This window comes from Leuresthes tenuis, unplaced genomic scaffold (assembly GCF_036924035.1).
Source record: "Leuresthes tenuis unplaced genomic scaffold, fLeuTen1.0.hap1 SCAF_2, whole genome shotgun sequence".
In the NCBI taxonomy this organism is placed as follows: Eukaryota; Metazoa; Chordata; class Actinopteri; order Atheriniformes; family Atherinopsidae; genus Leuresthes; species Leuresthes tenuis.
In genome coordinates this window covers 36,541,835-36,613,923 of record NW_027325356.1, presented here as the reverse complement: position 1 = coordinate 36,613,923, position 72,089 = coordinate 36,541,835, and the positions used below count along the sequence as shown (strand labels likewise).

At 42.1% G+C, this 72,089-nt stretch overlaps 1 protein-coding gene, 4 non-coding genes and 1 pseudogene across 5 annotated transcripts; 5 read left to right on the top strand and 1 right to left on the bottom strand.

Moving 5' to 3' along the window:
* Window positions 1–25,170: 25,170 nt before the first annotated feature.
* On the bottom strand, window positions 25,171–33,149 carry dhcr7 (7-dehydrocholesterol reductase). Its single transcript, XM_072380991.1, has 8 exons — window positions 33,054–33,149; window positions 31,957–32,061; window positions 29,907–30,129; window positions 29,741–29,831; window positions 29,373–29,586; window positions 29,045–29,249; window positions 26,923–27,054; window positions 25,171–26,557 (listed from the first exon to the last, which is right to left on the bottom strand). The coding sequence occupies exons 2-8, from the start codon at window positions 32,043–32,045 to the stop codon at window positions 26,093–26,095; spliced, it is 1,419 nt and encodes a 472-aa protein (XP_072237092.1). The 5' UTR covers window positions 32,046–32,061; window positions 33,054–33,149; the 3' UTR covers window positions 25,171–26,092.
* Window positions 33,150–35,446: 2,297 nt separating this feature from the next.
* Window positions 35,447–35,560, top strand: LOC140302563 (U5 spliceosomal RNA). Its single transcript, XR_011915022.1, has one exon. It is a non-coding gene; the product is annotated as a U5 spliceosomal RNA (small nuclear RNA).
* Window positions 35,561–35,860: 300 nt separating this feature from the next.
* LOC140302632 (U2 spliceosomal RNA) lies at window positions 35,861–36,051 on the top strand. The gene has a single exon (XR_011915084.1). It is a non-coding gene; the product is annotated as a U2 spliceosomal RNA (small nuclear RNA).
* A 411-nt stretch (window positions 36,052–36,462) lies between these two features.
* On the top strand, window positions 36,463–36,576 carry LOC140302567 (U5 spliceosomal RNA). The gene has a single exon (XR_011915025.1). It is a non-coding gene; the product is annotated as a U5 spliceosomal RNA (small nuclear RNA).
* Window positions 36,577–41,673: 5,097 nt separating this feature from the next.
* Window positions 41,674–41,882, top strand: LOC140302589 (U2 spliceosomal RNA; annotated as a pseudogene).
* A 411-nt stretch (window positions 41,883–42,293) lies between these two features.
* Window positions 42,294–42,407, top strand: LOC140302566 (U5 spliceosomal RNA). The gene has a single exon (XR_011915024.1). It is a non-coding gene; the product is annotated as a U5 spliceosomal RNA (small nuclear RNA).
* Window positions 42,408–72,089: the final 29,682 nt, after the last annotated feature.

Genomic DNA, 72,089 nt, shown 5'->3' with positions numbered 1-72,089 from the left:
GTTAAAAATGTAATATATAAAATAGTCTGTACAGTTTGTTTTGGGGGGGGGGGGGTTCCTGCAGCAGTCTCTTCACAGCCATGGGGAAGATGATGTGTCTAAGTCTGTTGGAGTGGGCTCGCATGACTCTGAATCTGCCGGAGGGAAGGCTGGTGAAAAGAAAGTGTCCTAGGGAAAAAAAAACAACTTTTTAGTGATGATACAGAGCTTGCATATTATATCAGTCCAAATTATGTGTATCTTTTGTCTGTACAAATCACATTTTGTTAATTCATTGCAACTAAATGGTCACAATCCCAAATCTCCTGTGAATTTATTACATACCCTGTTCCTCCAGTGACAAGTGACTTAATTCACTAACCAATTAATTAATCTAAAATTTTGAACAAATATTAAAATAAACAAACAAGCACATAGATGTTATAAGTAAATGTTATCCAGTGTTTCCCTTCTGTGCAACACAGCTCTGAATTGAAAGTCTAACATTTTGTTATTTACCTAACAGCTCATTCACGGTCATGTGAGTCCCTCCCCTTCTCCTCTTTCATACTGGATTTACTTGAGTTGACAATGACAACATTACTGTAAGTGCAATAAAAACACAAGGTGTTGGGATGAGCCCTGTGAAGCCAAAGTTTATTATAAGTATCAGTATGAATATTTAATTTTTGACGTCCTATTTGCCATTATTTTTCCTGAAAACAATTCTCAGTAACAGTTGGCAACCAAAGAACATTTAAGATATAATAACTGAGGAAAGAATGGCTGGAAAAACAGGCAAGAGAACAGTGAACAGAGAGAAGTTAATTATTGAGACGGGTTGCACAAAGTGACTTACAGTAACCATTAACCAATCACCTTTAACAAATGAGGTAAGCAGTGAGGTCACTACATGTGACCTTGGAATTTAATCTCTGTGGTGAAGTGATTTAGAAGTGAGAAGCTTTTCCCTGAAACTGTGCATGTGAGTATTTGCACAGGGGCACGTAACTGTTTGTACATGCACATGAGGTCACCTTTTAGGAGGCAATACTTTATGAAGAAATTGTTCTTGAAAAATATTTTTTCTTAACAAAGAAACAAAGTTTTTTGGTGAACTTGTGTCCGATGCTTTTTGATTTATGTGTGTAACCCTCACAGTACTCAGCAGAGGAGAGATTGCTGCCTATTGCTGCCAGAGGTGCATAAACAATGTCTGCACATAGAGACCAAGCGTCACCTTGGACAATTTGAGAGGTATGTTTCCTTACTCAGCCATTTGTGTGTGTGCTCACAAACACACATGCACATGTTCATAAACACAATTGGACACAGGAGACGCCAGCGGTGCATTAGTTTGTCTGTGACAAAGACAGTCATTATTAGAATAGTTGCTGTTAAAGCAGACCTTCATTTCAACTTGGCTAATGGCTCACTGTCACCCATACACACCCACATACACTCACATACAGATAATTATACATTCCAGGGACACATTGTCTCGGTTAACAGGTCTTCATGCCAGTCTGTCTCCACGTGTCCATCTCTCCTCGCCTGACTACAATTCTTGTTAAGTTCCCTCATGGTTGCTCCTTCTGACATCCCAGAATGGCTGGTGGTGATTACACTCACAGACATGGGGCAGAATCCTCTACTCTCAAATCACAGGCTACATCCATTAACTAAACCCAAATTGTGCCTTTGCTGTTGTCCACACACGCAGCACTGCGTGACCTCTACTATAATCTAAACTTTTGGGACATTTCAAATAGGCCGAGTGAAGTTGTACAGAGGACTAAGATAATCCAAGGCATCAATCCCTAACTGAGCATGGCCATCACAATGTTAAAACAAGAGGATAAAAGGAAAATTTAGATGGTTGCCAGATGAAAGGAACGACACTAAAGGAACTACCCGGTGCCTGACTCCCCTGGCCTGTTTGATGGCCACGTCTGGCCCATGTGTTTGAAACACAAGAACTAATCTTCTTAAAATAATAATCCAGTAAAGAACACACAGCAGCTTATGGAAGCACATGGAAAATGAAATAAATGTTTTAGAATTTGTTGTAATTATCAGTTATCCCCGTTAGTCAACAACAATAAACAAACATTTCAGGACAGCTCGGTATTTTGGTAAACATCCTGATCCAGATTACACTCGCACCACTCTTGAGTCTCAGTATAAACAGTTCTACAGTAGAGCTGACCAATTTACTTCCAAAAGTATATTCTGTAAAGTGAAATGAAGGAAATGAAGGAAAAGTCTTATTTAATGGGATACCGATTTTCTTTTTCATACAAGAGCTGGTTATTGTTGGATTTCATAAACAAACAAAAAAAACCTCCAAACCAATTCAAGACAACAGGAAGAAATACTGTCAGGAAAAATTATCAAAAGTAATAAGTATAATTATGACAATCTTTAAATCCTAATCAAATCATAGTATATAAAAAACAATGTCAGTTAGTGGTAGTTTAATTTAAGAACAAGTTATAGAATAAAATTACATTTAGAGGTGACGCTGTGGATTGCAAACAGGTGAAGGCTCCTCGTCTTCCTCTATCCCCTCAAACTATAAAACTGAGATGTTTGTTCATTCTAGGCTACAGTAGAAACATGGCAGTCTCTTGCATTAGGACCTGTTATATCAGCAGTAAAAGGCTTATTTCAAGATAACTAGGTCACATTGTTTTTTACATTCATGTGAAGCTCTACTCATCAAAACATAGTTATGAATATCATATTGCGTTTCTACCAATAAAGTAACATATTTTCTACACAATGGATCTTTTAGACAATTTTGCAATTAAAGTTTGTGATACAGTATATTTATATTAGGGAACTTGAGAGCGCACTCTGTAACCCTGAAATGTAGAGGAGAATAAAGTGGTAAAAAAATACTTCAGCAGCTCAAAATGTTTCCCCTTCTCTAATGAATATAAAACAATATTTAGGAGGCAGTTCACTTAATTTTCGACAAAAAACTGCAGCTCCCCCAAATCTCATCCAGACCTGACCACTTCAGACACTGTTTTTGTTGTTTGATTCTTTGATTATTTGGCTTTACTGCAAGTTGTGTCTCTCTGAAGAAAGTGAGAACAATGAACTTCCCTGATTCTTGCTGGCACCTTGAGGCCGCCAGGCCATCAACACAGAGGGGCTGTGCAAGCATATAGAGTGATATACACTGAATGAGGATATGTTCCAGCTGCTCACTCTAATATAGTAGGGTTGTTTTTACATGACTGTCTGAGTACTAGTTACCAGTAAATAAATTGGTTGTCATCTCTGATACCCCCTCCTACTTTCAGTCTTTTTGCTAAGATAGTCAAACCTGGTGTAAATCATTACAGGCAGACATGCGACAGTTTCAAATTACAAGCCTTGTTTCATTTTTAATTTTAATCTTGGTCTAAAACCGTCTCTTCCTATTTATATCTCATATATATATATAAGCTCAAATCCTAAAACAGCCCATTATTAAAGTAAGAACCAACCAGTTCTTCTCGCTGTGAATCTCACTGAAGTTTACTCTTCAGAACGACACACACACACACAGACACACACACGCGCGCACACACTCTAATTGTCTCAGCCCTAGTTTCGTCCATTAACTATCTGCCAGATCTATCAGAGAGTTCCTAATGGACCAATTCCTTTTCAAACATCCCTGACAATTGGAAAATTTAACTCATAATGCACGAGTCCTAATCTACCAACTATGTGTGTACACGCACGCTCAACTCATGCATGCTTACACACTTTAGATACACATCCATTGCCTGCCCTGCATCTCAGTTTAACAAGGGCTTGTCCTTCTTCATGTCCACTTTCAAATCATAACTCCACCCCTCGCTGTCCCTCCCTCCTCCCCGCCTGCACAGCCTCCACAGCCTCCACAGCCTCCACAAATGAGATAAGCACACTAATGTGATTGAGAGAGAGAGAAAGAAAGAGAGACAGAGATAGAGAGAGGGTGGCTTTCTAATTTAATAGAAACTCCATCAGGCTAATGGAACCATGGACTGACCACCCAGCCTCCTACTCACACACACACAGGCATACAGCCATTTGCTCTTCACTGCATAGTACCTTGTGAGCGTGGGAACTTATTAGCATTCCCCACAATACACAGAGTTAAATAAATACATAGAAAGGAGGTGGGGGATGCATGTGGAGTTGAAAGAGGAAAATAAACTATCAAATGCGATGGCTGGAGGGACAGGAAAGAAAAATGAAATAATACTTTTAGATGGACAATCAAAGAAAATAAATAGGTTGTGAAATTAGAATGATGAAAGCACAAAAAGTGATCACTGTTGTGATTGTCACCCAGCGAGGACAGTTCGCCCATTAAAGTCGCCATTTGGTGAGAATGGAACTACAGTTTGAGTGGAGACTGAGGGGGAGGAGTCAAGCAGGTGATGGGGGCCAAGATGACAAATGTTTTTTTACAGTCTGTCTGACCCAAAGGTAACAAATGAGCGTGTTCTTCTTTTCTGGCTATCTCACACACACACAAACACTGCTGATTCTCATTCACACAGGGGACTGCCGGCTGATTTATTTCCACTTACGCTCCGAAGTGCAGAAATTTGGACGAGTGACAAAAAGTACAAACAGGACGTGTCCTTGAGCAGCACAGTTCTTGTTCTCTTCTTCTTCTTCCTCTGCCTAATACTTTTGCTGCCAGCTTCCTTGTCACTTTTCAACTCAGGTTTGTGACCCAGATGAAACAAGCTGTCAAAGTTTGAGGAACCTTTTCCCAAATATTAAAAGAGGAAATCCTCTTGAGCACCAAACATTTCAGACAGAATGACAGTGTTTACTTTATTCTACAATTCTGATAATTTGATTAGACAATTGAAGCAACAAATCTAAGAATTTCCTTCCATGTTAAAGTGTGCAAAATACTTTGAACAAGCCAGCTTTTTTGTCATGAGTTGGAAAAGATAATTAAAACTACTAACTTATCTGCCTGCTAAAGTCAGTTTTAGATCTCAAAACTTTGTGCCTTACTCAACAGCTGTCAAATTGGCTCCTCTAAGGATTAGTCTTTCTACTTACATCCTGGCACAACTAATGATCAACAGAAACAGTGCAACTGAACAGAATCCATGGATGCAAGAATCCCAGAGGCTGCAATCTCCCTCCATCTGTCTTTTTTTTTTTTTGGAAACAGTAAATATTTTGTGTACTATATGTCTGCTGCTTATGCTACAAAAGCTCACTGAAACGACTGGGGTGTATCTGCTGGAAAACATGCCCTCTGTAATTTAGTTTTTGAGAAGCCTTGCCCACAGCAAGGAAACCAGACAAATCTAAGCGCTTGTGTTTCATTCGCTTTGGCAGAATGTATCTGGTCCCTGTCATATTCAAACAGATTTCCGACCGGCCTTGCCTGTGCCAGAGCTGTCACAGCAGTTGATGTAATATTGGGTGGATTCAGCGCCATCGAGGCACTTCTGTAAATAGTCCGCAGTTCCATAGCCCCTTTTAACATTATCTAGGTTCTACAAAGTGCTTTACAATGTATTTCTCATTCACACAGACACTCATACAATGATTCCTATTATTATTTGCATTCTTTATACGTGGTGCTTTTTCTCTAAAATCACACAATGGTGTGCATATCGGGACCATTTAAGGGTTCAGCCTCCGGCCCAAGAACATTTTTACCTGTGATCTGGGTTTCCAGACACACGAACATCGCTGCAAGAGAGATTTGGACCAATTTTTCAAGCGAGATCTCTAAATGCCAACTGGCTACTTACAAAAAGGACCCAACAATGTCTGTAAATGTATCAGCAAACATAGCTTATCAATTCGGCTGAAAATGGCAACCATGAATACATCTGTTGTGATATTAACACAATAAAAAGCAGGAAAATGAGATGGACACTTTTTTCCAGTGTTCATTCATTTGGGAAAAAAAATCTCTTCTTGGCTTAATTAGAATGAAAATGACTCACTATTATCCTGCTGACAAGACATCTTTTTAATGCTTTTCAAAATTTTCTTCACAGTGAGGCTTTCCGTACTGAAGTAAAAAAAAAATGTAAAAGCTGTTTTGTTTTTCGTTGTGATGAATCTCTCTTCAAGCAAAAATTACTTAAACATTGTTGCACATTTAAAGCTGCAGACTGTGCATGATAAATACTAGGATTAAACCAACTCTGAAAACATAAACAACTGCCTAAGTAGTTCTTAGGCAAATAAATGGAGAGAAATGGCATAAAGTGTAGAATTTCAAGTACAAGACTGAGTAGTGTGTCTGGGTAGATGACATGGACTCAGACATCTTCAGTCCCGGTAATGAAATTAAACCGACAGAAGCAAACAAAGAAGAAGAATTATTTCTGTCTACAGCTGCTGTACCGTATCTATATCATCCTATTTTTTCATCACTCACTGTTGTACCGAACCCCAGAGAGACAATGAGGAAGCTGTTGTGCTCATAGGAAGCCCAGAGCTTTGATTACCTGACTGATTGCTGTTAACATTGTTTGTAATGAGATGCTGCATACTGGATCATAACAAGCTCTGATTGATTTTTATACGTGAGTGGAGGATTTTTTTTTTTTTGGGCTCCCAGCTAGATCCATAACTGTCAAAATGCATTATACACCACATCCCCACTTAACAGCCAAGATTTATAAAAGGATTCTTCCACCCACATGCAAAATGATACCACCACACACATATTCACACACGCACACAAATACAGAAACTCCCTGAGCCAACTGCTTCTATGAATACTAGTATGACACTGCAACTTTCTATCAAATTGTATTGTACTTAATTTGAACAGTTACTTTTTCTCTCTTTTTCTTGACCACTGACAAGATTTTTTAAGCCTTGTTTCTTTATCTGATGTGAAAAAAACAGTCCAAAATTCAGCTACATCAACAAACCCACAAGGGTTCCAATGCTGAAGGGCAGAAGGTACATAATGAATACTGTCATTAAAGAAAGAAAAAACCTTTTCGTCCTATCTTAGAGATGCAAAGGAAGCTGTTTCTCACTTGTTTTTTGTACACTTGCTAATGTTTTGCTAATTTCCTGTAATTTGTTCACACAACTAAACCCAGTCTCTGTTGGTAGCTTAATTTGAACAATTTTCCAACAACATTCAATTCGAGCAACATGCAACCACCTCTTTAAAATGGCCGTATATATTGTCAGTGGACTCTATCTGACAAGGCACAGGTTCTCAGCCAAGAAGAAAAAAATCCATAAAAAGTCAGTTGCATGTCCACTCTTTTTTTAATTTCTTTTTCCAGACACTCACAGTGACACATACACACCTAAATAACCCTCCCATCGCTCACACACAAGCTCCGCCCACAGCTTCCTTCCAGTAACAGCAGGCTCAGCTAATAGGCTAACCTGTAAATGTGTGCGGCAGATATGACAGTGTGTGAATGGGGGTGAATGAGGAGGTGTGCGAATAGAGCAGGGTGTGGAAATGTGGCTATCTGCGTCAGGGGACTGGTCCTCTACAGGAAGACACACAGACACACACACGCACACGTACACACACACGCGCACACACGCACATACGCACACACACACACACAGATATGGATGAACTGGGATCATAAATGGCAGACAGGACTCAAAATGGACTCAGATGGGAACAATGCCAGCTGGCTGGCAAAATAAACTTGAGTATATGTGTGTGTGTCTGTGTGTGTGTTTTAAATGTGGATGTGTCAAAGTAGGAGATAAAGACTGAGCAAGAATTGTTTAAGAGTATTGAGACAATCATTGCACACCGCTGTCACCTTCTATTGTCTTAACCTTTACCTACAATATTTCCTGTGTGACACACACTGATCTGGAGGTGGATATTAACTATGAGGCCTCATTTAGCTATTCATGGCAGCAGCTGTTTTTGCATTGGCCACATAAATCCGGTAACACGCCCTCCATCTAAAAACAGCTCAGCCACAAAGCCTTGCCAATAGATCACTGAGGCAGCTGCTGAGGGGAAAGGCAGTTCGAATAGATGCGTATTCATGTTCAGAGCACTGAATCAAAATTGATTTAATGTTACTTTTTTATTGATTAGGAGGAATATCTTTTAATGTTAAATCAAAATACAGATATCTGCAAATGATTAAAGTAAATTAATTAAAAAGATATAGAAGTGACCAGCGACGCTCTGCAGGAAAGGACCAGTCGATCATTGTACAAACTACTAATTCCAGAAAAGTTAGGAAATTCTCTACAATGCAACAAAGAATTGCAGATGAAATTTGTCAATTTGTTTTGACATTTATTTAACTGGCTCACATAGAAAGGAAATGGATTTCAGTCTCTTCACAGACTAACTTCATTGTATTTAGAAAAAAAACATAGGAGATTTTAGAGTTGACACTGCAACACATTTTAAAGCAAAATAGATTATAGAATACTAAAAGAGGCCAGCCTCTTATTCTGGCTGGGGCAAGCAGGTCGGGCTAGAGGGGGAAAAAAATGTTTTTTAAGTTTGTTGTTCTATTGGACTGAGCAACTGTTAAAGTCCATGTTTGATTTCTTAATTTCAAACCATTCTGGATCAATCCATTAAGCCGTTGCATATGGTATGGATGCACATATTTTGCAGTAAAAGCCATCCCAAGACTGGGGGCTCAGTTCACAGTTGCTGGCTAATTATAAGCGTAATTGGTTGTGATTACATTCGGTTACGCCAATCGGAGGTCACTAAAATGAATGTTGCATCATTGTGTAATTTTGTGAAAACAATGTCGGACTCTGTAGTTTTTTCTGGACCCCTGCCAATTCTGACCAGTGACAACATGTTTAGCTGCATGTCCTCCTTCAACCGCTGGCTGTCTAGATGGTGTACAGCAAACAATGTGGGCTACATAGTTAATTTACAATCTTTCTGGGGAAAGTCTGGCCTGATTAGGAGAGATGGCATCGATCCCACTTTGGAAGGGGCAGCTCTCATTTCTAGAAATATGGTCAAATGTATCAGTCATCCAAAAACATGAATACCCAGGGTTGAGATGCAGAGTTGTAGTCTTACACACTTTTCTGCAGCTCCTCACCTGCTGCTATCCCCCCAAAACCCCCATAAGGACTGGTCTGCTCCCACACCACCCAAATTTTAAAAAATCAATAAACACAAGAGGAGCAAATCCAGAAAATCTCAAAAGAAACAAGATAAAAGATCATACTGAACAAAAACATGAAATTATATGTGGTTTGATTAGATCTCTCCTTTCCAAGTCCCAGTGAGTGAATGACTTGATTTGTGATAATCATATAATGTATATATATAATATATTTTGTCTTATAGACACCTGGCTGCAGCAGGAGGATCATGTTAGCATTAATGAATCAACTCCCTCTGACTATTTAAATGTTCACATTCCTCGAACCACAGGCAGAGGAGGAGGAGTGACAGTTATCTTCAGATCAGGGTTACTAATCAGTCCTAGATCCAAGTTTAGTTTGAGCTCTTTTGAATCTCTGCGTCTCAGTTTTTCCCACTCAAAATGGAAATCACAAAAACCTTGGACCCTTGGACAAAAACTGTTTGTCCACCTGGCCCTTATTCTGTGTTTCAATCTGAATATTCAGAGTTTTTATCCCAGTTAGTGCTGAGTACAGGTAAAGTCATTATAGTGGGTGACTTTAATATTCATGTAGATGTTGAGAATGACAACCTAAATATTAACTTTAATTCTATATAAGACTCTATTGGATTTTCTCAAAGTGTTCACAGACCTACTCACTGCCTTAATCATAACCTTGACCTTGTGCTGACTTATGGCATTGAGAGTGAACAGTTAGCAGTGTTCCCTTATAAACCTGTCTTGTCTGACCATTTTTTTATAAACCCTGAATTTACATTAGTTGACTATACGGCTTCTGAGAAGAGTTTTACATATAGAAGGTGTCTATCAGAGAATACTGTAACCAGATTTAAATAATTAATTCCATCATCAATTTCTTCACTGACTTGTGCAAATATTACCGAGAACAGCTACATAAACTTTACTCCACCAAAACTTGATTATCTTGTTGACAGCACTATAATTTCAATGTGTACAACACTGAACAATGTTGTCCCTCTGAAAAGGAAGGTAATCAGTCAGAAGAGGTTGGGTCCTTGGTGTAATTCACAGCTGTGTGCTTTAAAACAGACTGCAAGAAAGCTGGAGAGACAGTGGCGTTCCTCTAATTTAAAAGAGTCTCGATTAGTCTGGAAAGATGATAACATATAATAACATATAAGAAAGCCCTTCTTAAAGCTAGAACTGCTTATTATTCATCATTGATAGAGGATAATAAGAATAATCCCAGGTTTCTTTTCAGCACTGTAGCCAAACCAAGTGTCCAAAGTCTATTGAGCCAGATATTCCTTTAACTTTCAGCAGTGATGATTTCATGAGATTCTTTATCAGTAAAATTGTTTCTATTAGAGAGAAGATTAATGGAATCTCTTCCTACTATCATCACTGATGTATCATCAAGTACAGCAGCTTTAGAAGTGTCTTTAGAGCCTGATTTGTATTTAGACTGTGTCTTTCCAGTCAATCTCTCTGAGCTAACAACAAAAATAGTTCCTCCAAACCGTCAACTTTTATTTTAAACCCAATCCCAACGAGACTGTTCTAGGAGAGTTTCCCCTTAATTGACGCTTCCATATTGGATTTGATCAATCTGTCTTTGTTGAAAGGATATGTACCTCAGACTTTTAAGGTTGCTGTAATTAAACCTTTACTTAAATAAACCTACTCTTGATCCAGGAGTGTTGGCTAATTATTGATCTATATCCAATCTCCCTTTTTTTTTAATCTAAAGTTCTTAAAGAAATTTTTGCAGCTCAACTTTGTGATCATTTACACAGAAATAATCAGTTTGAAGAGTTTCAGTCGGGATTCAGAGTGCATCACAGCACAGAAACAACACTGGTGAAAGTTAGCCTTTGATAGCAGATTTGTGTCTCTGCTTGTCCTGTTGGATCTCAGTGCTGTTATTGGGATTAAAGGAAATGCATTAGGCTGGTTTAAGTCATATTTATCTGATAGATTCCAGTTTGTTCTTGTAAACGAAGAATCTTCCTCACACACCAGAGTAAGTCATGGAGTTCCTCAGGGTTCTGTCCTTGGACCGATTCTTTTTACTTTATACATGCTTCCATTAGGTAACATTAGACAGCATGGCAAAAATTTCCTTTGCTTTGCTAATGATAATCATTGTATTTATCTATGAAGTTGTTGCTTTTGGACCTGAGCGCTTCAGGGGAAAACCATCTGATTATTTAGTTACTCTAGATGGCATTTCTTTGGCTTCTAGTACTACAGTCAGGAACCTTGGAGTTATTTTTCACCAGAATTGATCATTTGACGCACATATAGGACTTTCTAGGACTGCCTTCTTTTGTAACCTTTGTAATATTGCCAAAATTAGGAACATCGTGTTTCAGAGTGATGCAGAAAAACTGCCCCATGCATTTGTTACTTCAAGATTAGACTACTGTAATACTTTATTATTGGGCTGTTCCACAAATTCTCTGAAAAGTCTTCAGCTGATCCAAAATGCTGCAGCCCTAGTTCTTATGAGAACTAACAGGAGAGAACAGTTTTAGCTTCACCCACCAATCGGAAGGTCGGTGGTTCGACTCTGGCTTCCCCAGAATACATGTCGAAGCCCACGTTGCCCCCCCAGTGTATCATTGGGGGTATGAATGTGTGTATGAATGATTAGAAAAAGCACGTAGTTATGAATCTTAAGACGTGCTGTATGATTGTGTATGAGTGGGGTGAATGCGGCATGTAGTGAAGCGCTTTGAGTGGTCAGCTAGACTAGAAAAGCGCTATACAAGTACAAGTCCATTTACCATTCTCCTCGCATATAACGACCGAGCTCCATCATATTTTAAAGATCTCATTGTTATATATTTTCCCAATAGAGCACTTCTCCCTTTCTAAAGTAAAATAGGAGGCAGAGCCTTCAGGTATCAGGCCCCTCTCTTGTGGAACCAGCTGCCAGTATATGTCCGGGAATTAGACACCCTCTCAACCTTTAAGATGAGGCTTAAAACTTTTCTTTTTGATAAAGCTTATAGTTAGGGATGAATGAGGTGATCCTGAAACATCCCATAGTTAAGCTGCTATAGGCCTAGACTGCTGAAGGGCCTCCTATGATATACCTTTCCTCACTTTGCTCTCTTTTGTTCCTCATATGACATTATGTACACATGGCATTGTGTTGTCATTATGTTTCTCCTGTCTCAGCAGGTATCCTTCGAATGGTGTTACAGTGTTTATTGTCCCCTCTTTTCTGTCCTCTCAAACCCCAGCTGGTCGTGGCAGATGGCCACCCTTCCTTAGTCTGGTTCTGCCGGAGGTTTCTTCCTTTTAATAGGGAGTTGTTTCTCTCCACAGTCACCTCATGCATGCTCAGGACAGAGGATTAGACCAAAGAGAAGTTTCAGTGCAATCTGTTGGTTTTCTCAGCCAGGAATTTGTTTTTGAATTCGCTCTGTATGAATGAAATTTACTAATTGGATTATGATCATAATTACAATGACTTGAACTCTGTTTGGTTTGAAGTGCCTCAAGATGACTTTTGGCACTTTATAAATAAACTAATTGGATTTAAAAAGATCTTCCTGGTTGTTATCAGTTAAAAGTGCAAAACTCAACATTTGTGATGATATGGGGGGCACCAGTGCCCACGTCATGGGTAATTTGTATCTTTGTCAAGGTACCATTGATGCACACATATATATTGGGATTTTGGAGAGACATATGCTATCATCAAGATGATGTATTTTCCCAGAAGTTATATCATCATTTGAGCAGGACAATTTCAGACCTCATCTGATGAGTTACCGCAGCATAGCTTCATAGACACAGAGAGAGTGTGTGTGTGTGCTTGACTGACATGCCTGCAGTCCTGACCTATCTCCGATTGAATAGGATATTTCTTGCATCATGATGGGAGAATCAGACAACGATGACTACAGACTGTTGCGAGGTTGCAATCTTGTGCAATAATGGACACAGATTCCTCTTGAAAAACTCCAATATTAAGTATCCTCAGTTCCCAAACAATTAAAATGCATTCTGAAAAGGAAAGGTGATGTAACACAATGGTAAACTTGCCTCACCCGGCTTTTTCGAGTGTGTTGCATCAATGGTTAAATTTGTTTAAATGTTGTTAATACAATGTTGGAGGCTGATTAGTAAAGATACAATTCTATTAAATACAAATGAAAACTATTAAAAAAAACTAGTGAGTTAAGATTTTAGTGAATTTTAGAAAACATTGTTTGTATTAATATACTTTTATCTGGAAGATTTATCTTTTGCTTATCACTGCGTTGGGGGAAAATCAACAACATAGCAAGGAGGACCTCGGCAAACAGAAATCCATGCATGCAGCTGTGCATTAACTGTCAGATAACACTGTGGTTCAACCACTACAGAAGTTAAGATGCAATGGAATCAGCGGGACCTTTCCTGGAGATATCAAAATAAACACACACAAACAGACACACGCTTAGATCAGAAATGGTCCCAATGTTGCATAAGAAATTAATACACACACACACACGCACACACACAACATTTGACAAAGGATTACTCTGCTTTTGCAGTACCCACTGGCCAAAGAGGAAATAGGAAGTAGAGAAAGGAAGCCCAGAGTGGTTGATAACAATAAATCCTACATCCTTCTGGTCTGCACAGCACAGCTCGGTCAGCCTTTGGTCGAAGTCCATTCAACCAAAGCCACTGTTGGTCTGAGAGATTTAGAGACTGATGTTATAATGTAAAACGCCCCCGTTAGCATATAAGGCAGATTTTAAATACAATCTAACAAGTAATAGATACATACAAACAGTAAAAAAGGTTAAAATATTGTAAATTCTCCTCTCTCTAACAATTAGCTGACATGGATAAGATAGCAATAAAGTATAGTAATTGTAAAAAAGGTTTAAATGAATGAAAACAAATAAAATGTGACACTGTGGCCGTTTCAATTGATAATGATTTTTAAACATCTGAAAAGATTTACCATGGTGGTGGCGTGGTGAACAAAATGGCACCCAGGTCAACCTTATAGTATAGATCAAAATTATAGGTGAAACTGCTGAAAGACTACCATGATAATATTTATCTTATCTATGTATCCCTGTGGTGAGAAGCCTTGAATGATACATCCTTACTTTCCTTGTGAGATTCCAAAACAATGTTACTTCATCTCCTCCATAACAAAGGATTTCTGAAAATCAGCACCACTGAATACTCCTTTTTGACTATCACAAATACCGACATGTTCCTCACAATACTGAGTAACCTACCTGGAGTGTGCTCTTTCACAAATTTAATTAGCCAACACAGATATCTCATGCGTTGTGGTAAAAATGTTGCAAGGTTTCCTTTACTTTTATCTGTTAAGTTCTCACAATGCTGGATCACTGCTTGTCATCAAGCCACCCTTGAGTGTTTTTGTAAAGAATTAAAAATGAAATTCCTTTTCTCTGCAAGTCTTCGTTCAGGTCTTAGCCTGTGGCCCTTTGTTGCATCTGATCTCAACTTCCTGTACAGCTATTATCAAATATAGCACCAGAAAAATGTTTTGTAAAATAAACAGATAAATAATCTATCTCTAACATATTTTTTCAGTCCCTGCAGAGTAAACACCTTTTTCTATGGGATGGGTGCAGGGACTGACTGTAGTAAGTCCAAGACCAAAATACAAACCTGGCTGACAGCTTACTTCACAGAAAAGTAACTTTCTATGCTTAAAGCACTAAGTGTAAAATAAAATCAATACTTGGGATCCCTGAAAGATTAATACTACAATTTCATATTAGTCCTGAGCACTATCGTAGTATAACTATATGGGCCAAAATTCCACTTTTGAAACATTTATCTCTAAGTGAATCTATGAAGTCAATTGCAATTGAATTCACTCAGCACATTCATGCTCCCAAGAGGTTAATCCATTTATGTGTTAATGACTTTGCTGTTTCCCTTTAAATGCTATCCTTAGGACAATGTGGATGAATCACATTTAATGATACATAATATAGAATGTAACATTTATAATATCACAACATCCAAATTTTCAGATAATTTTGATGGCTGTGTTATCTCCACCTGTCTCTACCTATAATTTTTGAAACCTCAGAATGAAAGACGTTCTTTACTAAAATGAAAAAGGCACCACATACATCTGATGAAATTCCAGAAACGTGCACTCTAAAGCATTCTGAGCATGGCTGGATTTTCTTTGTGCTGCCTATTTTGACAAAACCTAAATCTCCAGTCAGAGATAATTGTAATCACGATGGTGGTTATCAGCTTCCCTTCTTAGACAGGGCTTTCTTGATCTGTTGGGTTTGATACGTCACTTTTTCGCTTCTTCCACACAAAGTAAATTGATTGCCTGCCACTACCTTCAGCTGAGAACTACATGCAGCCCAAAGGAGAACTGTGAAGAATACTTAAAAAGTTGTTATGGCAAAAATCTAAACTGTTGCTGCAAGATAAGACTGGAAGCAGAAAATTGCAAATTTGATTTTCCTTTCATTGTGACACCTACATATTAGAGCTTAAACATGATGAACCTTCGGGTATGTTGATAGAATGCACTATGAGATGGGAAATAAGGCAAGCAGGCCCATTCCAGCTGTACCGTCCCTAAGAGCAGGCATTCTGAAATTAATCTTGCTGGGAGTCATTCGAAGAAAACGTTGTATGCCATGTCGAAATATCATAAGCAATTATATGAGAGTCAAGAACAAGTTTTAGGAATGAAACAACGACTGTGAGACCTCTCAAACTGACTAAACTGACCAATGAAGCAAATTAACAAATCGAACCAATAAAAAGGGAAGAAATGAAAGCGACTATCACTAAACTTGAAAATAATGAATCATAGGGAACAGATGGACTTACTGGAGAATAACAGAAAGTTGGTCTAGTTTGGCCTCAGAGTGCAGGTATAGAGGTTTCTGTAAAGGGACATTGTGATTGGGGGTTCCCAAGGTCTTCAACAGCTGGGAAAAACCTGAGGTTCTCTTTAATGAAGTAAAGCTACAGACTGTTAGCTATGAAGATGGCTACAGACTTGGTCATTTGGTTCCCTCTTTCAGAGTTGAACAGAAATGTTGATAGCACCTAATTAGTGTTCATCGAGGTTACAGAGGTTAGGTCAGGGAGACACGGCCAGTGACGTTCCCTTTTGATTAAACTGATCACCAAAGAAACATTGATTTTACAGACTGATTTTGCACATTGTCTACTTTCCACTTTCCACTAAATTAATGAAATCTGAAATGAGTCAAAATACTTTCAAAACTATTTTTTTCCATCACTTGTCCATCACTGATCTCTACCTTCCTATACCATGTCACCCAAAAGGTAATAATAATTCAAAAGGTCCCACTTACAATTCAATTCAAGAGAGCTTTTATTGTAACTTCTTTGTAGTTTTACAGAAGAATAATTTAACATTACAACTTTACTGTTCTGGTTGGGACAGAGATTACATTTCAGCAAGACCAGATCTTCAAGCAAAGGCAGGAGACATGAGAAAAATTCAAAAAGTTTATTCCTCAAGCAGAAGAACCTGAGACTACTATTTCTGATTTCTCAAAAGTCTTTTCCAGAAGTTAATGCAGACACGGACCGACGTGTGGAAAGGTTTTTAAGGTTTCGTAAGCATGGGGGCAGATCCGATTAGTGGAGTTCTATCTAATATCCTTCAAGGTGGCTCTTTACACTGGGGTGGAACAGACAGGTTAGTACTAAAGATTCCTGCACAAGCAGAAAGTTTGGTTGGTACAGAGCACCAGAAGTTTTACAAAGAGCTAGATTCATCTTTGGCCTTCTGACGTAAACTGACAAACTGGTGAAGAATGAAAAGCAGACTGGGATAGATATATTGCAGGGAGAATGATGAACCTTTTGTTTAGACAACAGGTGTGAAGAATCAGCAGTCACAGGAGACACCCCAGCCTGTCACGCCGAGACTAAAGCACAGACAGACAAGGGGAAAACAAACATGAAACAGCGGGGAAAAGGGAACAGAGACAAGAAGAATGAGGAGGCAGAGCCAGACCCTGACAAGAAAATTGACAATTAACAAGAAGACAATACTTTTCTTAAGCCTGAATACTCTAAATTATGTTCTGTCACTGCAATGATGCAGAATCCTCCATGTCTGCATCACTATGCATCTGACAGTCAAGGAACTTCTGCATCAGGTGTTATTGTTCCATCACTTGGGACAAACGCTGTAATTATTTTTCTGTGTAAAATGTAATCTTAATCTTAATTTGTATTATGGGCAATTTGTGGATATCTCTTTGAACTTTTTTTGACAGTTTTTTTTATCAATATAGGAAAATGCACCAAGTTAAGACAAATCTTCTCTACGTTTCACTGTGTTTGTTAAGTCAACTGACCGGTTTGAGCATGAAGACTGTTTCAGGATGTTCCTTTATCTGAAGAATGCTTTTTATCAAAACATCAGCATGCATCAGCAAAAACAGTGTTTTGAGTCATATATAAGCACTTATGGGTTTCAGAATCTCCAGAGAAGTATGTGTTTGTCTTGCAATAAAGCCAGTGACACTCTAAGGATACACATAACTGCTGGTGACCAATTACTCACAAGCTGCTGTCACAGCAGAAAAGACCTGAGGAGCTGAATAGGACATTGCTGCTTAGACCTCAAATTATCATTGAGGATCAAGGGGAGTTAAGGTGACTCAATCATTGAATGTGTATGAGATGACAATATCAGCTGTGTAACGTAATGTAATGTAAGAAATCATTGAGCATGAGCCCCTACAGTAGTCAGATGGCCTGGTATAAGCGATCACAGACTGGAGATGGTCAAACTTAGGGAGGGGATGAGCACATGTGTTTGGAATTTTACAACTGGAGGAACATTCGGAAGGGAATGGGAGTAGGTGAATTTTAAGGGGAAGGGATGACATACGGTATATGCAAACAGTGAGAGCCATGGGAGAGCTGTAGGGTGTGGATGGGAGGACTCTGTTGTGTGTGGAGAGCCTAGCATGGATTTACTTGATTTCATGACTGTGTTAGTACAATTCATGGCTGGACTGTTCATAAAATGCAACATGTGTTAGCCTTTTATTTCTGGCTCTGGTTCTAGCAGAGTTTCTCTGGCTTGGTATCAACACTGGAACTGACATGCAAAGGTCAAAGCTAATAATGTGGTGAGGAAGGGCTTGGCTCAGCATTAAGATCGCTGGTAGAATAGATTAAGTATGTGGAGCTATGTGGTTAACATGTGAAAATAAGCTAAAAAACGTGGCTTGACTGCCAACAAAAGGCAAGACTGAACAGTTTTACAGGGTGCGTGTGTGACTAAAATTGCTGACTTCACACCAGGCTCATCAACTTCTGTTTCTACTTCACACATCTGAAAAGATGCATTGAATTGCCGTCATCCTGCATAATCTATACGGTGTAACATTTTAATGGTGTTTGATTGTGGCAAGCATGATTGAAGGTAATGGAAGAGTGATTGCCTTTTTGATTTATTAAAGAGAAAGTTATTAGGGTCTGTAGTAGGTACTGCTGCAGTGTCGATTGTAATTAGATCCAGTTTAGACCAGTCAGCTAATTGGTGAGGGAAATGAACAAAGCTCATTCAGCATATTTTTGTGGGTTCACATACAGTATCTAAGGATTTGGTGCACAGTGCCAACAAAGTTTTCAGGCTCATCATGTTTTCCAAAAAAAATGGTTGTTTTTGTACATTCATGTAATGGATCAAATTGATTTTGTTTTCTCATTATACAGACCCTTTTGTTTTGTGTACCTACCTTTGGTAGCAATGGCAGCCACAAGAATGGTATTGGTGAGTTGATGCTCACAGACAGGTTCTGTGTGCATTTTCCATTGTGGCCGAAAAGTTTGAACAGGGCTGTCACTATTTCTAAGTTCAAACATCTTTGCAAATATGGGAAAACGTTGAGTCTGTAACCTATTTAAAAAACAACAACAACAAAAAAAAACAGTCAGCCAGTCTATTACAGCTTAGGTTGTATACACATATGCAACAGATGTTAAATGTAGTTTGTATTGTGTTCTATCTAAATCTTCTGCCCTTAATACCTCTCAGTAAAATAAGTTAATGTATATTAAGTTGCAACAGAAATGGAGGAAACTAGTGAGAAAATCCTTTCTAAAGAGACAATCATGACACCAAGTAATCTGAGAGGCATTGTTTGGACTAAATTGGCTTTTACACCATAAATGGTACAACAACAGACAAAGTTCCTCAGCTGTCTTACTCTCAAATTGCATCAAACCTGTGGATTCACCTGCTAACTTTCCACCCAAATGAGGCGGGAGAGGCACGACATACAAGTGAGTCAGCATCAGGTGTTCTGTGTCATCTGACTACCTACTTGCTATTCAGCACAGTCAGCTACAGCAGATACTTTAACAGAGGCATGTAAAAATGCACTAATCACTAATAAATCACTAATAAAATAAGCTGTGAGTTTACATATATGCTGCCCATCAGTATCGTTTTGCTTAAAGGGTTTCACAAACTTATGGTGGAATTGGAACCACAAAATACAAATAATTATATGTTCACTTCAAATTAGTTTGAACTCGACTTTTGGAAAAAGTTTCAGTCCGACAGTTCAGTCTTCATTTCATCAGATCACAAGGTTGTGATCCATTGAAATATCTTTTGGAAAATTCTCAGCAGGCTTTTGCAAAACCTTTAGAGAAGAATTACTTCTGTTTTGCCTCTATACAAAAAATGCTCGATTGATGGAGAACTTTGATGGTTCTGTACGGTTAATCCAGCTTCAAAGAAACTCTGGATCTCATTCATTGTGACCATAGTCTTGTTGGATTGCAGTCTAATCAAGGCTCTTTGTTCTTGATCATTGAGTTTGTCAGAATGATGGAAACGTCTGTGCTTTGCAACTTCTTAGATCCTTCACCAGATCTGTGCATTGGCACAATCCCATCTCAAGGTCAGGGGAAAGTTTTTCTGACCCCATGACTTGGTTTTCAGCATAACATACACCACCAGCTCAAAGACCATATATTGACGGGATTGTGTCATTCAGTTACTTCAACTTGGCAAATGTGGTCTGCAGTGAAGTTGTAAAAGCATCATGTGGAACACATCCTTGACAGGGCAACAATCCATCACGAGACATAAAAGCTATGCAAGCTCACAGAAAGTTTAGGATTACCAATTATTAACTGAACATGAATAGTTATGAGCTGTGGTAGAACCCTGGGGTACCCAGAAAAAACCCATGCAGGCAAAGTAAAGTCCACAAAGACAGACATTACTTGAAATTTGAACAAGGTCCCTTCATGCTGTGAAGTGTTTAACCACCACCTTTAGTCCAGCAAATAACGAATTTCATTTCAGTTATTTTTTGTATAATCAAACATAAAAGAATATGCAAAGCAAATATGTAATTTTATCCAGCCCTGTTAAAATATCATAACAGTCTTAGCTGTTCAAATTTGAGTGAGGGAGAAATATTCAAAATACAAACCATAGTTTCTAGTGAGCATCATGTTGATTTAATGAAAAAGTTAGATAATCTGACAGCAACAGTTGTCATTGAAGTAGCAACAAAAAAAGAGAGCCTTCTCTTTTATACTTTGTAAAAAATTTGGGCTAATTACATAGAAAAATGAAAAGTTGCTGAAAGTGTAGGCATTTAATGATGTGGGAAAACAACATCCTCCAGTTCTATTTGAAACAGTCCTAATTAACTTTGCTGCATCAGTGTCTGACTTTGAGATGACCATCAGTTGCTGGCCTTTGTGCCAGATAATGTGCAGAATCCTTGAGTTGGGCAAGGCAAGTATCTTGTCAGAGAGTGTCATTGGTGCTGAGGCGCTGCCCACTTAAGCAGTGCCAGTTCGGGATTTCAGTGCTATAGATGTCCTTTTGCTCTGGACAACTGGCTCTCCGTCAGACAGCTCTGCCACAGACACACCCTCACTCCCAATGATGCATGTGTACGCGTCTCCAAAGCAACAAAACAAATTTAAGAAATCCTCTCCTCATGGAAACTTCACACCTGTTTATTGCATATGTGCTAAAACGTTCAAGAACTTAGTCATGTACAGTTTTTGTTGGCATCTGTAAGGTCAGTTTAAATAGATAGCTTATTCTGTAGTTTGGGAATGTTTTACCATAAATGAAAATCTGTAAATGCCAATCTCTGTGAATTATTTTTTAATCCTGTAAACAGTGTATGTATAACTAGCAGCTTCTCTGCAGCTTTGTCAAGCTTAATTTGACTCACAGTTTGAGGTACAAAGTTCAAGCTATGTTGATAAGTGTGGCCACTTATCAACATAAGAGAAGCAGCAGGGGGCCTTGGCTTCTTCACTTTAAGCGTGTAAAATATGGGCAGTTTGTTGCCTGAGCTTATGCTGGTGTCACTGCTGATCTGTTAAGAGCCTGACTCACTCCACGCCTCAAAACCCAGGTTGATATGAGATGCAGAATCTGCCATCAATCACTTTTTACCACATTAGTTATGGATTTGTACTGCAGCCTGAGAATCCTTTTTAATCCCTCTAATTCTTTCTCTGCTCGTAATCCTTTTTTAATTTGACTCTCTGGGTGAATGACAAGAAGCCGAGGCTCAAATCTAGGCATAGGATTCAATCACCTTACTTTGGTACACCTTTTCTCATTTCAAGACACGCTTCAATATGTCTGGAGGGGCACAACAGAAAACTTTTAGAGTTTTGGTGGGACATTTGGTGGAGCCACAAAATTCAAGTGAATTGAAAGAAAATAAACATCAGATCAAAGCCGTAACTTTGAGACTGAGATGAAGATTTTGCAGCAACATTTTGTATTTTTATGATTATCAATGCCAATAACATGCCCTGACTGATTTGTATTTCTCAGTATGTGCCTTTGTTGATTTCTATTGCAAGTTTTTTTAATATTGTGCAGCCCAACACCATTTGAATACTGCTTTTCCCTGTATACATTCAGCACACTCTCCCATATACACTGATTCTTTGTACTGTGTGGTAATTCTATGGCACTGCGTCATCCAATAGATGCTGTTGGATTGTGGGAAAATCTTTCATAGTTTTTACTCTATAACTATTGGCAACAGATCTTTCCCTTTCTTGGGTCCGCACAGAAGGATCTGTGGCTAAATTGTTGTTTATAAAGCTGCTTTTATAGCACCTTCTTAAGCTCCTGCTTCGGAGTGAGAGCTTTGCTAGCATGAAGAGGAACTATTTGTGAGGTAGTTATATGTAACTGGCTGAGTGCCCAAGTGCAACACTGCCATTACAAAAAAAGAAAAGGAAAAAAAAAACTAAATAAAACATGTCATGTTCACGGCTAGCAAATGTTCACTGATGGAGGTTGGACAGTACCATGTGTGACTATGATGTAATGCAACACAAACTGACAAAAGTTATATCAAACAGCTTATTCCTACAGCTATCACCACTTTTTCTGTGCTGGGCAGCCATATTGGATTTTCTGGAGCTGGTGACGTTTGAAACCAGGGGTTTATGGAGCATATATCTGATTGAGAAATTGAATGATTTTAATTCTTCTTCCACATCACTTCAAAGTTCTCATCTGAGGTTCAAGTGCAACCTCAGAATATGATATGTTGTCCTTCAAAGAGCTCCCAAGTTCCCATAATCCTACGAGAGCCCCTAAAACTGTTTGAGTTGAATTATTAGGCTGATTATTTGCCTTATTTGTGTTTAAGGTTACATCACAGGAACACTTTCCACTGCCAAAGAAAACTTTTGTGTTTGTTTTTTTTTCCAGTAGTTTCTAGGTAGTTGAAAGAGAAAAAATGAAGGAAGAAACTTGCAATAAATGTAATCATCAAACCCAAAGTACAAGAAATCAACATTATGATGGTTAGAATTGCTTCTCGGCCAATGGCCACAGAGAGCAAGTCTGTGGTTAGTCAATCTAACCTCACCCACCACAGTGTTATTATTAGGCCTACTGTGGCCTGGAACACTCTTTAGTGGTCTCCTGTACTTTATGGTACATGTGAATTATCAGTTTGCTGACAAATGATGTAGTTTCCTCCCTCTGTGGTGCCTCTTTCCTCCTAGCTTACGACTCGCCCACATGTCTCTGACCCCCACAAACTTCCAATAAAAACTAATTTGGCCTCTTGGGAAATCAAGACAACTTTTGTTGAGGAGTGCCACCAGATCCAAGTATCCCATTGTGCCTTCTGTGAGTCAGTGAACTACTCCCTCTCTGTCTTTGCCTCTCATTATGTCTGCCACTCACTCGCACGCCCCACTTTGCTAGAGTTTCTTCCCACTCCATGACCCCCACTTGGCCCTCAGTGAAGAGGAATGTACAGCTGCAAAAAGTGGGCTTCAACAATATAGGTACTGAATATACTGGACATTTATATAGATGGGTGCATGATCCCCTCTCCCAAATTCAATAGTCAAGCTTTTAGTGTCATCACGAAAGGATCATCCCATTCTTCAGATTTCCATTTCTTACACTGGGAGCTATTTGTTAACTTGGTAATGAATGAACCCAGCCATCACACAATGGAGCTCCTTCAGTATGGTGCAACACTCGCTTTCAGGGGTAATCTAAGAATATGTCAGCCTGAAACAAGACTCAAAGGTAATTTGGTTCCATGTGATGCATTGTGATGAATCAGGTGAAAATTGCTTCAGCTTTGAACAAAGGCAAAAGGGATCAATGAGTCTTCCGTTACCATAACCGATTTCCATCCATAACGTGTATCATTACGCTGAGAGGAGACCTGCTGATGGTGAGGTTCAGGAAACAGGCCTCTGATGTGCTTAGGTTGCAAAATAAGCCCTGAGGTATGATGGGTAGGATCACTTTATACTTGAATGCAAGCTGTCAAATCATAAATTGATATGCCTTCATATGTTATGGAAAATACATTTTGGATGTTTGATTTTTTTACTGAATATCCCAACTGTGGTGTTGATAAAGCTACTCTCCATGCTAATTTAATAGTTCTCTTGTGTGGCTTATAGTTATATAAACTGGAATGGACTCAGATGTGACCAATTAAGACGCTTGAATTTAATTTCTTGAGCACTTAAACACTCCTCATCTGTGTTAAACTTTTGACCTTGGAGACAGCAGTTCTGTGAAAGTGTTATCAGTCGGGAACTGAGGAGGAATAAGATACAAATTATTATTCAGCGTATTGTGGGATTTCTGTCACTACTGGTTAGTCTGACCAATCTGAATAATGTGAATTAAACAAATAGTTTAATGTCCATTGAAATTTTATTCATAGTAATTCTCCACAAATTTGATGAATTAGCTCAGGCAGCTCTTTAGTTCTGTGACAAAAAAAGTTCAGAGACAGGAAATATTCAACATTGTTAGTTATTGAGCTGTTTGACATCAGTTTTGGCTGCCTGCTAAGTGCATGTGTGAATTCACTCAAGTGACTGTAATATTAAAGTTTTTGAATATATTCATTATAAGCAAGACAACCCAAAGTTAAAGACAAGTCTTTCACTGCCCTTTGCAGAGGACCACTGGGATTAGCTGTAATCCGCTCCCCTCTAGTGGTTATGTAGAAAATTACATCAGACTGGGCAGACTATTACAAAATTATCCCGACAGTTTAGAGCTGTATGTCCGATTAGTTTCTCCATCCATTTTCTATACCCACTTAATCCAATTCAGGGTTTGGAGCCTATCCCAGCTGTCACTGGATGAGAGACGGGGAACACCCTTGGACAGGTCGCCAGTCCATCATGGGGCCACAGAGACAAACGTGACACACAACCATGCATGCTCACACTCAGACAATTTGCTAGTTTGAGTCACCAATTAACCTGAAGTGCACGTTTTTGAACCAAAAAGTAGCCATAGAGAACCCACACATGCACAGGGCAAACCAGGAACCCTCTAACTGTGAAGGACGGTGCTAACCACTACACCACCATGCAGCCCAATTGGTTTCTTTGAACTTCATATCTACAAATATACAAAAGATTTTTTTTAAATATCAGCGCAATTAAGTTTGTTCAGGATTTCTGTTTTTGAGATCTAAACTGTTTTTTCTAAAGTGGCACAGGCAGTCAGTAAAAAGGATATTCATCAGAATAAATGAATATTTATTTTGTTTCATAGCTTATTGCTATAAAAATATACCTTTGGTATGAGGAAGTACACAGATAAAAAGATGTTTTTTTTTATTCACAACAAAACCATGTAGAGATCAGTGATCTGATCTCAAACCTGACATTTTTAAGGCTGATATATGGGTCTCAAAAGATCCAGCAACACATAACCAGAGTCTCTGCGGCTAAAAATGAATAATCAGATTTGGTCCAATAAACCAAATAGCAGCAACAAAAAAATTAAAAATAAAACATGACAGCCACTGTTAATGAGTAATATGTCACCATTTCTGAACACAAATATCACCATAGGTTATATAGTCTAAAGATTAGAATTAGTGTTAAGTGACATATTCAAAGCCACAGATGTTCCAGTAAGAATAATGGAAAATGTAACCATGTGTATTCTTAATAAAGAAACCATAACTGGATATATTTTTGGTTAAGGGGGTATAACATGAAGAACCATTTCATTACTCAAGATGACATGTATCCCATACAAAATTGTGGGAGTGTCACAGTATTGTTTAAAATAAAAACAGATGTTAAGTGCAGTGAGGGACTCGCTCTGTGTTGCCTCATTTTGGCTTGAACTGGATTAAGTGTTTGGTCTTCCTAATGCCAGATATACCACCAGTGTCTTGCACTGTTTTTGAAAACTAGCTTAGCTAAGGTGAATTGTCACAACTTTAAGAAAGCAAAACAGTGTATCAAACTGCCTTCACTGAGGCAGAGAATGACAACAAACCCATTGTTTCTGCACGGATGCACAGCAGTCTGCACGTAGAACACAGATGATTTATGAAATAAAGCGTAGAGTGTTCCATGGGGTGCGTTCTTGATATACATAAACCATGTTCATCTTACTAACCAGTTTCCATTTCATCATTAAAAAAAACAAAACTATATTTTTCTGCTCCCTGTCCTTCCCACTTTTCTCCCTCCTCTTTCCCTCTCTAGAAGACTCCAGGAATCAGCCGGTAAGGCACGGCATCAGTGTAACGCTTCCAGTCTTTGCCATACTTGCTGCTACAGCGATGTTCGTCACGAACACAGCGGTGAACCAGCAGGATGGTCATGTAAACAATGTAGAAGTATGGAAGTAAGTGACCAAAACCACAGGCAGCACAGTAGGCTAAGGAGCCCATTAGGTCACCGGTGTAGTTTAAGTGCCTGGCCACTCCCCAGAATCCCGAGGTCAGGAGCTTGCTATGGTGAATGCCACCATCAGCAGAGAGGTACGAGCACTCGATATAGGTCGGCTTGCGGCCCCAGATGGTGCAGGAGCCCTCTGTGCGACGGAACAGATCCTTCTGGTGGTTGGTGGAGCGGAAAATGTAATACCCAACAAGGCCAAGTACCGGGACAGCAAGGGCCTGAGTGTCAGAGAGCTGGACGGGGTGGTAAACCAGGTACAGGCCCTGAAAACAACAAGCAGAATGAATAAAACTTAAATGTCTTCATTCATTACCTGATTATTCTGTTTATTTCATTATGTGTTAGTGTGCTAACTGGCACTGCAGTTCTAAATGAGGGACATAATCTTGTATTTAGATTTGAAATTTAGTTGGAATGTTTTTTAACGTATTCTTCCTCTTCTTCTTTCGGCCTCTCCCTTTATCAGGGGTCGCCACACGTTTTACGCCGGACGCCCTTCCTGACACAACCCTCATTTTATAACATATGGATTGATTTATTTCAGCTTTATCTTTATTTCAATAGGCAATCTTAGTTATTTGCAACAAACTCAACAGATTTTGCATTATATAGACTTCATGTCTGTTACCTGCAGTGTGTATAAGTATGGCAGCCAGACACAATCCCCCCAGCCAAGATACCATCCGAAGTGGTCGTGGCAGATATCAATGGTCTTCAGGTACCATGCCTCATTCCAGAAGAAATCCAACACGTAAATACCCTACAAGATGACACAGAGGGTCCTGTTATGCACTGGATAACACACATTATTATTGTAACTAATCCAGCCTCTGTCCTTAGCTCTCATTCTACACTTCAAAGGTGTAACATTTAACATGAATAGCAGATTTATTCAAAGCATAATCATGCAGACTAAAATTGATCAGACAACAAAGAAGATGGTTTGTAAAGCATTGTTCACAGATAGAAAAAAGCAACTTGATGAAAACTGAAAATGTTCTTTATACTGATGTGGAAGTTGCTGCAGTAACTGTGTACCACAACACATCAAACCCACATGGCTGAAGGGCATTTTGCTCCTCCGAAACTGCAGACAGAATCATATTTGTGGATTTTTTAGGGATTCAAAATACGTTCAAAGTTTGGCTGATATTATAATTAGTTAAGAGACTATTTTCTTGGCATATTTCCTTGAATAAAAATAAGTAGTCAGTTAAAATCAGCCCCACTGTTAACAGCCAGCAGCATGATCAACACAAACATCAAGCCACGCCCATAAAGAAAAGAACGCCCCTCTGCTGTTGGTATGACACAAATGTTTCACCAAACAAAACTCTCCAAAGTGATGAAGGACTGTCCTAGAAAATGCTGGAAACGACCGTGCCTGCAGTGTTGACTGTTAGCAAGCGGCCGTGTTGCATAAAGTCTGAGTTTGCAGAAGCCAATAGTGTGAACATGAGACAACACGCTGTGAACGCTCGATTAAAATGAGCTGTTCAATGTTTGCTGAATGATGCTCAGTTGGCCATGTGGTGTTACATTTACCATCAGTAAAGCTGCAATGCCATGAGTTGGGAAGAAAAACTCAAGCAGTGTTGAGTCATTACTTTCTACAAACTTAACAGCTTAGTGGTATAATTAAACTACTGTAACAGGGGCCAATAAAAAATAAATAAAAAGACAACTACAGTGCATAAAACAAACAGAAACATTCAGTAAAAGGGACGTGTGTAAGAATAACTACGACGAAACAATGATTATATCATTAGATTCTACATTTCAGTTACTATCTAACTGATCTGCAAAATGAATCGACATGCTTTCAACATCTTAGACAGAACCGTTTATATCTAAATGAACGCCCGTTACAAAAGGAACGTAGAAGAAGAGTACTGGTCAGAGGGTCATGAAGAAGAAGAAGGAAGTGGAGAAATCAGTAATTAGAGATAGCGTCACTGATACTGAAGGTACACATTTCAGAAATGGAGCCTCAGACTTATTACGTAGCGTAAGAACAGGCAACGGTTCGTGAATCAACTTCATCAAAAAGGCAAAAACATGAAGAAGTGAGGCAATATCGTCATGCAAAGGGAGAAAAAAAACTAACCAAAAAACATTGCTGTGGCCTTCCCTTAGGAGGAAATTGCTGATGAAAAACAAAGTTCCTGAACTGATAATTTAGCTCATCAATGCCAGATATCCCAGAAATCTCCCATCTTATTGTCACACACATTCGATTTACATGCACAGTGAAAGTCTAACCAGTAATAACTCAAATAGGCCATTTAACTTCACCACTCTCCCTGTCCCAGGATACAAGCATGGGAGGGGAATCCGTTTAGTGATGGTTTCAAAGACCAAAACACGGGGCAAACTGTTTAGTTGACCAAACTGTCCACAAGGGAAAGAGACAGCTTTACAGCTCTGTATATTCTCAACATGCAGTGTGCTGTTACTGGCTTCTTCAGGTACTTTCAAGCCAAAGCCCAGAGTGGGAACAGCTGAAAAAGTCTCACTGAACATAAAGATGCTCACAATGATCAAATTCTTTTAAAAACTGCTATTACATTCTGCTGTTAAATATCAGCACCAATCAATCTGCAATTAACACAATTTTCACTCAAAACTTTTGAAATCGCTGTACATGTGTTTTGTTGCGTGAGACATGATTTAAGTTTATTAACTATTAACTATTTTAACAGCACTTCAGTTATCTGAAACTCTAAAAAACATCAATCTTCCCACCTTACCTGCAGCACATTAACCAGAATCATGGAGTTGGTGATGTGGCCATACAGTTCTTGCTGCTTGGCCATATAAGACAGATTGATCAGAGTCCAGGCGACAATGCCAGGTCTGCCGTTGAAGAAAAGCTTGAAGTCAAACCAATCGCCGATGCGTGGGTTGAACTCGATTCCCATCATGTAGTTATAGAAGACGTTTCCTGTGAACTTGCTGTACAATCCCAAAAAGGTGAGAAAAAAAAAGTTCTCACACGGATAACACAAATTCACTTTGCAATTATGATAACTGTGCAGTTTGGTTAAGCCATCCTGTAACACGAGGAGCAGTACTCACCAGTCTTCAGAACTGGTGGGGAACAGGTACGCCTTTATGAAAGCAAAAGTGGACACAGCGTAGCCCAGGATGTTGGTGCACCACATCAGAGGGATCCAGTTGTCGAAGATGATGGTGGGAGAAAACCAGTGAAAATAATGGGCGTTGGCAAACCACACAGCATGAGTGATTAACCAACACTGCAGCCCATTGATCTCATACTTTTTAATAAGACCTTGTAAACAGAAGCAAAAAACAAGTTTAGGAAATATTAGAAACATACAACTTTGTTGTTTTAAAGAGGAATAAAGTTGCAAAATTCGATCACTCAAAAAGCAATAAATGGAATAAAAATGTCTGATGAGCAGAGGAATGTGTATTTCAAATACCAGCAGGAGTTCGCGCTCCGTCCTGCACTCCACCAACATAGCCAGGAATAAACTTGTGGGTAATATCAGGAACACACATATAGAGGAACACCTAAAGGACAAGACAGTCCGTTTAACTTAAGTCTGTTTAAGAACAGTTTCTGTGAGTTGCACTGCTCTTTCTTACTTGGAAGCCCACCCAGACGGCATATATCTTAGCAGCTGCCCACGTGAAGGAGGGGGCCCGGGCCCAGATGGAGAGTAGCGTTGTCTCCCCTCGGTACAACTCGACCAGAGGCTGGCTGACGGAGCACTGGTACTGATCGCAGGCCATCACAAAGTAGAAGACAATGAAGGGGGCAAAGCAGAGGAGGCAGATCACACTGATGAGGGAAAACCAGTCCACCTCCCTGAGAATGGATGAGATTAACAAACAAATACAGGGCAGTGCATGACAGCAAATTCCTGCTGTGGTTGGGAACATTATTCACAGTCATGCTTCTCTTATAAACAGTGTGAAAGATGACTACAGCAGAAAATCAAATAAGGGAAAGTATGATGTAACACAGCATTCTACAAAACAACATTAAACGGCCCAGAAAAACACGAACGTTGCTGATAAATTCCTCACTAACTATCAAATTTTTCTTGAGTAAGAAATACTTCAGCATGTGCACCCAGTGCATGCGTTTCGACAGTGTTGTGTTGTCTCACATAGGTCCAGTTGTGCACTTCGAGAGAATAACCACTGCAACATCTGAACACCGCTGTTACGCAAACTTTTCCATTTTACACTGTCAAAATGGGCGCGTTGGCTTTGAACCACACAAGTGTATTGGACTCAAGATAAGTTACTAAACCAGAGTATGCTGTAATTGCATAAAGTTCTGTAAATAATTACCATAAATACACAGTTTTGTGTAATGAACGGTTGGTGTGGCTTGAAAACTGAAGACCTGAAGGTTGCCCAGCAGTAATATACGACTGCCCAAACTAACTGAAAATCATTCCCTATAACCATCATAACACGTAAGCTGTCCACTATGCTTTTTCATCTACATGAGACACACAGCACCAGGACCCTGGAACAAAGTTTCACCAAAACAGCAAGTAGTCACACAACTACAGCACACCCTTAGCCACTCATTTTGAATGAATGTCCAGTCTTTTGACTTGTACTGGTCCTCCATTTTCCAGCAATAACAAGCCAAGAAATGTCATGATTCAACAAAGAATACCAATGACAGAGTTTTAAAGGCTGCATTCTACTCTAGAATTACTGCAGACGTACAGCACTGTCTGCCAAACCCAAAGAGAAACACGCCTCACTGCAGACTTGCTCAAAATTCAATTCAGTTTTATTCATATAGCGCCAAATCAAAACGAATGTCATCTCAAGGCACTTAAATGATACAGTCCCATCCAAGCCAATTAGAGTCCAATTCACTTTAATCATGATCCAATCAAATCCAATTAATCAAATTCGAAATAATCCAATTCATTCATACAGAGCCAATTCTAAAACAATTTCCTGGCTAAGGAAACCAACAGATTGCACCGAAACTTCTCTTCGGTCCAATCTCCGGTCCTGAGTGTGCACGAGGCGACTGTGGAAAGAGACTGTGACGACTCCCTTTTAACAGGAAGAAACCTCCGGCAGAACCAGACTCAGGAAGGGTGGCCATCCGCCTCGACCGGCTGATCATTTTGTTGCCGATTTAGTCGCAAGATTTTATTTAAATTTTCCTAAGAAAAAAAAAAAAAAAGCCCAACCACAAGCCTTTGCTCACACACCTCTCTCTGTCTGCCCTGTTCGGTCAGCAGCATGTCAAAAGACTTCTCTGAGTGCTCATTTCAAATGTAAATTTGAGAAAAGTCAGTGATTTCTGTCTGACAATGAGTCGGTTACAAAATGATTGGAAGGATAATGTCGTCTTATTGGACCACAGTTCAGTCACTATTTCACACTTGACCTGTTGTCTTATAATGGACACAGAAACACATGTAAATGACAACAGATTTATGGGGATGTAATAAAATACAGGTTATGAGAGAACAGGAATTAAATAATACTGCTCAAATTATCCCAAAATAACATATTTGATTTTGGAAATGCCGTATTGTGGACTGGCAATAAGTGTAAAAAATGGAAAAGTGATTAACTCTGATGGAACTTCAGGTTTTTTTTTTCCCAATGAGGATAAACCTTAGCAACCTGTGAAATGACATCAACTCACCATGCCCTCCCCCACTGCGCTGACTGCTCCACCGGTTGGGAAGATTTCCCATTGGCACTGTGCTGGGTTCGTCTCCTGGCGGCCTCCATGGTCACTGCACCAACTCTGGTGAGGGATCAGGTTATCAGGTATGATCTGTTATGCAGTACTGTGCTGTACTTTGCACACCTCCAAGTCAGTGAACACCGTGTAACATTCATTAAGTGTACAAGTAGCAAATAATGGCACCAGCAAACACTCCAAATGAATCACCTTCCTACTTCTTAACAACCTTAGTGTTGAGTATTTGTGGGTACCACATAAAACATTGGCCATGTGCCATGTGTCAACCATGCGGTTTGTTTCACAAGGCTGACATTTCTTATCAGATTATGTGATCCTTGGGGGAATTGAGAGCATGTTTTTGGAGGTTCCAAACAGGATGTGAATCCATCACTACACAGGATTTTACACTGGCTTACATGAATTTCTCGGACACCTTAACCATGACCACAGTTACTTATTATTTAACCCTGTCGATGCGCTTATCTTGAATTCACCTTTAACCTGTCTTTCTTCACATTCTATGATTGATATCATAAATAGAGAGATTTATTCTTCACTCTATCTTGCAGAGGGGGGCGTAGCCCCACAATGTAAACTGATTTATGTTCCCACAGCACTTGGGCAGCAGAGGTAATACAAAGCGGCCAGACATCTTCACACTAAAGTTGCACCGACCACAGAATTATGACGATAAGAAACAAAACCTGCCTCTGCTTCCTTGTTTAGTCCTAACAGTCACAAAGAGGTTCTTCTCTTCGGAGGGATAAAAAAAATGAAGGAGGGGAGCAACTTCTGGTTACGTAACGGGAAAATATATATATATATATATATATATATATATATTCCATTTTATGGAAAACATGAACAATAACCACATTCAAATGATGTATTCAACGTGGGGTTATATCTCTTGCTACTTTAAACAGCATCGTTATATAACTGCAACTACAAAACTGCTCCTCTACAAAACGCTGTTTACATTAATATAAAGCAGACATGGATATAAAATGATGTCAAGCACACGTTAAACAGATGCACCATATCTCACTCACCAGCAGACAGCTGTAACGTTACAGAAAGCAGTCTGTAGTTCTCCTCTTTACTACAGGGACAGACACTGAAGTCTTGTATCCGCTAGACGGAACAAAACGTAGTACAACAGACTCCACCCATAAGGCCATTACGACTTAACGTTAAACCAGTCGTATTTTTGCAAGGGCGGACCTAAATTGGTTTTCTGATTTTTTATTGGCTAATAATGGCTAGAACCACCAGCGCCTGACTGCATCGGACACTCGGAAGAGTGGGAAAAATCCTCCGCTGTGATTGGTGGATAAGGTTAGAGTACGTTGAAAGTTTGGTTGTAATGGTCAGGTCCGAGGTAGGTCTGATCCTATAGCTGATACAATCTAACATCAACTTCTAATGATTCCCAGGGATGTTTTAGCCAGTATAAACTACACACAGGCAACAATATGATGGGCTTATGATATTATTATCTTCTTTGGCAGATCAAACGCTGCTGTTTAACATATGAGATCATTCTGACATATTGTTATATTGATATGAACTATCATTCGCGGATTGAACCACTTGAGTGTGAAAACAACGAAATAATACTTGATGAAATCTGTATTTAAATACACAATTTGAGTCAATTAAAAACTATTTTTTTAAAGACCCTAAATAAGGGAAAGCTATGAAGCCCAAATCAGATTGTGAAAATAGCATCAATCTGTTATCCAAAGCACTGTACTGATCGAGACAGTGCCAGCACGAGGCATCCATTATGGCCTCCAAAAAGTATAAATATCCTCCCATGTCAGTTTACTTTTTTATTCTGCTTCCCTTTGCCAGCATTTTGTCATTCCACCCAATGCAGTCGATTAATAAAATCGGTGGCACACTAGTGATGTGTCGTTCGCGAACGATTCGTTCATTATTTACTAATCGTTTATATGACTCGGGAGTAACGAGTAGTCTCAGTGAGTGATTCGTTCGTTTTCACGCAGTACCCTTCCTCCCCATATGACAGGCGGTTGCTGCATAAACTCAGTCAGCACGACAGGAAACAGAAATGATTAATTAATTTCCATGCAGTACCCTCTCTCGCAACATGGCAGGCGGCAGCTGCATAAGCTCAGTCAGCAGGACAGGAAACAGTTTTGATTCGTTCCTCGCACAGGAAACAGTTTTGATTCGTTCACGAGTCAACTCCTCGGGTTATGGCTCCTCGCACAGGAAACAGTTTTGATTCGTTCACGAGTCAACTCCTCGGGTTATGGCTCCTCGCACTGGAAACAGTTTTGATTCATTCACGAGTCAACTCCTCGGGTTATGGCTCCTCGCACAGGAAACAGTATTGATTCGTTCACAACTCAACTGCTGGCGGCTGGCGGCTAAAAACACTGTGAGATCGGGATGTAGCCTAGCGACAGGATGTCAATAAATGATGTGGAAAGGAAGCTCAAAGAAGGTCTTTACAGCACAAAGACAAATCAAGGCAAGTGTGATATTTGGAGAAGTTTCTCAATTGTCCGTGAATCTCTTTATTAATAGCCTATAAAATGACGTGTTTTCGGGAGAAGACACAAAATCAATGCATTTCTTTTATTGTGCGGGCATAAATTCTCAAAGTTTTGCGGTGAGTGTAACACACGTTGCAGTGATAATGATCAGAAATTCAGCGGGAGCGGGGTGAAGAAAACAGTCCCGCACAGGGCTCTACTGTGGACTGAGAAACGAAGGAGGAAATGAATGATGTCTGATTTGTGATGTTCATTCATTTGTCATGAAATCATAATTAATTAGTGGTCTTCGGTTCTTGTAGATATGTATAGTGTTATACAATAAATGCACTATTTAACATTTTAGGGAACTTATTGTTACTTTTTTTCTCACTTAATTGTGTTACTAATTGTCAAAATCAATGTGAGTTTTACATTCACTTGTTCTCTACCAGCTGTCACGTGACAGGGCTGAACGACAGCTACTGAGTCAGTGTCTGGCTTTAAACAACAATGGCAGGGAGGATACAGACAGAGTCACCTTATTATTAGTATTTGCTTTCCCAGGTTTTCACATGGTTTGAATTGTTTGTGGCATTGTATTTTGTATTTTGTTAGCTCAGCTGAAGCAAACTATGTTTCCTTCAGTGTTAAGTGTTTAGAACCGTGGCCATTTTGTGCAACGCCCACAGTAGGGTTACAGCGCCACCTGCTGGAAAAATGAACTAAATGATTCGTTCAAAGATTCGTTCAATTCGTTCGAGAATAAATGATCCGATTCAGCCAAAAGAGTCAAAGTTTCCAACACTAGATTGTTCCTACTTGGTCAGCCGAGGAGCAAGGGGGGTGAGCAAGCATCTCAACCAAGCAAAGCTCACCATGGGGAAGGTGGCTATGCCAACTAGCCTGATGCCCTGCTCCCGCAGTGACGGATAATCGTACTCTGGTTTCTCTTCATAACATACAAGTCTTTCGCCTTTTACTAAAGACTTCCGTGGAGAGCAGCACTAATGAGTTGTTTCTATTTTTGGCAGGCTTTACCTTTGCGGGTGAAGCCCTTTCTGTCTGTGCAAAAGAAATCTTGTTACTGTGCAGAGTGACTTCTCTGAGTAGAGTCGCCTTACTTGTTGCGACTGTGCCAATGTTAGAAGCTGGAGTGCAAAGTTGTTGCTTGAATGGTGCTCGCTGGAGCGTGCGGGAGTGCAAAGTTATACCATTTAAAAGGGCTGAAGAGTGCTCAGTGCAGCGGAGGTGCAAAGTGACACTCTGGCCACCTATGGCCATAAAAAGAACACCGCTACAAGTGTGCATTGTGCGAGGAAGGGCCCTCGGACGTGAACCAGTGGACAGTTATCGCTTCTCGGCCTTTTGGCTAAGATCAAGTGTAGTATCTGTTCTTATCAGTTTAATATCTGATATGTCCTCTATACGAGGACTACATATTAAATGGATTTTTAGGAATAGGAGTTGAAAAAGGAGCTTGCTCCGTTCACTCCAAGCATCGACCCTGTACTGCAGTGCCGCTGGGAACGGTGCGCTCTCCTCTGCTCTTGTGAAAAAGCAAACAGCGGTGCAGGATGGAAGTTTCAGGGAGCCCAAGATGAAACTTTCTTTTAATCTGCTGAGAAAAGAGTGTGAATGCGAAGTAGACTTTAACACGGCTCTGGGAGCGAGCCGAGTGCGGGCTAACCGGGAGAATTGCTTGAAAGAAACGCAACACCGAATGAGCGGTCAGAACAAAGCCTCAATACGGTGTTCCCGTGGTGTTTGTGGCTGCCTTGTCTTTTGCACAGAGTAAAAGACAAGGCAGCCATCGAATAGGGCCCGATTGTTCCTACTTGATCAGCCGAGGAGCAAGGGGGGGGAGCAAACGTCTCATCCAAGCAAAGCTCACCATGGGGAAGGTGGCTATGCCAACTAGCCTGATGCCCTGCTCCCGCAGTGACGGATAATCGTACTCTGGTTTCTCTTCGTAACGTACAAGTCTTTCGCCTTTTACTAAAGACTTCCGTGGAGAGCAGCACTAATGAGTTGTTTCTATTTTTGGCAGGCTTTACCTTTGCGGATGAAGCCCTTTCTGTATGTGCAAAAGAAATCTTGTTACTGTGCAGAGTGACTTCTCTGAGTAGAGTCGCCTTACTTGTTGCGACTGTGCCGATGTTCGAAGCTGGAGTGCAAAGTTGTTGCTTGAATGGTGCTCGCTGGAGCGTGCGGGAGTGCAAAGTTATACCATTTAAAAGGGCTGAAGAGTGCTCAGTGCAGCGGGTGGATGGAGGTGCAAAGTGACACTCTGGCCACCTATGGCCATAAAAAGAACACCGCTACAAGTGCGCATTGTTCCAGGAAGGGCCCTCGGATGTGAACCAGTGGACAGTTATCGCTTCTCGGCCTTTTGGCTAAGATCAAGTGCAGTAAGTGGTTTAAGTTACCAGAGCCAAGCGATGTAAGGCGCCTGGATGATTTAGGTGTATCGTTTTTTGGAGGAAAAAATGGTCATTAAACATCCATCCCAGACAGCATTTTATGCTGGTCTGCGAAATTCTTTGAGGTTTGTTTTAAAAGACAAGAAAAGTCACTTTGGAGATCGGGAGTGGTTCGTCAGAACTGTCATCGTCGCAGGTTTGAAAGTTGATCCAGCACAGATTTTCTGTTTGCAATGGAACGCAGCCGATGGGGGATATGATCTCACATTGAACAGCCAGCAGCAGTACGATCAGATCCAAGCAACATTTCAGGAAAAGGCAGAGATGGAGCCCTTTTCCAGGTTCAGAGTGGTGCCTCTTTGCCAGAGAAATTTGAGGATTGTGACTATCCACGTTTACAACCCATACGTCGGGGACGAGGCAGTGGCTGGGTTCCTCAAGAGGTACAGGAAAGTGGACATGCAGCCGAAATATCTGCGGGACAGTTTTGGGATCTGGACAGGTTGGAGGCAGTTCAGGGTTCTGTTGGGGGAGGATCCAGACAGCATGGACGGATTTAAGCACCCCCCTGCATACTTTTCAATTGGGGCGGACAGGAGATTTCTTTTTTACTCCGGGCAGCCACTGTTTTGCAGACAATGTCGCAGGTTTGGACACCTGGCGACGGGCTGCGTCCAAGTTTGCTGCCGGAACTGTGGGGGAAGTGGGCACGGTGCTGCCACCTGTGATGCACCCCGGCACTGTCATGGGTGCGGGGATGCGGGGCACCTGCTTCGGGACTTCCCCAAACGTACCCGCACATACGCCACAGTGGCTGGAGGTTTGGAGATCCGGAGGCAGAGGCCGCAGGTGGAGTTGCGTCAGGAGGTCCACGAGGCAAAGATGGGCCTTGGGACGGGGGCTGCTGTCCGGATTGCAGAGGCGGCCGCAGCCTCGCCGGCTGGGGAAAGGCTCATGGCAGATCGAGATGTCCCAGGGAAGAGCAACGTAGAAGGAGCGGCAGACCCATCGGACTTGGGAGGTGATCGTGAAGGTGTGAGTGTCATGGTGAGCTTTGGAGACTGTCTGCCGCTGATGGGATCCTGGGCAGATTGTGCGGCGAGTTCGGAGGAGGAGACGGTGGAGATGGTGATGGCAGCGATCGGTGGAGTGAGGAGGCAGCCCTGAGCTCGTCACGCTCTGTTTTTGAGGCCAGGTCGCCCAGCAGTGTGGCCTACCTTGAGGAGTGCGAGGTCTACGGATCGGGGGGGTCTGTGGGGAGTGGTTCCGAGGGCCTACTGGGAGAGAAAGAGAAGGCCTGAAAGGGACCTTTACAGTTTTAACAGTCAATGTGAGGGGGATGAGAGATAAGGGGAAGAGGGGGGGGATTTTTCATTATTTGGCCCAGGTCCCTTTCCAGGTTTGTTTTTTACAGGAGGTTCATTTAAGGGATGGTGGAGATGTAAGGGTCTTCTCTGATGGATGGAAGAGGGGGATTTCAAGGTGGGGGGTGGGAGGGGTTCACTCTTGTGGGGTGGGTATTTTATTTGGGGATAGGGATTTTCATGTGTCGGGGAGTTTTTCTGTGGTACAGGGGAGGGTACTAGTGGTTGATGCGGACTGGAGGGGGGTCTATTTTCGGTTTATCACTGTTTATGCCCCAGCAGAACCACAGGGACGGAGGGATCTTTTTTTGGTGTTGCCTGATGTTTGTGTTACCAACAGGGTTTTGGTTGTGGGGGGGGGGGGGGGGGGGGTTAATGTCTCTTTTGTTGGCATTGGGGATTTTAGTTTGCCTTATTTGAGGGATGTAGTGATGGACTTTAATTTACAGGATAGTTTCAGGGTGGTGGATAAGTCAGGGGAGGGATTCACATGGTCAAATTCTAGGGGTTCACGCAGTAGGATAGATTTTGTTTTTTTGCCAAATGTGGTGGAGGTGAAAGATGCTGCAGTGTCGCCCCTCTGGTTCACAGATCACGGCCAACTCCGGGTGACCTTTGAGGTGGAGGCACCCCTTTTTGGGAGGGGGTTTTGGAGGCTGAATTGTGAAATCTTGAAGGAAAAGGCTTTCCGGAAAAGTTTTTCTTTCCATTATGGGGTGTGGGAACAGCTTAAGCCTTGTTTCGGATCAGTGGTGGACTGGTGGGAGGGGGTAAAACACAATACTCGCCTATTGGCGATCTCATATGGCACAGTGAGAGCACGGGAGAGGAGAAGGGAGTTTGTGCACTTACAGAGGAGACTACAATTTTTGGTGACAGCAGGGAATAAGGGGGAGACGTTGGATAGGGAGGCAGTTGAAGCGGTAAAGGGTAAGTTAGGGATTTATTTTAGGGAGAGGGCTAGGGTGTTTTTATTTCGGTGTAGAAAGGAGAAGTTTGAGTTGGGGGAACGCTGCAGTGCTTACTTTTTCAAGCAGGTTAAGACAGCCCAGGCAAGGGCATGTATCCCGCAGCTGCGTGGGAAAGGTGGGGGTTCTGTGACAGACCCACTGGAGATGGTGGAGGTAGCTTCTCTGTTTTTTGGGGAAGTTTTTGAGGAGGGGGCTGTGGGTGAGGATGGCCTGGGAAGGTTTTTAGGGTCTCTGCAGAGAAGGGTTCCTGGAGATATAGTTGAGGGGATGGAGGGCCCGGTGACCATGGCAGAGGTGGAGGAGGCCATGAAGGGGCTGCCATCAGGCAAGGTGCCTGGGATTGATGGGCTGCCCAAGGAATTTTTTTTGTTTTTTTGGGGGATTTTGGGGAGGGATGTGTGGGAGGTGGTTAAATCTGTTTTGGAAGGGAGGGGCTTAGGGAAAACAATGAGGGAGGGGGTCATATCTCTCTTGTATAAGAAAGGGGACAGGGAGCGAATGGAAAGCTATAGGCCGATCACGTTGCTCTGTGTGGACTACAAAATTGTGGCTCGAGTACTAGTTGGTCGTCTTCGGAAGGCTCTACCTCATGTAATCCATGAGGATCAGACGTGTGGAGTGGAGGGAAGGCTAATACAGTGGAATCTGGGATTGGTGAGGGACTGTATTCATTGGGTGGAGGAGCGGGGGATCAATATGAGTTTGGTGGGGTTAGATATGGAGAAAGCGTTTGACAGGGTGAACCACAGGTTTCTTTTTGCAGTTTTGGAGAGGATGGGATTCGGGCCCCGTTTCATAGAGTGGTTGGAGATCATGTACAAGGGGGTGGGGAGCAGGGTTATGGTGAACGGGCACTTGGGTACAGTGGTGGCACAGAGAACTGGGGTGAGGCAGGGATGCCCACTCTCCCCGCTGCTCTTTGTGGCTTACATGGAGCCGCTGGGTTCGGTGGTGCGGGGGGACCCGGGTGTGGTGGGTCTGCACCTTCCTGGAGCAGGTCCAGACAAGTTGACAGTGATGCAGTATGCGGATGACATGACCTTTTTTTTTACAACAGAGAGGTCGGTCACACGGCTGTTGGAAGTGGTGGAGAGTTTTTCGATAGTGTCGGGGGCCAAGGTGAACTTAGGGAAGTCCACCATTAAGTTTTTTGGACCATGGGCTGGTAGGGTGGGAGGCCTAGCTGGTCTGCCCCAGTGCAAGGGCCCAGTGAGAGTCCTGGGGGTAGAGTTTCAGGGAGAGGGGAGTGCAGAATTAAATTGGGGAAGGCGTCTGGCTGCAGCCCGTTCGTGGATGGGGCTGTGGAAATCCCGGCAACTTTCCTTAAGTGGTAGAGTGCTGGTTTTGAAGGCTGATATTTTGCCATTTTTGGTATACCTAGCGTATGTTTTTTCTTTACCTCCTCAATATAGGAGAAGTTTCATGAGAGATGTTTTTTCCTTTGTATGGGGGGGGGGTATGAATATGTGAGAAGGGAGTGGATGTACCAGGAAGTTCGGATGGGAGGGAGGGGTGTACCGGACATCCCACTTAAGTTGGATGTGGTTTTCTTTTCCTTTTTGTGCAGGTCTGTGCAACAGACAAGTGGCCATCATTTTCAGGCACTGGATGTCATTCCCCTTCAGGAGATTGGTGTCATGGGACAATAGAAAGCCAAAGGGGGATGTCTTACCCCCGTATTATAGGCAGGTGGTATGCTGGGGGAAAAAGCACCCAGAGTGTCAGGAGGGGGACCTGTGCTTCAGTCACCGGCGCCTGTACAGGGCTCTGGTGGAAAAAAGGGGGCCGGTGGGGGTGTATGGGGTGGGGCAACAAGGGTGGGTTTTCACACAGCAGAAAGGTCTCACAAACAGAGCGAGGGATATAAATTGGCTTGCCTTACACAGGAGGTTGCCAGTCAGGGAAGTTTTAAATAGACACGGGTTGACACGGGGGAGTTTGTGCCCAAGGGAGGGGTGTGGGGCTGATGAGACAATTGAGCATGTGTTTTGGGAATGTGGGTTTGCAACAAAAGTGTGGGTTGAGTTGGTTCTTTTTTTCCAAGATTGGGGTCTTTAAAGTATGACATGATAATGCTGGGCTTGGGTTTAAGGGGGAAAGGTAGGGAGGGTTTTCTGTTATGGTTGGTTCTGTGGCGCTGGTGGCGCTGTGGGATGCAAGGACAGCGTTGATTAAAAACAATGTGGACTGGCAGGTGGGACGGGTGGTGGCAAGGGTGAGGGCAGAGATTGGGTGCATGAGAAGAATGGAGGAGGAAAAGTACGGGTATCACGCTGCAAGAGAGCGATGGAAGACTTTATTTTCATGAGCGGGTAGTGTTTGTTTGTGGTTGTTTTCTTATGTTTGTATGGTTGGACATGTCGGACATGTAATCCATTACTTTGACTGTTTTGTAATGTTGTTCTAAATGTTTCTTGGAAGTTTTGTAATAATAAAAAATAAATAAATAAAATTAAAAAAAAATCTGTTCTTATCAGTTTAATATCTGATATGTCCTCTATACGAGGACTACATATTAAATGGATTTTTAGCAATAGGAGTTGAAAAAGGAGCTTGCTCCGTTCACTCCAAGCATCGACCCGGTACTGCAGTGCCACTGGGAACGGTACGCTCGTCTCTGCTCTTGTGAAAAAGCAAACAGCGGTGCAGGATGGACGTTTCAGGGAGCCCAAGATGAAACTTTCATTTAGTCTGCTGAGAAGAGAGAGTGAATGCGAAGTAGACTTTAACACGGCTCTGGGAGCGAGCCGAGTGCGGGCTAACCGGGAGAATTGCTTGAAAGAAACGCAACACCGAATGAGCGGTCAGAACAAAGCCTCAATACGGTGTTCCCGTGGTGTTTGTGGATGCCTTGTCTTTTGCACAGAGTAAAAGACAAGGTAGCCATCGAATAGGGCCCGATTGTTCCTACTTGGTCAGCCGAGGAGCAAGGGGGGGGAGCAAACGTCTCAACCAAGCAAAGCTCACCATGGGGAAGGTGGCTATGCCAACTAGCCTGATGCCCTGCTCCCGCAGTGACGGATAATCGTACTCTGGTTTCTCTTCGTAACGTACAAGTCTTTCGCCTTTTACTAAAGACTTCCGTGGAGAGCAGCACTAATGAGTTGTTTCTATTTTTGGCAGGCTTTACCTTTGCGGATGAAGCCCTTTCTGTCTGTGCAAAAGAAATCTTGTTACTGTGCAGAGTGACTTCTCTAAGTAGAGTCGCCTTACTTGTTGCGACTGTGCCGATGTTCGAAGCTGGAGTGCAAAGTTGTTGCTTGAATGGTGCTCGCTGGAGCGTGCGGGAGTGCAAAGTTATACCATTTAAAAGGGCTGAAGAGTGCTCAGTGCAGCGGGTGGATGGAGGTGCAAAGTGACACTCTGGCCACCTATGGCCATAAAAAGAACACAAAAATGGTCAAGTGCTAGATCTTCATCTGGGATTTTAACAGTGTCATGAGTATAACTATTCAACAGATCAGTTAAAAAAAAAAGCCTGCTAATGGAGATGTTTCAGGATCTGGATACCAAGCATGTACCTAATGTTTTCATTTTTGCAATTCTGATACAGGCTATTGAGCAGTGATAACTAACACCAAGTTCAGATACTGCAGATTTTCTACCTTTGATTTGTTAAGATTGAGCCAATCAGGGACAACCTTGAAGGATCTCTTAAGTTTGGTTTTGTAGGATCAGTAATTACCTGAGAAAGGTTGATATTGGTACACACCTATTTTAAATGATCAGAGGCAGAGTTCAACTTGTTTAAATTAAAATTGCCACACAGAGATTGGGTTTAGGCCACATGCACACAGAATGACATCAACAAATATAAGAAATATTAAACATTTACACATAGATTTTTGAATACATGTAGAGGAATGATACTTTGAAATGTGCTCATTGCGGAGTTATGATCAGTTGAGTAATGAAGGTTGAACTATTCTGGGAAAGATGTTCTATTCCCAGCATCATGATGGACACTCCTGATATAGAAGGTTTCGCTAACGCATTGGAATTGTTTTACTATTTTCATATGCATGTGCAATGAAGAATTGCTTGCTGCTGATAAATGCAAAGAAGAACAGCTTACACATAGATGCTCACATATAGGCTGCTGAATGCAATGAAGACCTGCTTATCCAGTAAAGTTCAATGTCAATGTGTAATATTCAATTAGGATTTGCAAAACAGTGAAGTTAAACAATGAATGGGTCCATAGACGTTATGAGAAGACTACAGGAATATTTACCTGGGTGTATGTTCAAACAGAGATGAGAAAATTGCGATAAATAATTATTTGTTTGTTTGTTAGTATGTATATGAATGTTATGTGTATAAACTGTGTTGAGTTGTAGTTACTCAGTAGTGTCTCAGTGAAACAACCGACGGGGGAAGCCTTGCGGTGACAACAAAAGCAGTGTTTTACTGATCAGTCAAGTTGCTCCAGTGTACTCCATACAAACTGGTTGGCTACTGAAGGGATAGAAAATGGGGAATACTTGTTTTAAAGCAAACAAGGAATTAGATGGGAAAAATACATGTTTTAACGGGACCCAGAAAATATTAAATACTTAGACAGATGGGAGAAGAAGTGTAGTTTTGTAGGAAATCACAAAATTATTACATAAAATTAGTGAAATCAATTGAAGAATGCCTTTCTGAAGAGCTGTTTACCACAGATGAGCAGCTTTGCGACCAAGCACATTGTAGATCGCTTTACTGCCAAAATGATCTAATTTAATGGATTGGTTTAGACATGCATAACAGCATTTTAAGAACAAAGAGAGAAACAAAAAGGGACAACGCTTCATGGTGGAAGGTGATGTATAAATAACTGTGTATATGATGAAGGAGAGACCATTTGAGCAGCACAGCCATTTCGCAGCACAGGGACAGCAGTCCAAGTTAAAGGATCTCCCACGTGGTATCACCTGTCACACTGTGTCAAGGCATCAAAAGAAGAAAAAATCACCAAACTCGAGGACAAAGAGACGAAGACTCCGGTGAACCGAGAGAGGACTGACAAAACAGAAATACAAAAGGATGCTCGATATCAAAATCCAGAAGAAGAGGCTAACAATGCCACGAACACTTACGATGCTGGGAATGATGCCAGCAATGAACAGAGAAGAAGATTCAGTGTCATCAATCTGCAACACGTGCCTCTAATGAGGGGGTGAATATAGAATCCTCAACGATTACAACGTCTCTGGGAACTGTGACAACAACAAGGTTTAAATCATTTTGATATATATTGTAACCTATTGGCTAAGGAATAGTGCTGAAAATGAGGTAAATCTAATCCACCACTGTCCTTGGTCTTCTGTAGGGTTTTTAAACTAATACGTGGTGGTTTGTTTTTCCACAGAAATTTGGAGATGCATGAATCTAGTGACTTAAACCAAGTAGCAGATGGTTTTATGGGGATCATTGAGAACAAATAGTTAATTTTTGGTAGTATCATCATTTTAATGGTTGTAACTCTCCCCATAAGTGATATAGGTAAGGACTTCCAACGAGAGAGATCGTCCTCTACTCTTTTTAATAATTGCACATAATTTAGCTTTGTTAGCTCTGAGAGCCTGGAGGAAATGTTTATGCCTAAATATCTAATATTTCCTGACTGTAAAGTGATCGCAGGTATATTCTGGACCCTATAGTTAATGGGCAGAACTGTGGTCTTAGACCAGTTGATAGAGTAGTCAGAAAGTGCTGAGAATTTATTTATGAGTGTGATCGTGTGAGTGAGAGACGTCTGTGAGTTCTGGAGGAAAAGTAATACATCATCAGCATAAAGACTTATTTTATGCTCAATATTTTGGGGTTGGATGCCTTTAATATTTCTATCTTGTCTGATAGAAGCTGCTAAAGGTTTGATGAAAATAGCAAAAAGTGAGGGAGAAAGTGGGCAACCCTGTCTTGTACCTCTCTGCAGACTGAAGCTTGGAGAAGTTTGATCATTTGTCCTGACACTTGCATTTGGGGAGCTATATAATATCCTTATCCAGTTGATGAAGTGTGACCCAAACCCGAATTTGTTTAATGCTGCGAATAAAAATTTCCAGTTCACTCCATCAAATGCTTTTTCTGCATCTAGAGAGTCGATTGTGGTTTCCAAGTTGTTGATGGTAGAATAGTCTATGAGATTAATGATCTGGTTTGTGAACGAACTGTTGTGCCTACTGCTCTTCAGCCTATCAAATGAAACGTAGAATTTGAAACGTGACAAATGAACGAATACCCAAGGAGTTGAGTCGTAAACGAATCAATACTGTTTCCTGTGCGAGGACCCGTCAGCCGAGGAGTTGAGTCATGAACGAATCAATACTGCTTCCTGTGCGAGGACCCGTCACCCGAGGAGTTGAGTCGTGAACGAATCAATATTGTTTCCTGTCCTGCTGACTGAGCTTATGAAGCTGCCGCCTGCCATGTGGTGAGGAAGGGTACTGCATGAAAATGAACGAATCACTCACTGAGAAAACTTGTTACTCCCGAGTCATATAAAAATCTATTTTATAACTCGTCAAAATCTATTTGACGAGTTATGCATGAATTCGGATTTTGCAATAAAATTAATTCCTTCTCTCAAACCAAGTTCAAACTGCTTTGTCCTTCATATTTATCTACTTCTAATCTAGTTTCAACAATAAACAACACTGTATTTTGTAGTATGAAAAAGAACCAGACCTAATTTTCAGCAATAAGCTTCTCTCGAGGAGATATGAAGGAATACAGATTTTGCTATAAAATGAAATCCTTCTATCAAACTGACTTAAATTGGTTTGTCCTTATTTCTTCACTTCTGAAGAATCAATACTGTTTCCTGTGCGAGGACCCGTCACCCGAGGAGTTGAGTCGTGAACGAATCAATATTGTTTCCTGTCCTGCTGACTGAGCTTATGAAGCTGCCGCCTGCCACACACACATTAGGTCTTGGGGGGTGGTTACACTGAGTGGCATCTGGTGGGCGGGGCTCTTTGGGTATGTAGGCTCCCAGTTCTACAAGTTTGGCTGCCCCTCAATTTTAATTGCTCACTATTAGAAAATATTGAAGAGCCAGAAGGGTGAGGGGAGGGGTCTTCTTCGCACACCCCTGCTTCCTGGTTGCTGCTCGGGGCGGGAGGGGCCAGGAGGATTAATTAATTGTTCTGCTGGTTCGGGGTCTGTGGTGGCTGGGGGGCTGCTGGCCCCTGGTGTGCCCGCTGCACTACACCCCAGCGGAGTCGAGGGAGGGAGGACGTGTGGATGTATGGGACGTGAAAGTGTGTGTGGTAATGATTGGGCCTGGATCTGGGACTTGCTGTCGCCTGGCCTTCCTGTGCTGCTCCCGATGGGGGGGCAGCGTTGCCTCTCACCGCTGCTCGCGACTTCACCCACCTGTGGGCACGTCTTGACTCCCAGGGCACTTGGCCAGGGGCGCTTGGGCAGGCGCTTACCCACTGTGTGGCTGTATTTGGTGGGGCCTCTGCCGGGGGGTTTGGGGGCGCTCGGGCTCCTGGGGCCCGGGTCCAGTGCACGGCCCATGTCTGGGCGGCAGGGGCCTGGCGGGGTCGGTGGGCTGTTGCCCCTGGCTCCCGGAGGGCCTCTGCCCTATGCTTATGGGGGCTCTTTCCGGGGGCTTCCTCTGCAGTCTTCTGGGTGGATGCGTGGTTGCCCCTGCGGTGGGCTTCCTGGGTTCTGTGCTCTGTGGGGGCTGCTGGTGGCCTGGGTCTTGTGGCCCTCTCTGCCTGCTTCTGATTGCTTGGGGGGGGGCTGTGGATTGTGGCCCTGTACGCTTATACACCCATAACTAAGCATGGTTATCATGTAGGTCCTGTGCCATGGGTGTTGCATGTTCTCACACACACACACACACATTCATTAGTCCAGTAGCATGGTCGCTAAGCAGTTGATGTATTATCATGTCATCTCAGGTCATCTATATCCACAGCTGTGTTGTATGCGATTGCCGCTTCTTGTGCTTGTTTTTGTTTGTTTGTGTGTTTGTTTTTTCTCTGCTTGTCTGCTTTCAGGTGCTCCTGGTGGCGCTAAGGCTGGATTCCCCTCAGAGGCCATGGATTGTTGTCTGTTTTGTTTTTTACAGGTGTAGCAGCTGGTTGTCTGGTTTTTGTTTCTATTTTTGTTCTGTTTCCTCTTCTTTCCTCTTCTTCTTTCCTTGTCACCCGGTCCGGTTCAGTTCTATTACATGTCATATATTGTAAACAGAAATGAATAAATGGGCATCAAGGGGAGCTTTACATTTATAAAACTTCCCTTGGCAAAGCAAATCTGTTTGGCATCAAAGGTATTCAGACTACAATTCTGCTGCCATAATGCTGAACAGGACAAGGGGGAAAAAAAAAAAAAAAAAAAGTAAAGAAGACAGTTCTGCCGAAAGCCAGGGACTAGACCTGTTCTAAGTTCTATACTTTTTAAAAGGGGCGTGTTTATCAACTATGGAATTAGAAGATTTACAAAAATGGTCAAGTGCTAGATCTTCATCTGGGATTTTAACAGTGTCATGAGTATAACTATTCAACAGATCAGTTAAAAAAAAGCCTGCTCATGGAGATGTTTCAGGATCTGGATACCAAGCGTGGACCTAATGTTTTCAGTTTTGCAATTCTGATACAGGCTATTGAGCAGTGATAACTAACACCAAGTTCAGATACTGCGGCTTTTCTACCTTTGATTTGTTAAGATTGAGCCAATCAGGGACAACCTTGAAAGATCTCTTAAGTTTGGTTTTGTAGGATCAGTAATTACCTGAGAAAGGTTGATATTGGTACACACCTTTTTTAAATGATCAGAGGCAGAGTTCAACTTGTTTAAATTAAAATTGCCACACAGAGATTGGGTTTAGGTCGGTATGAGAAGACTACAGGAATATTTACCTGGGTGTACGTTCAAACAGAGATGAGAAAATTGCGATAAATAATTGTTTGTTTGTTTGTTAGTATGTATGTATATGAATGTTATGTGTATAAACTGTGTTGAGTTGTAGTTACTCAGTAGTGTCTCAGTGAAACAACCGACGGGGGAAGCCTTGCGGTGACAACAAAAGCAGTGTTTTACTGATCAGTCAAGTTGCTCCAGTGTACTCCATACAAACTGGTTGGCTACTGAAGGGATAGAAAATGGGGAATACTTGTTTTAAAGCAAACAAGGAATTAGATGGGAAAAATACATGTTTTAACGGGACCCAGACAATATTAAATACTCAGACAGATGGGAGAAGAAGTGTCGTTTTGTAGGAAATTACAAAATTATTACATAAAATTTGTGAAATCAATTGAAGAATGCCTTTCTGAAGAGCTGTTTACCACAGATGAGCAGCTTTGCGACCAAGCACATTGTAGATCGCTTTACTGCCAAAATGATCTAATTTAATGGATTGGTTTAGACATGCATAACAGCATTTTAAGAACAAAGAGAGAAACAAAAAGGGACAACGCTTCATGGTGGAAGGTGATGTATAAATAACTGTGTATATGATGAAGGAGAGACCATTTGAGCAGCACAGCCATTTCGCAGCACAGGGACAGCAGTCCAAGTTAAAGGATCTCCCACGTGGTATCACCTGTCACACTGTGTCAAGGCATCAAAAGAAGAAAAAATCACCAAACTCAAGGACAAAGAGACGAAGACTCCGGTGAACGAAGAGAAAGGACTGACAAACCAAAAATACAAAAGGATGTTCGATATCAAGATCCAGAAGAAGAGGCTAACAATGCCACGAACACTTACGATAGTGGGAATGATGCAAGCAATGAACAGAGAAGAAGATTCAGTGTCATCAATCTGCAACACAGCCTCTAATGAGGGGGTGAATATAGAATCCTCAACGATTACAACGTCTCTGGGAACTGTGACAACAACAAGGTTTAAACCATTTTGATATATATTGTAACCTATTGGCTAAGGAATAGTGCTGAAAATTAGGTAAATCTAATCCACCACTGTCCTTGGTCTTCTGTAGGGTTTTTAAACTAATACGTGGTGGTTTGTTTTTCCACAGAAATTTGGAGATGCATGAATCTAGTGACTTAAACCAAGTAGCAGATGGTTTTATGGGGATCATTGAGAACAAATAGTTAACTTTTGGTAGTATCATCATTTTAATGGTTGTAACTCTCCCCATAAGTGATATAGGTAAGGACTTCCAACGAGAGAGATCGTCCTCTACTGTCTTTAATAATTGCACATAATTTAGCTTTGTTAGCTCTGAGAGCCTGGAGGAAATGTTTATGCTTAAATATCTAATATTTCCTGACTGTAAAGTGATCACAGGTATATTCTGGACTCTACAGTTAATGGGCAGAACTGTGGTCTTAGGCCAGTTGATAGAGTAGTCAGAAAGTGCTGAGAATTTATTTATGAGTGTGATCGTGTGAGTGAGAGACGTCTGTGAGTTCTGAAGGAAAAGTAATACATCATCAGCATAAAGACTGATTTTATGCTCAATATTTTGGGATTGGATGCCTTTAATATTTCTATCTTGTCTGATAGAAGCTGCTAAAGGTTTGATGAAAATAGCAAAAAGTGAGGGAGAAAGTGGGCAACCCTGTCTTGTACCTCTCTGCAGACTGAAGCTTGGAGAAGTTTGATCATTTGTCCTGACACTTGCATTTGGGGAGCTATATAATATCCTTATCCAGTTGATGAAGTGTGACCCAAACCCGAATTTGTTTAATGCTGCGAATAAAAATTTCCAGTTCACTCCATCAAATGCTTTTTCTGCATCTAGAGAGTCGATTGTGGTTTCCAAGTTGTTGATGGTAGAATAGTCTATGAGATTAGTGATCCGGTTTGTGAACGAACTATTGTGCCTACTGCTCTTCAGCCTATCAAATGAAACGTAGAATTTGAAACGTGACAAATGAACGAAGACCCAAGGAGTTGAGTCGTAAACGAATCAATACTGTTTCCTGTGCGAGGACCCGTCAGCCGAGGAGTTGAGTCATGAACGAATCAATACTGCTTCCTGTGCGAGGACCCGTCACCCGAGGAGTTGAGTCGTGAACGAATCAATATTGTTTCCTGTCCTGCTGACTGAGCTTATGAAGCTGCCGCCTGCCATGTGGTGAGGAAGGGTACTGCATGAAAATGAACGAATCACTCACTGAGAAAACTTGTTACTCCCGAGTCATATAAAAATCTATTTTATAACTCGTCAAAATCTATTTGACGAGTTATGCATGAATTCGGATTTTGCAATAAAATTAATTCCTTCTCTCAAACCAAGTTCAAACTGCTTTGTCCTTCATATTTATCTACTTCTAATCTAGTTTCAACAATAAACAACACTGTATTTTGTAGTATGAAAAAGAACCAGACCTAATTTTCAGCAATAAGCTTCTCTCGAGGAGATATGAAGGAATACAGATTTTGCTATAAAATGAAATCCTTCTATCAAACTGACTTAAATTGGTTTGTCCTTATTTCTTCACTTCTGATGAAGTTTCAACAATAAACAACAAACTTTGTATTATGAGAAAGAACCAGACTCATTCTTCAGGAATCCGAAAATAAGCTCTATTTTACGAGTTATGCACGAATTCGGATTCTCCTATAAAACGAATTCCTTAACTCAAACCAAGTAAAGACTGCCTTGTCCTTCATATTTATTCATGTCTAATCAAGTTTCAACTATAAACAACGTTGTACTTTGTAGAATGAGAAAGAACTTCTTCAGCAATAAGCATCTCTCGACATATGACGAAATACAGATTTTGCTATAAAATTAATTCCTTCTATCAGCCTGACTTAAAACTGTTTGTCCTCCTTATTTATCCACTTCAAATCAAGTTTCAACAATTAAAAAAAAGTTTGTAGTTTGAGAAAGAACAACTTAATCTTCAGGAATCAGTACAAAAAGAGGGTAAGAAAAGGTGCAAATGCCAACCATACATCACTAAAAGGTGGCGCGGAAGTATTCGGCTGCAAGTAGGTGTGAATGTTTGACCATAATTTGTAAAAAGCGGGTAAGAAAAGGTTCAAATGCCCGATTATATATTAACAAAAGCAGGAGGAGAGGTCTTCGGATGAGAGTGGGTGAGAATTTCCAACCATAATCTATAAATAGCGGTGAAAAAAAAGGTGTGAATACCCCATAGAACAGTAAAAGGTGGAGCGGAAGTGTTCGGCTGCAAGAAGATGTGAATGTCCGACTATATTTGGTGAAAAGCAGGTGAAGCAAGGTCTGAATGCCCAACCTTACATCATCAAAAGCAAGATCAGAGGTGTTTGGCTGCAAGAAGGCCATAGTTTGCCAAAAACGGGTAAGGTGCGAATGACCGACTAAATATCAACAAAAGTGGGGGCGGAGGTCTTCGGATGCAAGTAGGTGTGAATATCCCACCATACAAGTATGGTGGAGAGGAAGCTGTGAATGGCCGACCATAGTAAAAAGCGGGTGAGAAAAGGTGCAAATGTCAAACCATACATGATTAAAACAGGGAGCGGAGGTGTTTGGCTGCGACAAGGTGTGAATGTCCACCCATAATTAATGAAAAGTGGGCAACAAGTAGGTTTGAATGCCCAACCATACATCATCAAAAGCAGGAGTGGATGTGTTCGGCTACAAGAAGGTTTGAATGTCTGACCATAGTTTGTAAAAAGCGGGTAAGAAAAGGTTCGAATGCCCGAACATACACCATCAAAGGAGGGAGCGGAGGTGTTCCGCTGTAAGGTGTGAATGTCCGACCAAAAACGGGTAAGAAAAGATTAAAATACCCGACTGTACACAATGAATAGCGAGAGTGGAGTTTTTCGGCTACTAAATGGTGTGAAAATCCAACCATGGTTTGTAAAAAGCGGGTAAGAAAAGGTGCGAATGCCCGACAATGTATGATCAAAAGAGGGAGCGGAGGTTTTCGGCTGAAAGGTCCGAATGTCAACCATAATTTGTAAAAACCGGGGAAGAAAAGGCTCGAAAGCCCGACTATACACCATCAACAACTGGAGCGGAGGTGTTCAGCTGCAAGAAGGTCTGGATGTCCATCAATAATTGCTAGAAAACATGAAAGAGAATTTTCGAATATCAAACCGCACATGATCATAAGCGGGAGAGGAGGTGTTCAGCTGCAAGAAGGTGTGAATGTCCACCCATAATTACTGAAAAGCGGGCAACAAGTAGGTTCGAATGCCCAACCATACATCATCAAAAGCAGGAGTGGATGTGTTCGGCTACAAGAAGGTTTGAATGTCCGACCATAGTTTGTAAAAAGCGGGTAAGAAAAGGTTCGAATGCCCGAACATACACCATCAAAAGAGGGAGCAGAGGTTTTCCGCTGTAAGAAGGCGTGAATGTCCGACCATAGTTGGTAAAAAGCGGGTAAGAAAAGGTGAAAATACCCGACTGCACACAATCAATAGCGGGAGCGGAGTTGTTCGGCTACAAGAAGGTGTGAAACTCCGACCATGGTTTATAAAAAGCGGGTAAGAAAAGGTGCGAATGCCCGAATATATACCATCAAAAGCGGAAGCGGAGATGTTCGGCTGCAAGAAGGTGTGAACGTCCAACCAAAGTTTGTAAAAAGCCGTTAAAAAAAGGCTCGAATATCCAACCAAACATAATCAAAAGCGGGAGCAGAGCTGTTCGACTGCAAGTAGATGTGAATGTCAGATCATAATTTGCAAAAAGCTGATGAGAAAGGGTGAGAATTCCGGACTATACACCATCAAATGCGGGAGCGGAAGTGTTTGGCTATGAGTAGGTGTGAATGTCCGACTAAAGTGTGTAAAAAGCGGCTAAGGCAAGGTGCGAATGCCCGACAATGTATGATCAAAAGCGGGAGCGGAGGTGTTCAGCTGCAAGAAGGTTTGAATGTCCATCAATAATTGCTAGAAAACATGAAGGAAAATTTTCGAAAATCAAACCGCACATGATCATAAGTGGGAGAGGAGGTGTTCAGCTGCAAGAAGGTCTGAATGTCCACCCATAATTCCTGAAAAAAGGGTACAAAAAAGGTGCGAATGCCCAACCATACATCATCAAAAGCAGGAGTGGATGTGTTCGGCTACAAGAAGGTTTGAATGTCCATGCAATGTTTGTAAAAGACGGGTAAGAAAAGTTTCGAATGCCCGAACATACACTATCAACACGCTTATGAGTAGGTGTGAATCTCCGACCATGATTGCTGAAAAATGTGTTAGAAAAAGTAAGAATGCCGGTCCATACATCATCAAAAGCGAGAGAGGTGGTGTTCGGCTGCAAGTAGGTGTGAAAGTCCGAATAAAGTTCAAATATATTAACAAAAGCAGGAGGAGAGGTCTTCGGATGAGAGTGGTTGAGAATTTCCAACCATAATCTATAAAATGCGGTGAAAAAAAAGGTGTGATAGAGCACTAAAAGGTGGAGCGGAAGTGTTCGGCTGCAAGAAGGTGTGAATGTCCCACTATATTTGGTGAAAAGCAGGTTAAGCAAGGTCTGAATACCCAACCTTACATCATCAAAAGCGAGATCAGAGGTGTTTGGCTGCAAGAAGGTGTGAATGTCAGATCATAATATGCAAAAAGCTGATGAGAAAGTGTGAGAATGCCCGACTATACACCATCAAATGCGGGAGCGGAAGTGTTCGGCTGTGAGTAGGTGTGAATGTCCGACCATAATTGCTGAAAAATGTGTTAGAAAAGAGTACAATGCCGGACCATACATCATCAAAAGCAGTAGAAGTGGTGTTCAGCTGCAAGAAGGTCTGAATGTCCATCAATAATTGATAGAAAACATGAAAGAAAATTTTCGAATATCAAACCGCATATGAGCATAAGCGGGAGTGGATGTGTTCGGCTACAAGGTTTGAATGTCCGACCATAGTTTGTAAAAAGCGGGTAAGAAAAGGTTCGAATGCCCGAACATACACCATCAAAAGAGGGAGCGGAGGTGTTCCGCTGTAAGAAGGTGTGAATGTCCGACCATAGTTGGTAAAAAGCAGGTAAGAAATGGATAAAATACCCGACTGCACACAATCAATAGTGCGAGCGGAGTTGTTTTGCTACAAAAAGGTGTAAAAGTCCGACCATGGTTTGTAAAAAGCGGGTAAAAAAAAGTGTGAATGCCCGACAATGTATGATCAAAAGAGGGAGCGGAGGTTTTCGGCTGAAAGAAGGTCTGAATGTCCAACAATAATTTGTAAAAACCGGGGAAGAAAAGGCTCGAAAGCCTGACTATACACCATCAAAAGCTGGAGCGGGGGTGTTCAGCTGCAAGAAGGTCTGGATGTCCATCAATGTCTATCAATAATTGCTAGAAAACATTCGAATATCAAACCGCACATGATCATATGTGAAGGAATTAATTTTATACATAAAATCCCAAATCATAAAGAACGTATGAAAAGAAGCTTATTCTCGGATTCCTGATCCTTCAGTGTTGCTCTTTCATCTACTGCAAAATCCAATGTTGTTCTTTGTTGAAGTCGATCTAGACATTGATGAATATGAAGGACAAAGCAGTTTTAACTTTGTTTGAGTGAAGGAATTCATTTTATACATAAAATCCCAAATCCTGCAGAACGTATGAAAATAAGCATATTCTCGGATTCCTGAAACTTTTGATATGTTCTTTCTTTTACTGAAAAGTCCAATGTTGTTTTTTTTGTTTAAATCTATCTAAACATTGATAAATATGAGAGACAAAGCAGTTTTAACATAGTTTGAGTGAAGGAATTCATTTTATAGCAAAATCCCAAATCATGCAGAACGTATGAAAATAAGCTTATTCTCGGATTCCTGATCCTTCAGTGTTGCTCTTTCTTTTACTGCAAAGTCCAATGTTGTTTTTTTTGTTGAAATCTTTCTAAACATGGTAAATATGAAGGACAAAACAGTTTTCACTTGGTTTGAGTGAAGGAATTCATTTTATACATAAAATCGCAAATCATGCAGAACGGATGAAAAGAAGCTTATTTTCGGATTCCTAAAACTTCTGATTTGCTCTTTCTTCTACTGTAAAATCCAATGTTGTTCTTTGTTGAAGTCGATCTAGACATTGATAAATATGAAGGACAAAGCAGTTTTCACTTTGTTTGAGTGAACGAATTCATTTTATAGTAAAATCCCAAATCATGCAGAACTCATGAAAGTAAGCTTATTCTCGGATTCCTGAAGCTTTAGATTTGCTCTTTCTTTTATTGCAAAGTCCAATGTTGTTTTTTTTGTTTAAATCTATCTAAACATGGTAAATATGAAGGACAAAACAGTTTTAATATAGTTTGAGTGAAGGAATTCATTTTATAGCAAAATCCCAAATCATGCAGAACGTATGAAAATAAGCTTATTCTCGGATTCCTGATCCTTCAGTGTTGCTCTTTCTTTTACTGCAAAGTCCAATGTTGTTTTTTTTGTTGAAATCTTTCTAAACATGGTAAATATGAAGGACAAAACAGTTTTCACTTGGTTTGAGTGAAGGAATTCATTTTATACATAAAATCGCAAATCATGCAGAACGGATGAAAAGAAGCTTATTTTCGGATTCCTAAAACTTCTGATTTGCTCTTTCTTTTACTGCAAAGTACAATGTTGTTTTTTTGTTTAAATCTATCTAGACATTGATAAATACCAGCCGAACATCTCTGCTGCCGCTTTTGATAATTTATGGTTGGGCATTCTCACCTTTTCTTACCCGCTTTTTACAAATTATGATCTGACATTCACACCTAGCAATTATTGATGGATATTCATACCGTCTTACAGCGGAGCTCTTCCACTCCCTCTTTTGATGGTGTATCTTCGGGCATTCGAACCTTTCCTTACCCGCTTTTTACAAACTATAGTCGGACATTCAAACCTTCTTATAGCCGAACAGATCCACTCCTGCTTTTGATGATGTATGGTTGGGCATTCGCACCTTTTCTTACCCATTTTTCAGTAATTATGGGTGGACATTCAGACCTTCTTGCAGCTGAACACCTCCGCTACCGCTTTTGATTGTGTATAGTCGGGCTTTCGAGCCTTTTCTTCCCTGCTTTTTACAAACCATGGATTGACTTTCACACGTTTTAGTAGCCGAACAACTCCGCTCCCCTATTGAGTGTGTACAGTCGGGTATTTTAACCTTTTCTTACCCAGTTTTTACCAACTATGGTCGGACATTCACACCTTCTTACAGCGGAACACCTCCACTCCCTCTTTTGATTGTGTATGTTCGGGCATTGGCACCTCGTCTTACCCATTTTTCAGTAATTATGGTTGGACATTCACACCTTCTTACAGCTGAACACTTCCTCTCCCGCTTATGATCATGTGTGGTTTGATATTCGAAAATTTTCTTTCATGTTTTCTAGCAATTATTGATGGACATTCACACCTTCTTGCAGCTGAACACCTCCGCTCCCTCTTTTGATCATACATTGTCGGGCATTCGCACCTTTTCTTACCCGCTTTTTACAAACCATGGTCGGACTTTCACACCTTTTATTAGCCGAACAACTACACTCCCGCTATTGATTGTGTACAGTTGGGTATTTTAACCTTTTTTTACCCGCTTTTTACCAACTACGGTCGGACATTCACACCTTCTTACAGCGGAACACCTCCGCTCCCTCTTTTGATGGTGTATGTTCGGGCATTCTAACCTTTTCTTACCTGCTTTTTACAAACTATGGTCGGGCATTCAAACCTCCTTCTAGCCGAACACATTCACTCCTGCTTTTGATGATGTTTGGTTGAGCATTAGAACCTACTTGTTGTCCGCTTTTCATTAATTATGGGTGGACATTCACACCTTGTCGCAGCCAAACACCTCCGCTCCCTGTTTTGATCATGTATGGTTGTACATTCGCACCTTTTCTCACCCGCTTTTTGCAAACTATGGTCGGCCATTCACACCGTCTTACAGCGGAACACCTCCGCTCCCTCTGTTGATGGTGTATGTTCGGGCATTTGAACCTTTTCCATCCCGATCCAGTAGAACCGCTGTCTAGCCAAGTAGAGCGTCCTCCTCTGCCCTTGGTGACCTGCCTCATCATGAATCCCTCTCAGGACCATATCTTTTAGGTGAGTGGGCACGACATACCGGTAAGTCTTTCTCTTTGTCACAACATCCTTTGAAGTGCGATACAGAACACCGGCTTTGATGGTAAGTTGTTCCCAATGTCGGAGAAGCTGCAAGGCTCCAGCTGGTTCATGTGGGCGTTCTCGTCTCGACGGCCGTCTCTGGCGTTCCACAAAGTAAAGCACCCGACCCAAGCATGGATCAACACGTTGCAACGATGTCAGTTTGTCCTTGGGCAACGGACGGAAATCAGACAGCTCAGAAGGCAGAAGAGATTGAGTGAGCTGCGGCAAGCAGAACGCATGCGAGGGCAAGCAGTCTCTTCCTAGGGAATGCTCCAGAACAGCAGATACTGCCTTTGAGGAGATAGGTGAATGCTGAGACACTGCCGCTGCACTGTTGAAGGCCACAGTCAAGGGCTGGTACTGCAGGTGGTTGAGAGAATCACAGGACAACCGAAAAGCATCCTGCACACAGTCAGGTTTTAGGGCATTCGCTTCTTCCAGAAGGGCACCATAGGGGACTGTTGTGAGTCGATGGAGAACACTGGGGTGCACAAAAGGCTCACGGCTGAGGGCATCTGCCACCACATTTTTAGGACCAGGAATGTACCTGATGTCAAAGTCATACGGGGCCAGTTTCGAGACCCACCTCTGCTCACAAGCGTCCAGCTTTGGTTTACTGAGAATGTAAGTGAGCGGGTTATTGTCGGTCCAGACAGTGAATTGCTGGCCTCTCAGCCAGTGGCTGAACTTGTCACACACAGCCCACTTAAGTGCGAGGAATTCCAGCTTGTGCGCTGGGTAGCGAGACTGGGCATAATTCAGCGACTTGCTGGCAAAGGCGATGGGCCTTGCAACACTGGCCCCATCAGCCAGCTGAGAGAGCACTGCCCCAAGGCCATTGGAGGAGGCATCAACTGACAGGAGAAAAGGCTTACTGAAGTCGGGGTGAGCAAGAGTGACGTTGTCCAGCAAAGCCTGTTTTAGCTTCCTGAAGGCCTCACTGCATGCAGGAGTCCAATCAGCAGAAGAGAGGTCCCGATACATAAGCTTGATCTTCTTACCCTTGGTACGTTGCAGTCTTTTCACACCAGACGTCAATGCGAACAAAGGTTTGCTAATACCAGAGTACCCCTCGAAAAAATGCTGATAAAACCCAACCATCCCAAGGAAGGATCTGATCTTGGTGGGAGCGGGGATGTTAGTGCCCTCCACCATTAAATCCTTCTCCTGTAGTGCAACAACTGCTTTCACTTTCTCCGGGTCAGTTGAAATCCCCTCTTTTGTTACAACATGCCCCAGAAACTTCACTGAAGGCCTCATGAAATGACACTTTTTGGGGGCCAGCTTCAAGTTGTGCTCCTTTAACCTCTCGAACACCATCTCCAACCTCTGCAACGCCAGCTGTTCAGTGGGGACAAACACAAGGATGTCATCGAGATAACACAAGAGGCTCAGAAAGTTCTGATCACCGAATATGGCCATCATCATCCTCATGAATGTGGCTGGGCTGTTGCAAAGTCCTTGCGGGAGCCGGTTATATTCATATAGCCCAAATGGAGAGGTGAACGCTGTGAACCTTTTGTCCTCCTCGTGGACCTCCACGTTGTAGTACCCAGAGATCAGATCCATGGTCGAGAAGAACGCATTCCCCCCCAGGGCAGCCAGGGCGTCAGCCTGATGAGGCAAGGGGTGCGCGTCATGGAAGGTTCGCGCGTTCAACCACCGAAAATCAGTGCAGAGTCGCAGGTCGCCATTCTTCTTCCAAACCAGAACAAGAGGTGATGCGTATTCACTTGTAGACTTCCTTATGATGTCACGCTCCTCCATCTCATTCAGAGCCACCCTCAGTTTCTCATAGTGAGACGGGGACAGTCGCCGATAGGGAAGTCTGAAGGGCTTGCTGTCACTCAGTCGGATGCGGTGAACAAAGTCTCTGGCTTTACCACAGTCCAGCCTGTGGCGAGAGAAGATGGACTCGTACTTAGCCAGCAGGTCAACCAGCTCCGCCTTCCAGAAGGGGGACAGGTGAGTTGCATCAATGTCAATGTCCTGCAGTCCCAGGTCAGAGAGGGTGGGACTAAGAGTCGGTCGAGCAGTACAGTCCGAGTCAACAGTCAAGCTCTTCTCACTGGCTGTGTCAGAATTGTCAGCCGTCTTTGTCACAGTACATTGCACTTCATCAGGTGAGTCAGTTACATAGAGGTAGTCAGTGTCAAAGTCTTCCAGTGCCACACATGGTGACACGTCAGCAATCTTGCAGTTGCGTCTCAAAGTCACTGGTCTTGTGGAGGGTTTAATGACCCTCACTGGAACCCATCCATCGCCGCACAGTGGTGTCACAACACGGCCCACCATCACTGAACGTGGCACTGTTCTTGCTTCACTTGGCTCCACAACCACTGTGCTGCCGGCTGAGAGATGTAGATGAGCAGGTAGGCGACCCCAAATCAGATGTTCGGTCAAGGGCTCCAGGGTCACTGCATGTTTGAGCTTAACAGTGCCCACCTTATCAGGACACTCATCCCCTCTCCATGTCTCCACAGTGTCCAACAGCTGCAGCAGGCCCTCCTCCTCCACTGGAATCTGATCAGCAGGAGACACTCCCCTCCCTAAGCCTCCATAGTGCTTCAGCACCCGAATGAGGTGTTTCATGACATTGCTGCCAAGAATGAGATCATCACTTTGGCCCTCCACAATGAGTGTTGGAACAGAGAAGCTCCACCCAAACACCTTCATCTGCAACTCACACACACTAACGGGGTTTGTTTTTGAACCTCCACACCCGACAAGGACAACTGAAGTGGGGGAAATAGAGTCAGGGGAAACAACATTGCTCTGCTTCAGTAGAGAGAGTGCACGAGAGCTCAAGGAACAGGCCATAGAGCCGCTGTCAAGCATGGCTTGAAGTTTTACAGTATCTTGGATCATCACAGCAGTGTGAAAGAGGTCATCAGTTGCAGACAGTCTTTGTGTATTTTGAATAATCACAGTGGAGTTATCACCTGCTAAGAAGCAGCACTGCGAGTATACTGACTCAAGATCAACATCATCAGGCTCTTGTGGGGACATGTCATCTGGCCCTACACTACTCCCCTGCTCATGTGGGCCAACTAGTTTTCCTGTTGCTGAGAAGCAGGTAAGTCAGAGGAAGGAGCACTCTGACAAGTCACAGCCTGATGTCCAGTAGCATAGCAGCGAAAACAAAGCCGCTCTCTCCTGCAGTGAGACATAGTGTCATGGTCATCACCCACACAAATGGAACACGGGCCTCGAGACCTGCCGCGGCCACCAGCACCCGACCTTGGCGACCTGGAATGCTGGGAAGTCTCTCGCTGCAGCAACCACTCAAGGAGAGTGATGACATGTTCAAGCGACTGCCCCTCAGACTGCAACGTACTGCTGGCTGCAACCAGTTGAGGGACAGCCCCCCCCCCCTGCTGACTGGGCATGGCACTGCAAAACGTTCACAGCCTGGCTGGGTTGCAGGCTTCCAGCTGGGTGGAGGCGCTTCTTCCGGTGGTGTTCATCCAACCTCACCTGAACATCAGTGGCAGTCCACTCCTCCAGGGGCTTGCAGCCAAAGACTAGGGACAACTCAGTATCCGGGCAGTGAGTGATAAACATGACTGTCACTTCACGAGAAGGATTGTCGAGAGTTTTTCCTTGTCCCTTTAATCCATCCACAGCAGTGTCAATGGCTTTGTTGAGCCGAATCCAATAGTCAACAGCAGTCTCAGTGGGCTGCGGCTTTGTATCATAAAAGTCCGTGAGAGGCATAAAAGAGGTCACAGAGTCACTGAAGTGCTGCCTAAGTATGTCAAACACAGGTTGAGGGCCTGACTTCAAGTCCAAGGAGGGTCGACTGCGAAGCCCAATGGTCACCACAACCAAGTGAAGCAAGGTCAGATTTCTGATCCTTCAGTGTTGCTCTTTCTTCTGCTGCAAAATACAATGTTGTTCTTTGTTGAAGTCAATCTAGACATTGATAAATATGAAGGACAAAGCAGTTTTAACTTGGTTTGAGTGAAGGAATTCATTTTATACATAAAATACCAAATCATGCAGAACGTATGAAAATAAGCTTATTCTCGGATTCCTGATCCTTCAGTGTTGCTCTTTCTTCTACTGCAAAATACAACTTGTTCTTTGTTGAAATCGATCTAGACATTGATAAATATGAAGGACAAAGCAGTTTCCACTTGGTTTGAGTGAAGGAATTCATTTTATACATAAAATCCGAAATCGTGCAGAACTCATGAAAATAAGCTTATTCTCGGATTCCTGAATCTTTGGATTTGTTCTTTCTTTTACTGCAAAGTACAACGTTGTTTTTTTGTTTAAATCTATCTAGACATTGATAAATATGAAGGACAAAGCAGTTTTAACTTGGTTTGAGTGAAGGAATTAATTTTATACGTAAAATCCCAAATCATACAGAACGTATGAAAAGAAGCTTATTCTTGGATTCTTGATCCTCCAGTGTTTCCTCTTTCCTATACTGCAAAATACAACGTTGTTTTTTTTGTTTAAATCTATCTAGACATTGATAAATATGAAGGACAAAGCAGTTTTAACTTAGTTTGAGTGAAGGAATTAATTTTATACATAAAATCCCAAATCATGCAGAACGTATGAAAAGAAGCTTATTCTTGGATTCTTGATCCTCCAGTGTTTCCTCTTTCCTATACTGCAAAATACAACGTTGTTCTATGTTGAAATCGATCTAGACATTGATAAATATGAAGGACAAAGCAGTTTCCACTTGGTTTGAGTGAAGGAATTCATTTTATACATAAATTCCAAATCATGCAGAACGTAGAAAAGAAGCTTATTCTCGGATTCCTAAAACTTTTGATTTGCTCTTTCTTTTACTGCAAAGTGCAACGTTGTTTTTTTTTGTTGAAATCTATCTAGACATTGATAAATATGAAGGCAAAAGCCGTTTTAACATAGTTTGAGTGAAGGAATTCATTTTATAGATAAAATCCCAAATCATAAAGAACGTATGAAAAGAAGCTTATTCTCGGATTCCTAAAACTTTTGATTTGCTCTTTCTTTTACTGCAAAGTACAACGTTGTTTTTTTTTTGTTGAAATCTATCTAGACATTGATAAATATGAAGGCAAAAGCCATTTTAACATAGTTTGAGTGAAGGAATTCATTTTATAGATAAAATCCGAAATCATGCAGAACTCATGAAAGAAAACTTATTCTCGGATACCTGAAACTTTAGATTTGCTCTTTCTTTTACTGCAAAGTCCAATGTTGTTTTTTGTTTTAAATCTTTCTAAACATTGATAAATATGAAGGACAAAGCAGTTTTAACATAGTTTGAGTGAATTAATTAATTTTATAGCAAAATCACAAATCATGCAGAACGTATGAAAATAAGCTTATTCTCGGATTCCTGATCCTTCAGTGTTGCTCTTTCTTCTACTGCAAAGTACAACATGTTTTTTTTTTGTTTAAATCTATCTCGACATTGATAAATATGGAAGGACAAAGCAGTTTTAACTTAGTTTGAGTGAAGGAATTCATTTTATAGCAAAATCCCAAATCATGCAGAACTCACGGAAAGCTTTTTCTCGGATTTCTGAAACTTTTGTGTTGCTCTTTCTTTTACTGCAAAATACAACGTTGTTTTTTGTTGAAATCTATCTAGACATTGATAAATACCAGCCGAACATCTCTGCTGCCGCTTTTGATAATTTATGGTTCGGCATTCTTACCTTTTCTTACCCGCTTTTTACCAACTATGGTGGGACATTCACACCTTCTTGTAGCCGAACAACTCCGCTCCCGCTATTGATTGTGTACAGTCGGGTATTTTAACCTTTTCTTACACGATTTTTACCAACTATGGTCGGACATTCACATCTTCTTACAGCGGAACACCTCCGCTCCCTCTTTTGATGGTGTATGTTCGGGCATTCGAACCTTTTCTTACCCGCTTTTTACAAACTATGCTCGGACATTCAAACCTTCTTGTAGCCGAACAAATCCACTCCTGCTTTTGATGATTTATGGTTGGGTATTCTCACCTATTCTTACCCATTTTTCAGTAATTATGGGTGGACATTCACACCTTCTTGCAGCTGAACACCTCCACTCCTGCTTATGATCATGTGCGGTTTTATATCCGAAAATTTTCTTTCATGTTTTAAAGCAATTATTGATGGACATTCAAACCTTCTTGAAGCCGAACACATCCACTCCTGCCTTTGATTATGTATGGTTGGGCATTCGCAACTTTTTTTACCCATTTTTCAGGAATTATAGGTTGACATTCAGACCACCCATAATTCAGACATTCAGACCTTCTTGCAGCCGAAAACCTCCTGAAAACCTCATACATTGCATTCGCACCTTGTCTTACCTGCTTTTTACAAACTTTAGTCGGACATTCACACCTTCTTGCAGCTGAACCACCTCCGCTCCCTGTTTTGATCATGTATGGTCTGGCAATACTACCTTTTCTTACCCGTTTGTGAGTAATTATTGCTGGACATTCACAGCTTCTTGCAGCCGAACACCTCTCCCGCTTTTGATGATGAATGGTCCGGCATTCTTACCTAACACATTTTTCAGCAGTTATGGTTGGAAATTCTCAACCACTCTCATCCGAAGAACTCTCCTCCCGCTATTGTTAATATATTTGAACTTTAGTCGGACATTCACACCTACTTGCAGTCGAACAGCTCTGCTCCCGCTTTTGATTATGTTTGGTTGGATATTCGAACCATTTCGTAACTGCTTTTTACAAACTTTGGTTGGACGTTCACACCTTCTTGTAGTCGAACACATCTCCCGCTTATGATCATGTGCGGTTTGATATTCGAAAATTTTCTTTCATGTTTTCTAGCAATTATTGATGGACATTCAGACCTTCTTGCAGCTGAACACCTCTGCTCCCGCTTTTGATGGTGTATAGTCGGGCTTTCGAGCCATTTCTTCCCTGGTTTTTACAAATTATGGTTGGACATTCAGACCTTCTTGCAGCCGAAAACTTCTGCTCTCTCTTTTGATCATACATTGTCGGGCATTCGCACATTTTCTTACCTGCTTTTTACAAACCATGGACTTTCACACCTTGTAGCCGAACACATCCGCTCCCGCTATTGATGGTGTATGTTCGGGCATTCGAACCTTTTCTTACCCGCTTTTTACAAACTATGCTTGGACATTCAAACCTTCTTGTAGCCGAACACATCCACTCCTGCTTTTGATGATGTATGGTTGGGCATTCGAACTTACTTGTTGCCCGCTTTTCATTAATTATGGGTGGACATTAACACCTTGTCGCAGCCAAACACCTCCGCTCCCTGTTTTGATCATGTATGGTTGGACATTTGCACCTTTTCTCACCCGCTTTTTGCAAACTATGGTCGGCCATTCACACCGTCTTACAGCGAAACATCTCCGGTCCCTCTTTTGATGGTGTATGTTCGGGCATTCGAACCTTTTCCATCCCGATCCAGTAGAACCGCTGTCTAGCCAAGTAGAGCGTCCTCCTCTGCCCTTGGTGAACTGCCTCATCATGAATCCCTCTCAGGACCTTATCTTTTAGGTGAGTGGGCACGACATACCGGTAAGTCTTTCTCTTTGTCACAACATCCTTTGACGTGCGATACAGAACACCTGCTTTGGTGGTAAGTTGTTCCTAATGTCGGAGAAGCCGCAAGGCTCCAGCTGGTTCATGTGGGCGTTCTCGTCTCGACGGCCGTCTCTGGCGTTCCACAAAGTAAAGCACCCAACCCAAGCATGGATCAACACGTTGCAACGATGTCAGTTTGTCCTTGGGCAATGGACGGAAATCAGACAGCTCAGAAGGCAGAAGAGATTGAGTGAGCTGCGGCAAGCAGAACGCATGCGAGGGCAAGCAGTCTCTTCCTAGGGAATGCTCCAGAACAGCAGATACTGCTTTTGAGGAGATAGGTGAATGCTGAGACACTGCCGCTGCACTGTTGAAGGCCACAGTCAAAGGCCGGTACTGCAGGTGGTTGAGAGGATCACAGGACAACCGAAAAGCATCCTGCACACAGTCAGGTTTTAGGGCATTCGCTTCTTCCAGAAGGGCACCATAGGGGACTGTTGTGAGTCGATGGAGAACACTGGGGTGCACAAAAGGCTCACGGCTGAGGACATCTGCCACCACATTCTTAGGACCAGGAATGTACCTGATGTCAAAGTCATACGGGGCCAGTTTCGAGACCCACCTCTGCTCACAAGCGTCCAGCTTTGGTTTACTGAGAATGTAAGTGAGCGGGTTATTGTCGGTCCAGACAGTGAATTGCTGGCCTCTCAGCCAGTGGCTGAACTTGTCACACACAGCCCATTTAAGTGCGAGGAATTCCAGCCTGTGTGCAGGGTAGCGAGACTGGGCATAATTCAGCGACTTGCTTGCAAAGGCGATGGGCCTTGCAACACTGTCCCCATCAGCCAGCTGAGAGAGCACTGCCCCAAGGCCATTGGAGGAGGCATCAACTGACAGGAGAAAAGGCTTACTGAAGTCGGGGTGAGCAAGAGTGACGTTGTCCAGCAAAGCCTGTTTTAGCTTCCTGAAGGCCTCACTGCATGCAGGAGTCCAATCAGCAGAAGAGAGGTCCCGATACATAAGCTTGATCTTCTTACCCTTGGTACGTTGCGGTCTTTTCACACCAGACGTCAATGCGAACAAAGGTTTGCTAATACCAGAGTACCCCTCGAAAAACTGCTGATAAAACCCAACCATCCCAAGGAAGGATCTGATCTTGGTGGGAGCGGGGATGTTAGTGCCCTCCACCATTAAATCCTTCTCCTGTAGTGCAACAACTGCTTTCACTTTCTCCGGGTCAGTTGAAATCCCCTCTTTTGTTACAACATGCCCCAGAAACTTCACTGAAGGCCTCATGAAATGACACTTTTTGGGGGCCAGCTTCAGGTTGTGCTCCTTTAACCTCTCGAACACCATCTCCAACCTCTGCAACGCCAGCTGTTCAGTGGGGGCAAACACAAGGATGTCATCGAGATAACACAAGAGGCTCAGAAAGTTCTGATCACCGAATATGGCCATCATCATCCTCATGAATGTGGCTGGGCTGTTGCAAAGTCCTTGCGGGAGCCGGTTATATTCATATAGCCCAAATTGAGAGGTGAACGCTGTGAACCTTTTGTCCTCCTCGTGGACCTCCACGTTGTAGTACCCAGAGGTCAGATCCATGGTCGAGAAGAACGCATTCCCCCCCAGGGCAGCCAGGGCGTCAGCCTAATGAGGCAAGGGGTGCGCGTCATGGAAGGTTCGCGCGTTCAACCACCGAAAATCAGTGCAGAGTCGCAGGTCGCCATTCTTCTTCCAAACCAGAACAAGAGGTGATGCGTATTCACTTGTAGACTTCCTTATGATGTCACGCTCCTCCATCTCATTCAGAGCCACCCTCAGTTTCTCATAGTGAGACGGGGACAGTCGCCGATAGGGAAGTCTGAAGGGCTTGCTGTCACTCAGTCAGATGCGGTGAACAAAGTCTCTGGCTTTACCACAGTCCAGCCTGTGGCGAGAGAAGATGGACTCGTACTTAGCCAGCAGGTCAACCAGCTCCGCCTTCCAGAAGGGGGACAGGTGAGTCGCATCAATGTCAATGTCCTGCAGTCCCAGGTCAGAGAGGGTGGGACTAAGAGTCGGTCGAGCAGTACAGTCCGAGTCAACAGTCAAGCTCTTCTCACTGGCTGTGTCAGAATTGTCAGCCGTCTTTGTCACAGTACATTGCACTTCATCAGGTGAGTCAGTTACATAGAGGTAGTCAGTGTCAAAGTCTTCCAGTGCCACACATGGTGACACGTCAGCAATCTTGCAGTTGCGTCTCAAAGTCACTGGTCTTGGGGAGGGTTTAATGACCCTCACTGGAACCCATCCATCGCCGCACAGTGGTGTCACAACACGGCCCACCATCACTGAACGTGGCACTGTTCTTGCTTCACTTGGCTCCACAACCACTGTGCTGCCGGCTGAGAGATGTAGATGAGCAGGTAGGCGACCCCAAATCAGATGTTCGGTCAAGGGCTCCAGGGTCACTGCATGTTTGAGCTTAACAGTGCCCACCTTATCAGGACACTCATCCCCTCTCCATGTCTCCACAGTGTCCAACAGCTGCAGCAGGCCCTCCTCCTCCACTGGAATCTGATCAGCAGGAGACACTCCCCTCCCTAAGCCTCCATAGTGCTTCAGCACCCGAATGAGGTGTTTCATGACATTGCTGCCAAGAATGAGATCATCACTTTGGCCCTCCACGATGAGTGTTGGAACAGAGAAGCTCCACCCAAACACCTTCATCTGCAACTCACACACACCAACAGGGTTTGTTTTTGAACCTCCAAACCCGACAAGGACAACTGAAGTGGGGGAAATAGAGTCAGGGGAAACAACATTGTTCTGCTTCAGTAGAGAGAGTGCACGAGAGCTCAAGGAACAGGCCATAGAGCCGCTGTCAAGCATGGCTTGAAGTTTTACAGTATCTTGGATCATCACAGCAGTGTGAAAGAGGTCATCAGTTGCAGACAGTCTTTGTGTATTTTGAATAATCACAGTGGAGTTATCACCTGCTAAGAAGCAGCACTGCGAGTATACTGACTCAAGATCAACATCATCAGGCTCTTGTGGGGACATGTCATCTGGCCCTACACTACTCCCCTGCTCATGTGGGCCAACTAGTTTTCCTGTTGGTTTGAACCACCAGGCTTACCAGCAGGTAAGTCAGAGGAAGGAGCACTCTGACAAGTCACAGCCTGATGCCCAGTAGCATAGCAGCAAAAACAAAGCCGCTCTCTCCTGCAGTGAGACATAGTGTCATGGTCATCATCCCCACAAATGGAACACGGGCCTCGAGACCTGCCGCGGCCACCAGCACCCGACCTGGAATGCTGGGAAGTCTCTCGCTGCAGCAACCGCTCAAGGAGAGTGATGACATGTTCAAGTGAATGCCCCTCAGACTGCAACGTTCGGTCGACTGCGAAGCCCAATGGTCACCACATCACGTGCCCTCCCCCTTAGCTTGCTCAAAACTTCATCCACCTGGTAACAAAGCTCAATGTCCCTCCTACACAGGTAAAGCCTCATAGCTGCCTCCCACTCAGAGACTGAAATCCTATCATTGTTATCTCCCCTGAAAGGATGTGGCTCATAACTATCATGGTTAATTGTCAAGTTAACCTTAGAAAAATCAGCTGTGGTTAACTGAGTCATATTAGCATCATTAGTTGGGATGGACTTAAGACATGAAACAATGTTCTCACTTATACTGGTCCCTATCTGTTTCACCAGGTCACTGAGAATATGGACATCTCGACCAGAAAGTGCAGACTCACCATCCACCCCAGCATCTGCAGCGGCACATGAAATCCCAGGACGATTGTGAGGAGTAGATGTAATGTGTCTGTCTTCACTAAGCCCACCAGAGTAGGAAACTGACTGAACCACAGTTTAGAACCTCTACCAACATTTGACACATAATGTTCATCCATGTTCATGAAAAAAATATATATATATATATACATAGAAATACACAGATAAGAGTCTGTTACCCTATGCAGCTTTAAAAATCAACCAATCACATCACTATACCAATAGCATGTTCAATATTACAACCACAATGAAACTGAAATGTTTTTTTTAAATTTTTTTTAATTTTTTAACTGGGACACAGATAGGCCACCATACAACACAGAAAACACAGTCCAAAAACGGGCTCTATGCTACAACCGGACTCACGATACCAAGGGGAGTGAATAAAGCACCGGTGAAGCAGTCACGGGATGAATCGAACTTGCGGGGTCACCATGGCAACCACAATTGATGCACCCTCGTAGTTTTTAATCCGGGTCACGGCACCATTGTAGCGGTTATTTTACTCTCTCGTTAGGTTGTGTATTTCACAGAAAAAGATCTTCACTGTTGGCAACTTGCCGTTTATTTTGGGCATCTGGTAGGAGATTAACACAATCAGTCGCAGTTCCCTCACACACAATAAACATCTGAAAAAAAAATCAAAAGAAAAGAAAGTGCAAGTTAGCTAACAACATGCGCACTAGCATATAAAACGTGGAGCTCACACTCGTGCACCTACCAGGGATACAGCAAGGTCCGACTGCTGCTCTCCCCCGGGATGCACGACCCTACCCCACAGGGGTGCTGCATTCAAATACCATAGGACGAATATGTTTGTGTTGTGTGATGAGTCTTTTTGTTTTATGGCAAGTGGAATCACACTACACCTCAACTCCGTTACATATACACCATCAAAAGCGGGAGCGGAGGTGTTCAGCTGCAAGAAGGTCTGAATGTCCACCAATAATTACTGAAAAATGGGTAAGAAAAGGTGCGAATGCCCAACCATACATCATCAAAAGCGGGAGTGGATGTGTTCGGCTACAAGAATGTTTGAATGTCCGACAATAGTTTGTAAAAGGCGGGTAAGAAAAGGTTCGAATGCCCGAATATACACCATCAAAAGAGGGAGCGGAGTTGTTCGGCTGCAAAAAGGTCTGAATGTCCATCAATAATTGCTAGAAAACATGAAAGACAATTTTCGAAAATCAAACCGCACATGATCATAAGTGGGAGAGGAGGTGTTCAGCTGCAAGACGGTGTGAATGTCCACCCATAATTCCTGAAAAATGGGTAAAAAAAGGTGCGAATGCCCAACCATGCATCATCAAAAGCAGGGCTGGATGTGTTCGGCTACAAGAAGGTGTGAACGTCTAACCAAAGTTTGTAAAAAGCAGTTAAGAAAAGGTTCGAATGTCCAACCAAACATAATCAAAAGTGGGAGCAGAGCTGTTCAACTGCAAGTAGGTGTGAATGTTAGATCATAATTTGCAAAAAGCTGATGAGAAAGGGTGAGAATGCCCGACTATACACCATCAAATGCGGGAGCGGAGTTGTTCGGCTGTGAGTGTGTGTGAATCTCCACCCATAATTGCTGAAAAATGTGTTAAAAAAGGTAAGAATGCCGGTCCATACATCATCAAAATCAAGAGAGATGTTCGGCTGCAAGTAGGTGTGAATGTCCAGCCATAATTACTCACAAACGGATAACAAAAGGTAGTATTTCCAGACCATACATGATCAAAACAGGGAGCGGAGGTGGTTCAGCTGCAAGAAGGTGTGAATGTCTGACCATAGTTGGTAAAAAGCGTGTAAGAAAAGGTTAAAATACCCGACTGTACACAATCAATAGCGGGAGCGGAGTTGTTCGGCTACAAGAAGGTGTGAACGTCCGACCCTCGTTTGTAAAAAGTGGGTAAGAAAAGGTTCGAATGCCCGAATATATACAATCAAAAGAGGAAGTGGAGGTGTTCGGCTGCCAGAAGGTATGAACGTCAAGCCATAATTACTCACAAACGGGTAAGAAAAGGTGGTATTGCAAGACCATACATGATCAAAACAGGGAGCGGAGGTGGTTCAGCTGCAAGGTGTGAATGTCTGACTAAAGTTTGTAAAAAGCGGGTAAGACAAGGTGAGAATGCCCGACAATGTATGATTAATAGAGGGAGCGGAGGTTTTCGGCTGCAAGGTCTGAATGTCCAACCATAATTTGTAAAAACCGGGGAAGAAAATGCTCGAAAGCCCGACTATACACCATCAAAAGCGGGAGCAGAGGTGTTCAGCTGCAAGAAGGTCTGAATGTCCACCAAAAATTACTGAAGAATGGGTAAGAAAAGGTGCGAATGCCCAACCTTACATCATCAAAAGCGGGAGCGGAGGTGTTCAGCTGCAAGAAGGTCTGAATGTCCATCAATATGTTTAGATCGAATTAAACAATGAACAACATTGTATTTTGCAGTAAAAGAAAGAGCAACACTGAAGGATCAGGAATCCGAGAATAAGCTTCTTTTCATAAGTTCTGCATGATTTGGGATTTTATGTATGAAATGAATTCATTCACTCAAACCAAGTGAAGCAAGGTCAGATTCCTGATCCTTCAGTGTTGCTCTTTCTTCTACTGCAAAATACAAATTGTTCTTTGTTGAAATCGATCTAGACATTGATAAATATGAAGGACAAAGGAGTTTCCACTTGGTTTGAGTGAAGGAATTAATTTTATACATAAAATCCGAAATCGTGCAGAACTCATGAAAATAAGCTTATTCTCGGATTCCTGAATCTTTGGATTTGTTCTTTCTTTTACTGCAAAGTACAACGTTGTTTTGTTTTTTGTTTAAATCTATCTATCTTTTTTAACTGCTTTTTCCAAACTTTGGTCGGACGTTCACACCTTCTTGCAGCCGAACACCTCCGCTTCCGCTTTTGATTGTATATATTCGGGCATTCGAACCTTTTCTTACCTGCTTTTTACAAACCATGGACAGACTTTCACACTTTCTTGTAGCCGAGCACATCCGCTCCCGCTATTGATTGTGTACAGTCGGGTATTGTAACCTTTCCTTACCCGCTTTTTACAAACTTTAGTCAGACATTCACACCTTGCAGCTGAACCACCTCCGCTCCCTGTTTTGAGCATGTATGGTCTGGCAATACTACCTTTTCTTACCCGTTTGTGAGTAATTATGGTCGGACTTTCACACCTTCTTGCAGCCGAAAACCACGTCTCCCGCTTTTGATGATGTATGGTCCGGCATTCTAGTCTTTTCTAACACATTTTTCAGCAATTATGGTTTGACATTCACACCTACTCACAGCCGAACACTTTCGCTCCCGCATTTGATGGTGTATAGTCGGGCATTCTCAGCCTTTCTCATAAGCTGTTTGGAAATTATGATCTGACATTCACACCTTCTGGCAGCAGAACACCTCCACTTCCTCTTTTGATGGTATATATTCGGGCATTCGAACCTTTTCTTACCCACTTTTTTACAAACCAGGGTCGG

Bases quoted from the DNA above. Each gene is read 5' to 3' on its own strand.
- dhcr7 (XM_072380991.1), bottom strand. From the start codon at position 32,045: ATGGAGGCCGCCAGGAGACGAACCCAGCACAGTGCCAATGGGAAATCT. The intron at 30,130-31,956 runs GTGAGTTGATGT...ATCCATTCTCAG, and splicing joins GCGCAGTGGGGGAGGGCATG to GGAGGTGGACTGGTTTTCCC. The intron at 29,587-29,740 runs GTATTTGAAATA...TCTGTTTACAAG, and splicing joins CGGAGCGCGAACTCCTGCTG to GTCTTATTAAAAAGTATGAG.